We start from the raw sequence: 72,089 nt of genomic DNA on the forward strand, positions 1-72,089 counted from the left end.
GCAATGTATTTCAGTCAGTCTGACTGTTCTGCTCCCCATTCTGTCTCTGGTGAATCCTCTTACCCCTGACACCTCTGACCCACACTCCAATTCTTGTATGCATAAACGAATAAAAATAAATCTTTAAAAAAAATAAAAAGATGTGGGGCCTAGGAGAGGTGATTAGGTCATGAGTGCAGAGCCCTCATGAGTGGTATTAGTGTTTTTATAAAAGGGACCCCAGAGAGCCCTCTTATCCCTTCCACCATGTAGAACACAAGACAGAAGTCTATAAACCAGGAAGGAGACCATGACCAGACTCTAACTCTGCTAACACCGTGATCCTGGACATCCTAGCCTTCAGAACTGTGAGAAATGAATCTCTATTGTTTATAGGCCTCCCAGTCTATGGTATTCTGTTATAGCAGCTTGATCTAAGATAGCCATCATGGATCTTTCTGTAAATACCAGAAGATAATATTAAGATAAATCTTTCATATCACTTTCAAGGCACCTTTTAAATTCCACTTTGCTTAAAATGAGCTATACCTTAATTATGTTATCTAAATTCATAAAGCCTGTATTCACAGAATATAGACCACTGCCAAACATCCTTAGATATATAATAAGAAAAGTAAAGCTATACTGGATATAGTTTCATTTACAGAAATGGAGTATTATGTAAAATAAATCATTTATGTATAGAGAGCTAACTACTCCCTGGAAATATTTTTCATACCAAGATATGTCTCTCAGTAAAGTATTATATTTCCCCTAAAACACATAGACACTACATTTAAAGTAATAAAAATAACATATACATAAATACAATGTATTGCATGCTGCTTTCCAGACAGTATACTATGTATTTTACAGTACAATTTTATATTTTCATCACTACAGCCTTACAATGTAAGCATATTACATACACATGCACACACACATATGCATGCACATACCTACACACACCATCAGATGTTAAGTTATAAGCTCATGGTCAAACCACTAGTATATGACAAAATCCAGACTATAAATTAGAACCATCTATTGCCACATCTGTGTTTCATCCCATTATCTATGTTCTTTTAGCCACTAATTGATTCTTGGTATTAGTCATCTATGAATTTCTAAGTTTTAAAATAGCTGTGCATCATATGATTTAAAGTAACAAAATCCCATTAAGTTAAAATGGAGTAATTGAAATGATTTTTCTTTTGTATGCTCAGCACATACTTAGGAAATGTTGGTAGAACTGAATTGAATGAATCTGGCACTGGAAAAAATTTTAAAAATCAGAAATCTGGACTTCTTTTCCTTCCAACAAATATTCTCAACTTACCCAAGAAATACTACGGGGGAATCCAAAGTAAAGTAAATGTAAAAGAGACTGGAAATGCACTTTTAAAGGTTTTTTTTTTCTGAATTTCAAGTTACTGGTGATGCTATTTGCTAATTTTAGAATAATCAATATCAAATCTCTTGATTTCAGTTTGTTAGAAGAAAGAGAAATCATTTACTTCTATCTAAATTACTTCCTTATAATTAAAAATCCATCTACCCTTAATTCCATTGATTCTTCTCTTGACTAACATAGATGTAGAATAATATGTTATTATTTTATATAAAATTGTTAATCCAGGTAATTGCATACAGGATAACTTTATTACTGCGATAGCTTTATGCCTGATTGTTATATATCACTGACACGGATTCAAGACCCATAAAAGGCAAGAAGAATAGAAGGTTTTTCACTTTCTGTTTATAGAATATTTATCTAGACAGAAATATCAGACTTCACTGTGGTATAAGCATTAGTGACTTCAGGTTTCCCTTAAACTTTGAAGATGAAGACAACTAGATAGTGCTAGATATTTCCCAAGACAAGAAGTCTGATTTCTTTTAAATTCTGTTACAGGTTATGAAAACTGTTGGCAAAATTTAGTGAAGTCTCCAGGCTTTCTCTTGGCATATAAACCAGAACCATTCATATCCAAGATTTGGGCAAAACTCCTACTAAAAACTTGAGCCAAGCCACCCTAGCTCTCAGTTTCCCTTTTTACCAAAGTTTTCACCTGTTTCTTTACCAATGTATCTTAGAATACTAGCCTTCTGCATTCCTTGCTTGTTGTTCCTTTCAGGCTAATCTACTGAAAAATCAAGGAGCTTGACTCAAACATTTTACAACTTAATAAATTTAATAAATTAATCATACAATTTAATAAATTAATTCATTTTCATAATTATTTTAGTTCTTAATATATCAAAAACTGTCAGTATAATTATGGACATATCATTGTAGAGCAAGGAAACTTCCTCTGGAGTCTTCCCATGAAGTTATTCTGGTTAAATCTGTGATCCTTAATGGTAAAGTTTATATTTCCTCTTCTATCTTAATGCTGTGATCACAATAAGAACTCAAAGGAATATTGATGATGGAATTTTATTATGAAGGACAAATTACATTAGAAAATTTTATATATAATTACATATGCACAGTATATGTGGGCACTTATCTATACATATATTCTTAATATTTTAAAGAATGGATGCTTCTGGGACCTCCCTGGTAGCACAGGGGTTAACGTCTCAGTGCTACCAAGCTATCACCAGCCACTGCACTCCCCTGCCAGGGAGCTAAGCCACGGGCACAGCAGACCTCACCTGTCTTGCGCACTGCTCCCCTCAGCAGTGTATTTCAGTAGATCCACCTGTTCTGCACCCTACTCAGTCTCTGGTGAATCCTCTCACCACCTCCCTGCTCTTCTGGTCTACACCCCAGGACTTGTATGCATCAATAAATAAAAATAGGGCCTCCGTGGTGGCACAGGGGCTAAGTCACAACCTATGAAGCTATCCGCAGCCACTGCAGCACAAGTTCAATCCCCTGTCAGCCAGGGAGCAACGCACATGACGCAGCAGACCTCTCCTGTCTTGCCCGCTGCTCCCCTCAGCAGTGTATTTCAATAGATCCACCTATTCTGCTCCCCACTCTCTGGTGAATCCTCTCACACACCACAACCCTGGCCTGTACCCCAGTTCTTGTATGTATAAATAAATAAATCTTTAAATAAATAAATAAAATTTAAAAACACAAAAACAAAAAAAAATTGATGGATACTTGTATACTTTTAGATAAGAAAATTATCTTTAAACAAGCATGGTTTGACTTCATATGACCTTGACGAAAGGATTCTTCAGTTTTTTTGTCTATCAACATTACTCTATTTGAATTTTGATATACCTATTCAATAGGAAAGTGTTCCTCTGGACCTCCACTTAATTCTTCTCAGGTAATGCATTGTCACAGCAACAAAACAAAGCAAAGTCTTGTCTGATCCCACTCATGAGACTAAATTAGAACACAAAGAAAGCCCCAGAAGGCAATACACAGGAAAGGTATTCACAGGGAAAGATAAATTGGGAAAGGGGCTGCTTAAAATCTCTCAAAAAATTCACCAAGAAAAGGAAAATGTCTTTTAAAATGGAAGTAGAAAAATAGGGCTCGTTCATTCATTTATTTGGTTAAAATTTATTACCTACTATGATCAGGTATAATTTTTAGGAGCTGAGTATAAAATGAGGACATAAAAGTATAAAATGAGTATAAAAGACTGACATGTTCCCTTCCCTTAAGTTATTTATAGACCCAGTAAATGAAACAGTTACAGGTAAAAAAAAACAAACAAACAAACAAACAAAAAAACCAACAATATTGAAGCACAACTTGTAGGAAATATAATTGAATCACAAACTTGGTGCAACGATAGAAAATTTAGGAGGTAACTTGTATCAAGAAGGTGATCAGTCAGGAAAGCGATTCTAGGATAGAGATATTTAACTTGACAGCTACACATTAGAAGCTTTAGAAAAAATCTGCAAAGAGCTGATGAGACTCAACAACAACAAAGAAAATAATCCAGTCAAAAAATGGGCAGAAGAGCTAAAAAGAAACTTCTCTGAAGAGGAAATGCAAATGGCCAACAGGCATATGAAAAAATGTTCAACATCACTTGTCATCAGGGAAATGCAAATTAAAACTACCATGAGATACCATCTTACACCAGTGAGAATGGCACATATTAAAAAAACTAGCAACAACAAATGTTGGCGAGGGTGTGGAGAAAAAGGAACTCTTCTGCACTGTTGGTGGGAGTGCAAACTGGTCCAACCACTGTGGAAAGCTGTGTGGAGATTTCTGGACCTACTAAACATAGAGCTTCCATATGATCCAGCAATTCCACTCCTAGGTATTTACCCAAAGGACACAGAAACATCAATTCCAAAGAACACCTGCACCCCTATGTTTATAGCAGCACTGTTTACAATAGCTAAGCTTTGGAAACAACCCAAATGCCCAAAAATAGATGACTGGATCAAGAAGATGTGGTACATATATACCATGGAATATTACTCAGCACTCAAAAAAGATAAACACATGCAATTTGCAGCAACTTGGATGGCGCTGGAAGGGATCATGCTCAGCGAAATAAGCCAAAAAGAAAAAGAAAAATACCGGATGGTCTCACTCATAGCAGGAATCTAGAAAACTTAAATAAGGGACCAGGAAAATGAATATAAGAAAGTGAAAATCAAAATCAACAAAAAACTATGAACCAGAGACACTTTTAGGGGGGCGGGGGCGGGAGGGGAGGGATTGGGGTCAGAATGGGGGGGCTGCAATTGTATGGGGAATATAACAATAAAATTTATAAAAAAAAAATAAAGTTCCTTTCCATTAAAAAAAAAAAAAAAAGAAGCAGGGTGGTGGGTGAATACTTTAGCTCAGAGGTCAGCATACATTCAAGGGAACAAAGACAAATAGTTCCTATTTTGCAAGCCATTTGTTCTCAGTTGCAACTCTGCCTTTGGAGCATAAAATCACCATTGACCATACCTAAACAAATGAGCATAGCTATATCAATAAAACTTTATTGACAAAAACAGAAAGTGGGTCAAATTTGGCCTACAAACTATAGTGTGCCGACTCCTGGCCTAGTCAGATGTATACCCGGACAAAGACCAGGTCAGGGATTTCTCTGTTTAAGGAACAAGTGGGACACCAACTTAAGTAAGTGGACGAGGGGGGCACACACGGGCTTGAAGAGGTAAGCAGGGGCCAGACCAAGTAAGACTTTGAAGGTTGTGGTAAGCACTTCAATTTTAATTGGATATTATTTAAATCACATAATTGGATAGCCATTAAGTGTTTTGAAGATAAATTGTGGGCTGAATGCACATAATAGCAAGGAAAGCCCAGAGCGGTAGATGCAATTGAGACATATTTAAAAGTGAAGATCCTGGGCCTCCCCGGTGGCGCAGGTGGTTGAGCGCTGTGCTGTGAAGCTGTCTGCAGCCTCTGCAGTGCCAGTTCGATCCCAGCCTGCCGAAGATAGTCCCACATGGCGCGGCAGACCTCTGCTGCGGTGCCTGCTGCTCCCCTCAGCAGTGTATTCTGTCATCTGCCTGTTCTGCTCCCTGCTCTATCTTTGGTGAATCTTCTCACCCTCCCGCTCATCTGGCCTGTACCCTGGTTCTTGTATGAATAAATAAATAAATCTTAAAAAAAAAAAAAACTTAAAAAAAAAAAATAAAAGTGAAGATCCTGAATGATGGGATTGGATTTGGGTGGGGATTGCATGATGATGAAAGAAAGGTGCAGATATTTTTTTTTATGCTCAGATTTCTGGCCAGAGCAATCAAATAAGCAATCTGAGCTAAATTATAAAAATCAAAGAGGAAAAATGGCCCATAAACTGGGGTTGAATCTATATTAGGGAATATTTTCAGTAGAGTTGAGGTTGTATCTATTTTAGTGAGAAGATTAAATTACTAAGAGTTTTGAAGAACAGAATTATGTAATCAGAGTTGTGCTATAAACTGTAATGTGTTTGGTAAATTACAATCGGGTGTATCAGGAGCCAGGGAAAATTGTTAAGAGACTATTGAAACCTTACCGAAAGAACACAGAGTTATAGTATTGGAAATGGTAAAAATGTAAATAATAAGTTAATTAGAGATCTGAGGAGTTTCATAATAAGTAAATAATACAAACAATATAAAATAATTTTAAACATTAAAATTGTTAAAGCACACTAAGCATAAAGCCAAATTTTATAAATAAAATTTATAAATTTTATTTGAGAAATTAGACCAGACCAGACTAGGAAGTTAACACAGCCTAGCCCCCAAAGAAATGCTTATTTCTCTGTCATCCAAGACAAATAAAATAAAAGGAAAGATTGAAAATATTGGCTTAAATGGATTCCATCTGATATAAGGAGCCATATCAGTTTTCCAGGGGAGATACTCTGAATTATAAAACAAATAAATCTCATAGTCTTTTATAGAAGAAACATTTAAGTTCACAATGAACTATGCCATAAGAACTATGTGATAAAAAGATATATGCTGCTCAAAAGCAACTCCTTAATCAAAAACTCTTATATCTAAACACCCAATTAAAGTTAAAGCTATTATGCCATAAACCTATGATGTTATTTAACAGAATGGAGAAGCAATGAAATTCAGACAATGGGTTTTACAGTATTTAATTCGATACAGAAATGAAGCCTAGAAATGGAAATAAATGGTTTGTGGGTAACTTAAATATCCCCACCCATACCCTCAACACATTAATGACATCAACTCTACAGCAGCATAGTCAACATAGTGGGCCAGAGCTAGTGGCATGGATTCTGGAACAAGATAGCCTGAGTACAGAACTCATTTGGTAGAAATATTAATGGATACAATGTCAGCAGAGAAGCTGTGGAAGTAAAAGGCAAGGTATCTGAGAGGCTAGAGTAATGAGGAAAAAAATTTCCATTGTAAACTGTATTTTCAGCTGACTGAGAATTCAAAGATATTTGTCTAATATATTAACCACTATAAGACTGTTTAGAGAAAGGAATGAATAAATAAGGTATGGTTCTAGAACTGGATTTCTTGATTTTACTTTGAAAAATAAATACCGTTCTGCTGTAAAGTATCCAGTGAATCTAAATGTGAACATTCTCATTATAAATCTAGTCCAAAATGACTTACCTTCTGACTTAACTAGTGTTTCTATGATGTGTCATAAACTTCCCATTTGGTTAAAACAATTGGGTTGGCTGTAACTAATTTTAATTGAATTTTTGACCTTTAGGATCCGGTTTAGCCAAACTGATATCTGATTAGGAGTATTTTCAGTAGACTTATTAGTCTTGCTTATTATTTTAAAATTGCAGAGTCATGTTGAATAAGGAGATTATCTTCAGTCTTTTGGCAAGTATATACAATGTGAGTTAATTGCACCCAGAAGCAATGGGAGGAAAACACAATGATTAGATATTTTAAATACTGTTATCCTTGCATATATGTAAGTAGTTAAAAACAAACAAACAAACAACCACCAAATGTCTAATCTTTTGATTCCAGAACCGTCAGTGCTAAGGAGTTTGTATGGTGAAAAACAACAGCTGTGAGCTTTACTTTCTTTCTGAGCAAGTGATATTTGCTTCCTAATAGAATCTACTGATATTTGGGCTGAACAAACAGCTGAAGTCAGTTAACTTCATGGTGTTTTACCCCTCTCAGTCCCTGACCCCCTGCAACATTTGCCACCTTGGTTCTGGCTTGTTTTTGGCCAGCTAGTGTATATCCTTACCTCTCTGTCTTTGCCAAAGTTGTTCTCTCCGTGGAAAACTTTCTACCCCAACCCTTCTAAGGACATTCCATTCCATGCTTCCATAATACAAAATTCACTCCATAGAGGACCTATTACAGGCCCTGCCTGCTTACTTTCTTGATCCCTGCTGGGACAAAAACTGTAACTCATTCATCTCTGTATCCCCAGCAGCCTATCTGCTTTGCAGGTAGTCAATATCCAATACATGTTTGTTGAATTAATTCTTTTTATGGCACATGCAGCAAGTTGGAATATTTTTCCACTAGCATCCCATTTCTCACTTTACTATACCAGAAACTAAGGTTTGTTTCCCATAAGTTGTGCCCTTCTGTACAAAGACATGGTAACACAAAGACTGAACTCAGAAAGAAGCAACATCATGAAACACAGAAGGCAGTACTTAGATTCAGATATAGGAGATTAGTATTCCCTGAAAAGAAACAGAATTATGTTTCGAGTTTTGCAAAGGATTGCTTAAAATCCCCTCTAGTCTACCTCAGATGGTGCAGAAACTTATAACACTATCTTTGACTCTACTGTGCTGTCATTTCTCACATAGTAGGAAATGCTTAATAACCCAAGGCCTGGTGATAAAGTGGACTGGAAGGATTTTAGAGAATAATTGATGTAAGTATATTCAACTAAAAACATGTGACTGAAACTAACAATTCTCACGGAACATCAAGAAAAAGAAAGTAATCACAACAACAAAATTTCACAGGTAAATAATATGTAAAAGATAAGCAAATGTGTCCAGGAGGAGAGAAGGGCCTTTGCCTTACACACAACATATTCTTCAATACAGTATTTGCAGCAACATCTATGTTCCAGAGAATTATCTAAAGTTCTGAAGTCCGGGGGCAACAAAAGAGTAAGGAGCTGAGATTATCCACTTGGTATAGATGATCTCAAGCAATGCTATAAACATTTACTACTCTGATAATGTGAACAAGGTAGTATTCTAGGCCTCCTTCAATACTTACAAAATAAAGTCTATTAATTGCAGGGGAAAAAATAGAACCCACAGTAAGTGACCAAAAAAATCAATAATCACAACCCAATTAATGCAATGATTTTCAAGAACATGTAGTCAATGAAAGAAACAAAATTCTGGAGCAAAGCAGAAAGGCCCATCCACAAAGCCCCTGTTTCTCTAACCTCAATATCACCCTCCAATGTCTTAATGGTGAATTGAAAGAATTCTGAGAATTCCCAGAGGAAGAAAAGAAAACTAAGTGGGAAAATGATTATTTTCTTTCAAAATGAAATGAGTACAATTGACTGGGGAAAACTGGTGACACCAGGGGAGAGAACAGAGCTGACTCTTTAAGGCGAATGGAGGGAAACCAGCAGGCCACACAGATCCAAATCCAAGGGGGAGCCTCACCAGAAAAGCACAGACCCTCTGACCAAGGAATTGACATGGAACAAGACACTGTCCAATATCTCTGGAGAAAGAGCAAAGTTTAGCTATCCAGATTACACTTTATCTAAATCCTCCATCCCAATGTCAATCTGACAGGGGCTAGGCAGGAAGGGAAGGACACCATAGCTCGTACAGGAATCTGCACGTGCACACGGCATAGGCTGCACATACACACTATATGACTAGTGATCTGTTTCCTTTAAACTAAAACTCTTATTTTTTTTAATATTAACTTTTTTATTTTTTTACATCATTGTTTATTTTTAAACAATATTTGCTTCCTCCCACCCTCTCAGATGTGATCCCCATAGAGTTTCCTTCACCAGCGCACCTGTGCACCATCACCTCAGTCCCCTGTGCTCCTCCCTTCCTCCCTCTAATCTAAAACTCTTATTTTGAACAGAGATTCCTGCCCCATGGTGCCTGAATGAGTGTTGGACATTGACACCATTAGATGTACCAGGGTCAAGATAACCCAGAGGCAGATAACAAGTTCTGGGGGCTGAACATGACAAATACCACAAACATCAACTGTGATGGACTGCTTTGATGGGCTGTTTGCTTATGACTGTCTTTATGTAACCCATTTTAAAAAGGCCAGTTTGAGATGAAATGGCAGAACCGTCTCTCCATTCTCTCAGATCGATGACCAGTAATCTGAAAAATAAAAGCGGTTATAGATTCAATTCCTGTCTCTGCTTATTGACTTTTTGGTAGTGACAGGCAGCAGAACCCATGCCTATTCCCAGTAACAATTCCTTCAGCCTAAGAAAAGTAATGGGAATATGAATTTTTCAGCCTTCAGAGGGAAGTCTGAGTCAAGTAATCACTCACACTGTATCTGCCCAGAGTTTCCAAGTATATCAAGAAGGAGTAGCCTAGAAAATATACTAATATATTATACACTGTATTCAGATTCGCCAGAAAAACAGAAACAGAAACATTTCTAAGCAATCAATGAAGGGGTTTAAGCAATTAGCTCACATTATTCTAGGTGTTGGTAAATCAAAAAATCCACAGGGCAGTCAACAAGTTAATATCTTGAACACAAAGTTGGTCTGAAGACAGAATTCCTTCCTTCTTGGGGGACCTCAATCTTTTTATATTAAAACCTTGTACTAATTGGATGAAACCCAATGTAAAGAAATTATAAGTTTAACCAAAATCCCCTTTAAATAATTAAATATTAATTGCATCTATAATAAAAATAATCTTTACAGCAACATCTAAACTGTCATTCAACCAAATAACCAGACATCACAACCTAGCCACGGTGACACAAAATATTAATCATTACACACTCACAAACACACACACACACACAAAGAGAGCCATTATTGTCATTATGTTAATAGTAAGTTAACATTCATTTCATGCATTGGGCTCTGTTTTTTACATTTCACAGGCATTTACTCATTTAATCCCCATAGCAACCTTATGAAGTAAATACAAGTTATTATGCTAGTTAACAGATTAGGAAATTGAGGCAGAGTACCTAAGGAACTTTTTCATAGCTACATGACTCAATGTAAGTGATTAAGTCAGTATTAAAATTGGTAGTGTTTGTTCAAAACTCATGCATTTGACCACTGAACTAGAAGAAAACTTAACTCAGGAAACAGAAAATTTCCTCAATTACTTCACACTTAGAACATGAATTCAATAAAATAAGAGCATAGTAATAAGAAATAAATCAATTAAATGCAATAGAAAGGGGGCCTCCCCTGGTGGCGCAGCAGTTGAGCATTGGGCTGTGAAGCTGCCCGCAGCCTCTGCAGCGCCAGCTCAATCCCCGGCCACCAGCGAGGGCCCCACATGGCACGCAGACTTCTCCTGCCGTGCCCGCTGCTCCTCTCAGCAGTGTATTTCGTCAGTGTGCCTGTTTTGTTCCCGGCTTTGGCTCTGGTGGATTCTCTCACCCTCCCACGCTTCTGACTATACCCAGTGCTTTATAAATAAATAAATAAATCTTTAAAAAAAAAAATGAGATAGAAAGGGAAATTCCTAGTCAATGGAAAACAAATTGGAACTGTGCAATATAATATGTAAAGAACAAGTAAATTAGAAACAGCAAGTTACAGAATAGACAAAAGTGAATTACTGACATAAAGAAGACGGACTTAGATCATCTAAGCAAATACAGCTGAAAAGGGCAAAGAATAAAGCAATTTGGAAGAATATTATAGATATGGGATATAATATATAGTATATAATTACATATATAGTACATAATCATACATAATATGTTGTAAAATATGTTATGATCCAAGGAAAAAGACCATAATATCCTTTAAGTGGAAGCTCTACTTCAAGATATATTCAAAGATATAATACAAGTTTCCTAATTCATTAAACTGTAGAAAAATAGTCTGCACAATAAAAACAATTCATGATACTCCAAGAAAATTAGATTAAGATGATCAGCAACACAGATAGTTCTGTTAGTTATCTCCCAACAGAACTAATGAAAATCAAGGATTAAGACAGAATTCAGTTATTTGAGCAAAAAAACCAAATCATGTACCAGCAAAGAAAAAATAAACCTCCCAGCTCAGAATTCTCCATAACACTCAATTCCACAACACAACGACGCAATGTCCATAAAGCAATCAAGTAGATAAATCATTTTTTATGTCTGTAAATTAAAAACCTGCAAAAAGTACAAAAAAATCATTATTGATTTTCTCATAGCCAAGAATGAACCTTAATGAAAGTTAATATAAAAAGATTATAATTTATCAGGATGTCACTTCAGTATAGAAACCACTGACAGATATTCACTAGTACAAAAGAACCCAGGGGATACAGTATGCATGCTTTCTTCTTGAGAAAGAAAAATTTCCTTGACAATGATATCCAGTCAAATAAGAGATGATTTAAAAAAAAAAAAACTCGAGGGGCCTCCCTGGCAGCACAAGGGGTTAAGCACCACACTATGAAGCAATCTGCAGCCTCTACAGCACAAGTTCGATCCCCAGCCAGCCAGGGAGCTACCCACATGGGCAGCAGACCTCTCCTGTCTCACCCGCTGCTCCCCTCAGCAGGGTACTTCAGTCAGTCTGCCTGTTCAGTTCCCTGCTCCGTCTCTGGTGAATCCTCTCACCTTCCTGCATCTCTGGCCTGTACCCCAGCTCTTCTATGCATAAATGAATAAATCTTTTTAAAAAATACAAAAATAAATAAAAACTTGAGAATGACAAAGTTAGGTAAAAGAACTGATGGTGAACAATGAATCTGTTTAAATATAGTATGAATAGTAGACAACTAATGAAAGTATGGCAAACTGAAAGTGAATGTTATAAACCAAACAATGTTGAAATAATCATATAACTACAAAAACAGGGAGGGATATTAGGGGCAATTTAAACATTAAGACTAATGGTTTCAAAATAGGAATTATAGATACTGTCTTTTTAAAAAAAAAAATTACCTTCTAGCCTTTTAATTTATTTCCCTAAAACTTGTTTTTTTAACATTAATGAATTTTTTGTAGGAAAATTATCTTGTGGTAAAGGAATATTTTTCACATTTATTTTTTTTCTCATATCAAATAAAATACAAATAACTATCTTTCATTACAAGTACTTCCTGGGTCTTATCCTTTTTTCATAACTTTTTATATCTATTATTCCATTCTTTCAAAAACATAACATACCTAGAAATATATTCACAATGTTCTCTTAATATTTTGTATGACAATTTCTGAGTTTGGTTATTTTTTAAAACATTATTGTCTTTTTTTTCACTGCTTGATTTTTAATAATGTATCTTATTTTACAAAAACAATCAAGTGACTTTTTTTCCTTTAAAAATTGTAAGCACTTTATCAAAGTGTTAATGATGGTTCATTCTTGGTAGAACGGTTCATACCATTCAATAATGGTTATTTTTCTTTGTACTTTTTTGCAGGTTTTTAATTTACATAAAAATGATTTATTAACTACTTATTCCTTACCACTCTACCTACTCCTCATACATATGTATTTTATGAATATGTATATTTTCATAAATTTGATGTTCTAGAAAATAAAAGAAAGAGTATAAATTTTTCAAAGAAAGCAAAGATTAGGGGCCTCCCTGGTGGTGCAAGGGGTTAAGATGCAGCATTATGAAGGTCTCCGCACCCACAGCAACATGAGTTCAATCCCCAGCCAGGGAGCTAACCCACATGGTGCAGCAGACCTCTCCTGTCTCACCCACTGCTCCCCTCAGTATTAAAATTGGTAGAGCTGTGAAGCTGTCCACAGCCTCTGCAGCGCAGGTTTGATTCCCGGCCGGCCAGGGAGAAATCCACATGGCCAGGCAGACCTCTCCTGTCTTACCTGCTGCTCCCCTCAGCAGTGTATTTCAGTACATCTGCCTGTCTGCTCTCCACTCTGTCTCTGGTGAATCCTCTCACCCCCCCACACCTCTGGTCTGCACCCCAGCTCTTGTATGCATAAATAAACAAATCTTTAAGGAAAAAAAGAAAGCAAAGATTATAATGATTATAATCCAAGGAGCAACTATGTTAGAAAGTGCTTGATCTTACAAAAACCATAGGTTAGTAATTAATGAATGACATGGGAAAAGTGGGAAATGTATTACTCAATCTTTTATCTCATTATTATTGTTCAATTTATGAGACACCTTTTATATTATCTACTATGGCCCATTTACAACACAAAGCATCTGAACAAAGTTATACAACTGGATTCACTTCCCTGGTCAACAGGGAAGAAATTGTGAAATGGTCATCTTTACTGTTACCTCAGAAACCACAGTAACTGAGAAAAAAGTAATCTAAAATGCCCCACTGTAGACTACATCAAACTAAAAGCTTTCTGCACAGTGGAAAAAACTATCATAAAAATAAAAAGACACCCTAATGAGTGGGAGAGAATATTTGTACATCCTATGTCCAACAAGGGGCTAATATCCAAGATCTACAAAAAACTCATATAACTCAACAACATATAAAAGCAAATAAGAAATTAAAAAATTGACAGAAAGCTAAACAGACATTTCTCCAAAGACATACAAATGGCCAGCAGGCACAAGAAAAAAATGCTCATCACCACTTGCATCATGGAAATGCAAATCAAAACCACAATGAGATACAGACTCACTCCTGTAAGAATAGCCCATATCAAAAAAAGACTAGAAACAAGTGTTGGGGAGATATGAAGAAAAGGATGTCCTTGTACAATGTTGGGACATGTAGACAGGTCCAGCCCCTATGAAAAAATTGTACAAAGGCTTTTAAAACTTAAAAATAGATCTACCATTAGATCTATTTTACTATCCAACAAGCTCACTCCCAGGTATCTACCCAAAAGGTTTAAAAACACTAATTTGAAAAAATATAGGTACTCCTGTGTTCATTGAAGCACTATTAACAATAGCCCAGTTATGGAAACAACCTAAGTACCCAAGGACCCAAGGTGTAAGAAGATGTGGTATGTCTACAAAATGGAAAACAACTCAGCTTTGAAAAAAAAAAGATGAAATCTGCATCTGCAACAACGTGGACAGAACTGGAGGAAGTTATGCGAAGAGCAATAAATCAGAAGGAGAGAGAAAAATACCAGGTGATTTTGCTCACATGTGGACTACAGAGAAATACTACAAAGGAGCAGAAAAACTAAACCAAACATACCATAGAAATCTGAGTGTTGAACTGAAGCTAGCAGATGGGGTGAGTGGGGAAAGCAGAGCAAAGTGGGGAGAGCACCCAAAGGACTATGGTGGAAGATTAGGTATAGGTAGTTTGGTAATGGGCTTGATATTGTAATATACATCAGAAGAGGTGTGAAGCTATACCTTAAATTATACACAGTGTTTCAAACCATTCTTATCTCAATTAAAAAATACAATATTTTTTAATTAAGAAAATGCTCCACTCTAAGTCTGGCATTTTACAAGATGGAGCTATGAATACATATTTATATTGAAACAACAGTAAAAGGATAAACTAAAAACAATGGTGCCTGGAGAGGAAAGGGTAGAGAGACAAGAGTAGAAGTTAAACCTAGTTGAAAGCATTGTTTTGAATATTTGAGCTTAGAACCATGAGTTTCCATCATTTTCAAGGTAAATTTTAAAAGCTGTCCCTAATTCAAGATCAAAATGAGCAAATGACCTATATGTATAAGAATCTATATCAAATGTTGGCGAGGATGTGGAGAAAAAGGAACTCTCCTGCATTGCTGGTGGGAATGCAAACTGGTCCAACCACTACGGAATGCTGTGTGGAGATTCCTCAGTCTACTAAAGATAGAGCTTCCATATGATCCAGCAATTCCACTCTTAGGTATTTACCCAAAGGACACAGAAACATTAATTCCAAAGAGCACCTGCACCCCTATGTTTATAGCAGCACTATTTACAATAGCTAAGCTTTGGAAACAACCCAAATGCCCCAAAATAGATGACTGGATCAAGAAGATGTGGTACATATACACCATGGAATATTACTCAGCATTCAAAAAAGATAAACACATGCAATTTGCAGCAACATGGCTGGAGCTAGAAGGGATCATGCTCAGCGAAATAAGCCAGAAAGAAAAAGAAAAGTAATGGATGGTCTCACTCATAGCAGGAATATAGAAAACCTAAATAAGGGACCAGGAAAAAGAATAACTATAAGAAAGAAAAAATCAACGAACAACTATGAATCAGAGACACACTATGGGGTGCGGGTGGGAAAAGGAGGGTTTGGGGTCAAAATAATGGGGTTGCAATTGTATGGAGAATATAAAAATAAAAGAATCTATATCAAACCACACAGAGAAGAATTTTTAAAGTGACTTTAAAATACAGTAATTTAACTGAACACTCCAGGTGTGATGTATTCTAACTGTAAAAAATAAAAATGCAAATAAAAACTTGTAATCCATTTCCAATAATTATGCTGTTGATCATGTTGGTATTATCTATTGGGATAAAGCAAATGAGTAGTTATGTTGATGTCACTGGCACTGCATGTTTTGGCATGGGAAAAAATAGAGGCAAAATAAAAGAGGTGAAAGAAAGACCTCTAGAATATCCAACTTGAATATCCAATTTGAATAAAATATCAGCATATTGTCATTATTTTACACACACACACACACACACAAACACAAACACACACACACACACACACATTTTCAGCTCTAATCATTGAAAAGGTATTGGAACCATGAACTTAGTAGCAATGTGCACCCTTAATGCCCAGATTATGATCTCTAATTACCATTTCTAATTAAACACAAACAATGACTCCTTAAATGCAAAAAATCTTGTCAAACCAAAACCCAAGAAAGTCATTAAAGTCTATTTAAAGCATTATCAATTCTCTGGAAACAATTTGTAAAGTCACTTGCTGGCCAAGAAATGGAAAAATCTGACCATTTATTTACAAGGGGGCACTGCTTCTATCATTCTTTGAAGGATAGATTGAAATACCTCAAATGTGTTAAATTCATAAGGTCTTAATAACCCTAAATGAAGGGGGAAGGGAACAGGGGACATTTGAATGTGTTATTTTACCAGCTCATTGTTTTAAAGATTTATTTTATTTATTTAAGCATACAAGAGCTGAGGTGTAGGCCAGAGGTATGAGGGGTGGGGGGTGAGGTGAGAGAATTCACCAGAGACAGTGGAGAACAGAACAGGTAGATCTACTGAAATACACTGCTAAAGGGAGCAGCAGGCAAGTCAGGAGATGTCTGCTGTGCCATGTGGGTTAGCTTCCTGGTGGGGGATCGAACTTGTGCTGCAGTAGCTTCCCATTGCTTCATAGTGCTGAGACTTAACCCCTTGAACCACTATGGAGACTCCCAACTTATTTTTTTAATTGGTAGAGGGAAGTAATCAAACATTTGTCATATTTTCCCCCTTATTAACCATGTTTTGTAGTGATTAGATAGTTGAGGGGAAACTTTATCTTAATATGGAAGATGTAGTCTAGCTAATAGAATGAATGATAAAACCAGAACAACATGATTTTGAAAGTATTAATGAATAAACGGATCTAGAAAATGGTCACCAATAGTTGCTAACATCTGAAAAGGAGAAACAACTAGATACCATGAGCTTCTGAACAATGAATATAAAGTAGCCTATAACAAACTTCTAGATTACAACAGGAAATAGAGAAAAAAAGTTAAAAGAAACCATTAGGAAGCAATCAGCAAACTCCAGAAGGTAGGACACTTTATCCACCAGGTGAGGGGAGAAGAATTATAAATTAAAAGAGGCTTAAGAGATATATTAACCTGGGCCTCCCCAGTGGCACAGCAGGTTGAGTGCAGCACCATGCTGTGAAGCTGTCCACAGCCTCTGCAGTGCAGGATCAATTCCAGGCCGGCCACGGAGAAACCTAAGTGGCGAGGCAGACCTCTCCTGTCTCGCCCACTGCTGCCCTCAGCAATGTATTTCTGTCTGTCTGCCTGTTCTGCTTCCCGCTCTGTCTCTGAAGAATTCTCACCCTCCCGCACCTCTGACCTGCACCCCAGTCCTTGAATAAATAAATCTTTAAAAGAGAGAGAGAGATTAACCAATTGCCATGTATGGCCTTCATTGAATTGTGAGTTGAACTAGTAAACTGTGTGTGGGCTGATGATACAGTATAAAGAAATTAGAACACTGATTGGGATTTTAGTGCTGTAAGTAATTTATGCTATTTTTAGGTGGAATAATGGCATGATTCTATTTTTATTTAAAAACATTTTTATAGAAGTGCTGAAAATATTTACAGTTGATAAAGATGTCTGGAATTTGCTTCTAAATAATCTGAGTGGAGAGGAAATAGGAAAGGTTTGTAGGTAAAACTTGTGAATTGTTTCAATCAACTGGATAATCCAAATTCATTCAAATCTAGTAGATTATTTTATCTACTTTTGTGTTTATAATTTTCCATGTCAAAAAAAAATTTTAATAGAATATCTCATGTTGTGAGGCTGGGCCTACAAAAATGAGACAGATGTATGGTGATATTAAAAGCCAGGGTAATTTCAGGAAGAACAACAAATATCAGAGGAAAAAATACTGATTTAAATTAGTTGCAAATTTTTATTTCCTTTGTGCTCAAAACATCAGAATTCATTGAAAAATGTAATGCTTATTAAGGAAAAGGAGAAAACAACTCCCTCCAAGATAGGTCACTTAATCCATTTAGAAATGAAAGATACGTTCTTGCAAGGCAAACCATGAGCCATGCAAAGCCGTGATTTCTGTACAGATGTTATTTGTCTACTAGTTTCATGTTGTTGATGACTTCCCTATTAGCATCTCCATTACACTACTTTTCCATACAGGAGAAATCTATGAATGCTCTGTAGAGCCTTTTAATGAATAAGGTTCCTGTAGACCGTAGGACCTGTTTCCTAGCCTTCAGCAAGAACGAGAAACGAAAAATGTCCTCTTCCAACTCCTACTCCTGAATGTTAGAAGAAGGAGAACACAGCTTGGAATAAAAAAAAATCCTAGAATTGCATTAGTATAAAAGTTCTACGTTGAATGCCACATTTCCCCTTTCTGCAAAATGTGAAATAAATATTTCCATTGTCTGAAATACTATGGGACTGAAAAGCCATTCATTATTCCGGAGAAACGCCAGTATGCTAGCTGATTTGGAGTAAGGATGTTCTGCTCATGGAAGAATATCGGAAACACTTAAGGCATTCTGCAGATGGAAACATAATAGAAGTGAAAAGACGCGGCCACACACACACACACACACACACACCCCTTTTGAAGTGCTCCTTTCCCCCAGATTTCCGACATTTAATACCAGAAGTCAACCTTAAAAGTTCAACTTAGCCTGACGTCTCAAGGGACAGAAAAGTTGCCGAAGTCCGAGGGATGAGTCACTTTGCTCTATTTTGATGAGTAATGTCAGGTGTCATGGAACCCGGTGCTGAAGAAGAGGGGAGGGGGCGTCAGACGTGCAGACGGAAGAAGAGTGGTCACTCGGGATTGGATGGCGAGATCTCGATTTTCCTAAAATTGCGTCATTTCGAACCCAATTGGGTCCGGATGTCATGGGCACCGACGGCCTACCGTCTCGGAAATTCTCAATCAGACGCAAGCAAGGAGAGGAGGCGGCTAATTAAATATTGAGCAGAAAGTCGCGTGGGGGAGAGTGTCACGTGGGTCTCGACGCTCGTCGAGCCTCGGATAAAAACTGCGCTGCACCAGGCGAGCACCACAGCGCTCAGCGACCTGCTTCTCCCCCGCCGCGGCCACCCGGAGTGCGCAGCGCCCCGAGTGAGTCCAGACCAGCCCGAGCAGCGCGCGGACCTGTCCTCCGCGGTAAGTGCCCGCGCGGTGCGAACCCGGCCGCGGCCGCCGCGCGCTCTCCCAGGTGGCGGCTGTGGACGGCGAGGGGACCTCTGCGGGGCAGGAGGGGTCGGCATGACCGCGGGGGAATCACCTGGGAGACGGTTTCCCAAACGCTCCCGTCCCTCTGTTTAGCACCTGCAAAGCCTCCTGGCTGCGCGGGTGGGTGGGTTGGAGAACTGGGCAAGTTGGGATCCAAGAAGGGGATCTGAGGAGCTTTCGGGCGCGATTCTCTTCCCTATAAAGGTACAGGCGAGACTTCTTAACCCTGAAGCTGTTTATTTTGGGTCAAGCGTTCCCGGGCTCTGTTGTGGATGCTAAAATTCTGCTCCCCCAACTCTCGGGGTAGGCACCCCCAACATTTTTCTCTCCTCGATCTCTTGCCCCCACTTTTTCCAGAAATCCAACATGAAAATTCTCGTGGCCTTGGCAGTCTTTTTTCTCGTCTCTACTCAACTGCTTGCAGAAGAAATTGGAGCCAACGATGATCTAAATTATTGGTCCGACTGGTCTGATAGCGACCAGGTTAAGGTGAGACCCGGTCCGAAGTCGAGTCGCGCTGTTGCTCCTGCCTCGGGAGCTGTCACTTTCCCAGTCCAGCCCCCGGGTCAGGCCGGCGGGCCCCGAGGAGGGGCACTGCAACCTGGGGAGCTGGAGACGCGGGGGGTGGGGGGAAAGGACCGCCATTCCATGGGCCCCGCACGGGTTACTGATGCCAAGACCCAAGTTTCCTCCCGGAGGCTGCACCGTCGGATTTCAGGAACTCCCTTAGAGGAATGCGACCTTCCTCATTGAGCCCGAGGTTCTCACTAAAACAGGGCATAATGAGTCACCTCTATGGTGCCAGGGGTTTGGTCCCTTAGAAATGGGAATTTCGAGGACTCAGGTCCAGCTGCAGGAACCAGGTATTTGCAAAAAGCTGGGCGGGGGCAGAGTAGCCCTCCCTGGTCGCAGGGAGAAGCAGGGGCAGGGGGCTCGTTACCCGGGGCTTAGCGGGCAGAGGTGGGAGGAAAACTAACTCCCTGTCTTGACATTTATTTGTACGGACGTGAGGACGTAGCCGCCAAGTTTTCCTTTAGGTGGCTCTCAAGGGATCCTTGGTTCAAGGGATCGTGCCTCCGGGGAACAGTGCGAGTCGCGCCATTCGGGTCCTTTGTCAAGCGTCGTCACCCTTCCCCAGCCCCCACACACCTGTGCGCGTTTAGCACGCTGAGGTGTCTCTTAAGTCGGTGCCCGCGACCAGAGGTCTCCCGCCCCGAAAGGAAAGCGGAAAGCGTGCAGGGCTTGCTGGGTTTAGGCGGCGGCGCTGGAGCCGAGTTCCACCCGCATCGGTTCAGGGAGGGAGCCCCTTGCTTTGACCTCCACTCAGTCCCGGCGCGGGGAAGCCCGGCCTCTCTTTGCCTCTCCAAGGAGCAGGCTTCCCCGGCCAGACCCGCTGGTCCCCACCGCATGCCGAGCTCCGGGGCTGGAGCGCACCCAAGGAATGGCTGCGGGTTCTGGGCGTCCAGCGTTGGGCTCCCACACACCTCTTTGCCCCTGCGCCTTTCCTGCAGGAGGAGCTGCCTGAACCCTTCGAGCATCTTCTGCAGAGAATCGCCCGGAGACCCAAGTCTCAGCAGTTCTTCGGATTGATGGGCAAACGGGATGCTGGTGAGATGGGCGGCCATCCCGCTCTGGCACTATGGGGAACCGCCCTGTCTCCTTGCCACTTCTCGGAGCACCTGTCTCTTGTTTTCTGAGTAGATAGCTACTTGTACCCTAAAAAGGGATGTGACTGCGGACACCCCACTGACCCCCACCTCACTCAAACACATAGTTGCCCATGGAGGGAGGGAGAGATCCTTTTTGCATGCTTCACAATATTAGAGTGACCCAAACCACCACGAACAGGATCCAGCCTTGGCTAAAAGCTCCCTTGAATGAAGATCCCAACTTAGGTGGAAGGCGCCTGGGTCCCCAGGGGGTTGTACTCGGAATGGTCTAAGTGCATGTGGAAACAGATTTTAAACCATTGGGGTACACTTAAGTGTTCAGTGTCTCCTGATAGTAATATTCAGTTTCCTTGAATTCATCACACCACGGGGTGGAACCTGTAAATAGTTAACCTCAATTCATCTCTTGTCAGATTCCTCAATTGAAAAACAAGTCGCCCTGTTAAAGGCTCTCTATGGTAAACATTTCTATAAATCTTTATTACAGTATTGTGAATGTACACCTAGGAAAGCCGAGACTGTCTTTTATGGGCAGAAATACAGATTCTTGATTATGTCTATTTAATGAGATGGATTTGCATCTCTCTCCTGAGCATCCAACGGATGAGCCACCTTGAAGATGTGTTTTTTACAAGAAAACAGAAAGATGCCTATCAATTATTAATAGGTCTCAGGAGTGTGGCAATCCTGGATTTGAGTCCTGGATTGAGTGGCCCAGAGAAAGCACTTTAAATATTCCTTTGGGTTTGTTAATATAGCTTGTTTTTATTATTAATAATTTGGTTAGCATTTATGGTTCTGCTATATTCCTCAGGCTAGTATGTGAATGGGAAATAGTGTACGTTTTTAAAATCAATTTATATTAAATTCTCTTTAAAAGATATGATAGCAGCTTTAAAACAAATTATTGCAGTAGACTATGATGGAGAATTACTGGGGCTTTGGTGGTAGGCATGGTGTGATGACATACATTTACAGAATTGTGAGTGTATGTTCCTACAACATACATAGTGCTGTAAATCAATGTTACCTCAATAAACATAATTTAACAAAAAACAAATTTATTGTGTTCGCTAATTTTCTTTTTCTATTTTCTAGGACATGGCCAGATCTCTCATAAAAGTAAGTTCAAGATTATTTTGACACTTATCAAAAACAAATGTAAGTTACATTGAATTCCACTTTATATAACATCTGGTCTTATTTTCTGTCATAGCTTAAGACTTAATATTTTTAATTAAGATTATGTAAGAATGGAGGAGACTCAATTACATCCAGAACATAATTGTTTAAAGCCCTATCATTTTGAATATCATACTTACCAAAAAAAGATGCATTAATGTTAAAAATCCTTTATTTCTCAGCTAAAGTATTGCTGAGTTCCTGACACACAGAAATTGTGAATTATTGTTTGTTGTTATTTTAAGATGCTTAAAAAAAAAAAGGAAACACTTTAAGTTCTATAAATTATTAGTTTTAGATATAGGAATTTCAATGCCAGTGGTTAAAAAAAAGTTCACCCACACACTCCTCTTTCCCATTGCTGCTTCCTTTGCAAAAATATAGAAAAGCATAGCCTCTTGCAATTCATTGTAGTATACTGGATCATATAACATCATTTATTACTAGGGTAATCCAGCAGCCAATTAAGAGGATAGAGTGAGTGTCAAGAGTAGTGAACCCATACTTACTAAAATATAAAGATCGAAAGAAATGCAGTTTTGAACACATAATTGAAGGGAAAACCTCAATCAATCAAAGTAGAGTATAATATTTCTCAGGGCAGTGAAAATGGCAGAATGTGACACTTGATGGTCATTAGATCCCAGATTCCCAGTTAATGGAACCAGTGTTGACAGGATATCCCAGGGGTCCATCTTAATCATACTGGGATATCCCAGGGGTCCATCTTAATCACTTACTCTGGCCTGGATTTTGGTTCATTGGATGGCAGTGAGGCCACATTAGGAAAACAACCCTTTTCTCAACAGATAGAGTTTTAAGCCAAGAGACATTCTCTTTCTATAGTCAAAATAACCATTTCCAAGACTTCTTTGAAAGTGAATAAATGTTACTCATGTTTACTTTCTAACAATTTGACTTTCCAGGGAATTATACAGAGCAAAATTCCATATAATGAAAATAATTTTATTAGTGTTGAAACTAAAATACTTCTCCAAATGGAGGATTTTTTTTAAACTGAATAAAACTGAAATAATGACGTCTTAGAAGTTTATAGTCAGCAACTATAAGGATCTCACTAACTTAGGTTCATTTCCTGAGAAATACAACATAACTGAGTAATAAGAAGAGATAAACCTGGATATTTCTCTATCACACAAATGTGAAATTGACTCCCTAAAAACCAAAACTAGCTCAAATAGAGACAATGTTTAAAACATTTTAAACAGATAAAATTTAATATGACTATAGGGTTCTTGCTAATATCTAGTTATTGAATTGAAAAAAGTACTTTCACTGTATTGTTTGAATCATTGATAACTTACCAAGAGTCTTTATTTCTTTGAGCTCACCAAAATTTGAAATAACATATATTTATATATAGGCATATGTTCAGAAACTTGCTTATTGTTGGTACTAGCTATAACAGTTTATTTCCTCAAAGACATACATATTAAATTACCCCTAAATGTATTTTTCCAGGGCATAAAACAGATTCCTTTGTTGGACTAATGGGCAAAAGAGCTTTAAATTCTGGTATGTATAAAACCATGACTTTAAATAGTAACTTAAATCTATTTCTATTATTTTCTTTCTAAGGAACAGTTTTCAAAACATTAAAAAGGAATAATAAATTTAAAATGAGTATTATGGTGAAAAAAAATCTAATTGTAATAAATAAATCCAAGAATGGGTTTACAATATATCTTCCTCAAACCTCTCGCATCTCCAGTGTCTGCCCCATTTAGTCATTACCTAACCTGAATCTTTGGGCTAGTCTAATAATCTTTCCCTCATATCTGCTAAATAGACCACATGTAACCTTACTGAATTAAGGTATAAGGGTGGGGAGAGGCATGGTGTGTGGGAAATAAGAGTGATTTTTCACTTGTTACCAAGGTAATTTGAAAGTCTTACAGACATTGCATCTGGTAGCCTTCGACACACAAAAATAAATAAACAAAACTATTCCATTAACACAAATCATTCCTTTGTGGAGTTCTAGACTCTCAAACTCTAAACATCCATTCCAGTGCCTTCAAAAAGGGAGATAATCAAATCATGCTAGATGGTTATAATCGGTTTGGCTCTAAAGCCACTACATTAGCAAGCAGGAATGCCACAACATTCCATATATCCTATTTTCATTCTAAACAACTCTTCCACTTGATATAATGACTATATATTTCCTTTCTCCTATTTAGTTTCTATCTTCTATGTAAATGTGTCACATACATATATCTGAAAATTCTCATTTTTTAACTCATCCATCACATAATTTTCAAGGAGAAATAACCCCTCTATCATTTTCATAAACATGGAACTTTTGTTAAGTACATTTAAGCCTTATAGCCTCTAGTTAAGGCTCTTCAGGAAAGCAATTCAAATTCTGTTTATTTTACCCTCCATGAAAATAGACTTACAATACTAATCATGCAATTAATTAGAAAGTAAATTAGAAGCTATCTTGTCCATTTAGAATATTACAAATCTATATGTGTTGGTTTGATTCTTAATTATCTGGAAAAGTCACACAAAAGTGATATGTTCTAGTATTTACATTGGTTTTCTACCTTTCACCTTTAGAAACAACATTTGTATTTCTTAAGAAATTTTCAGGCTGCTCAAATTTAAATTTTAAAGATGTAACCTCTGTGCCTAATGAAAATTTTAAAATTGTTTTACTAGTATGTATTATTTTCCAGCTTTTATTTGGAATGTAAATTTAAACTACATTGACTTCATTTGTTCCAAAAGTATGTACTAACCCTTTACTAAGAAAACTGCTGTTTTCTTAATAATTTTTTTGACCATCAACTCTCCACTCCAGAACTAATACAGGTTTCATCCTTAACTTTACAAATAACAGAGATACTGTTCAATTTAGAATTGATTAAATATTATTAAATGTATTAAAATAATACAATTATAGAAAATAATAAATAGAATAACTGTGATGAGTCAGAACTGACTTAGGACTAAATCTGCTCCTTCATTTTAGTTAAGAAAATACGAAAGGAAAAAATGGGCAAAATGTAATCCAGAGACTTTTCCATATATTCAGTTGAGGCAAAGTTATCCTAGTCTTCTTTACAGTCATCTGGTTCTTAACCATGTGTAGTCACAGACCCCTTTGACAATCTGACATATCCAGAAGCCCTCTTCCTGAAGAAACCCTAAACAGCTCATACACATAAAAGTTTACATACAGTTTCATAGGGTTTAGAGGCCAGGGAGGAAATTGCTTCCACTTAAGAAGACATGTTCCTGCTAAATCGCTCATCTGTGTTTGGTTAGCTAATATTAGCATTCAGCTCCTCAATTTTCTGAGGAACAGAATCTTTTAACCTTGTCAGGAATTGAATTTATACTAGTCATCCTCCTAATGCAAACAAACCAAGATAAGAAATGATGTGTTTTCCTTCCTTCAGAATTGCCCAGTTTGGGGCTCAGACTGTTCTATTCCAGAAGGACATATGTAATTGATAAAACATTCATCTTGTAACTAATCTAAATGATAGTTGGTTGCTAAAGAGCATCCTCTCAGTGATAAAAGAAAGAACCGACAATACGTGAACCTTTACCTTCTCTCTCAACAAATTCTCTCACTGAGAAAAGTGTTTAGAATGGCACCTGTGATGCCTTTCACAGTTCTTTTGGCTTGCTGTTTCTATTTAAATTAGTGTTTTCTACAGGACATACTGAATTTTTTTAAAGTTCAGTAGTTTCACTATCATGCGAGTATTAAAGGATTATCTAAAATGATTAAAAAAATAGATTTAAATATTTTGATACAATAGTATAATATTTACCATTTTATGGGCACAGAACACTTTAAAATTTTGCTTAGAATAGGTAAAATATATCGTGTGAATATAATATAATTTTATCTTTTGTGGGTGGCTACACAGTCATAGCAAATTACTAGCCACCTGTTAAGTAGAGTTGGATTAAACTCTTTCAGGCCATTAGCATGCCAGGAGGTTAAGTTAAACTGTGTTGTACTTAGATGACTCAAATGGACCTACCTACAGAGAATGAGGCTGATTTTAGTCTCAAAAGCAATCCCTCATTGGGAGGCATCCACGTGACAGGAAGAGGGCCTCTCTCCACTAGGTACTGGGATAATAGGAATCAGCAAACTTTTTCTGAAAAAAGCCAGACAGGAAATATTTTAGGATTTGTGAAGCCTGCAGCTTCCAACTATCCAGAGCTTCCACTGTAATGCTAAAGTAGTCGTAGACAATACACAAAGGAATGGGTGTGGCATGTTTCAGTACTGTGTTATTTACAAAACAAAAAACCTATGGCGGAACTGGATTTGGCCTGTGGCCTATAGATGATTGATTCTGTCCTCCAATCAAAGTCCCACATTTTGCTGTAATCCTACTACCACTGCTGGTTTTAGACATCTTTATAATGTACCATGGTCCTGTACAGCTTGAAAACACTGCTGAGGAGCAACATGGCCATATATTGTGGAAATATGCTTTTGGGGCACTGGGTATGTGATGGATAACCAAAACAACCACAAACTCTGCAGGTAGGCCACTTCCTATCAGGATTCAGACTGAGGCAGAATTTGAAGATGTGTAAATAAAATTCAGAAATTCTTCCATGAGGAAAAAAAAAAAAAGTCACCGTGAGTTTCAAATAAATCACTGTGTATGCCTTGAATTTAAACTCAATGAATCCTCTTAAAAAGTCTTTTACCTTCTCTTTGTTCTCAGTGGCTTATGAAAGGAACGCAATGCAGAATTATGAAAGAAGACGTAAATAAACTACCTAGTGTATTATTTATCGAGCTTCCTTTGTGTTAATGGCCAATGAAAGGTAAAATGAGACTTGCACTACGAGGAATAATTATTTATTTAATAATAATTGTTTTGAGTTTAAAACTCAAAAAGTGTTTATTTTTCATATTGTGCCCATATGTGTTGTAAAAGTGTGCTATAATTCTAATATAATGACTCCCTCAGAATAGAAATCTGTGGTAACTTCCCAACAAAGCACAGTATCCAAGTGAAATAGTAAAAACCTGTTCCTGATAAAGTCTCCAAAGAAAGAAATCCCTTTTGGTTCTTGGAAGCAGTCAGATCAGCTGCTGAAAAGGAAGAAACTCACAGTGTGGCGATACTTCTCTATTTGTTTTCACAGTGGAAATGTACTTAGATTTGGTATCAAACTGTGTTTGTATCCCTGCAGCATGTTTCATGTGTTGTGAGTATATAGAGATGTTTTAAAAGTTTTAATGTGATTCTAAGGTCTTCATTTCATTGTATAATGTGTTGTGATAGTTAACATTTTAAATAAAAGAAAAAATATCTCGAGAACTGGGTCTTATTCTTTTATTAACATTTTTATCAAATCAGCAGTTGTTGGTTATTTTTAGTAGATGAAATATGTTCAAAATTGTTTTGACGGCTAAATAATGAAACATAAAGCTACTAATTTGTTTCCTTAAGGAAAGTGACTAAAGTGTAATCTCAATTTCTTTCTCACACATATATACTTTTTTTTTTTTTTTGCTAAGTCCTTTGTCATGAGATCATTCATGGAGAAAACAATTACATAATTACATCTGGGAATCTAAAGAGTAAAGACTAAGTTCTGTTTATACATGCCTATATTTCCTTCTACAAACAGGATAACAATCTGTTTTAAAGATGCACTTTACTGGTTATTTCCTTATTGAATAAAATATCAGTGCAATACTGTTCCAGCTCTACTTCAAATATAGGGAATAAATACAGAACAGGGATAAATACAGAGGGAGGCTCTTATGTATCTATTTAAGGGAAATGATTGATATGTGTCCTGGAAACTGTTTTCTGATCACACTGAGGGTGTAAAAGATTGACAAGTGGTAAAAATGAGTCAGGACAAGCATTGTCAGTAATAAAACTCCTTGAGTTTAGCCTGGACTATGACTGTTGTTGATCGATGTTAAAACCATTTGTGGGACAGAAGAACTAAAGCATATTTTAGACTTTATATCATTTGTTTTTAAAGAACACCAACAAACTCTTTCTATGTTATACAAAACACTTAAAATGTTACAAATTATAAGCAACATGGAGACAGAATCATTTAGAACCCCACTCCCCATCAGTAATGTTTAATATTCTATTAAATAATACTTATTATAATATATAATAATCATCATAATACTAGCTAAAACATATAATGTATAATTATTAACATTCTTATTATCATCATCACTTTATAAATAAGGATACAAAGTTCAAGGAAATGTTGAAGTTAGAGATTATAATATGAGAAGAGTCAAAATTAGAAAGGAATTATTAGGAGGATATAAACAATGAAATTAAGCAAGTGGCAATACTGATACAATGGAATATGCCATCATTTAAAAGGAAGATATGGTATATTTAGTGACTTGGAGCAACCTATCCTGTATGTTGTTAGGCACAAAGCAGTACATCTGAATTATTTCTGTTTCTGTAGAGATGTAACAACAAGAAAGAATAATAGGACTGGATCAAGAAGATATAGTATCTATACAGAATGGAATATTACTCAGCAATCCAAAAAGATGAACTCATGCCATTTGCAACAATGTGGATGCAACTAGAAGGAATTGTGCTGAATGAAATAAGTCAGAAGGAAAAAGAAAAAGATCGAATATGGTTTCACTTATAGGAGGAATATAGGGGAACAAAATTGTTGTTGTAAAAACAACAACTATACAAAACACAACAAAACAAAAATAGACAATTATAAACCAGAGACATCCTGCAGGGGAGGAGGAAGCAGAGGGACCAGAGGGAGGGAGGGAGGAGCACAGGGGACTGAGGTGATGGTGCACGGGTGCATTGGTGAAGGAAATTCTATGGGAGCTATACCTGGTGGGAGGGGGAGCAAATATTGTTTAAAAATCAACAATGATGTAAAAAATAAATTAATTTAAAAATATTTTTTTAAAGTTCAAAAAAAAAAAGAATAATAGGTAAGAATAGATAGATAAGGACAAGAATGTGGGTTTCAGCATCAAACTTCACATTTCGAATCCCTGCTTATGAGCAATGGTCATTGTGATGATGGGTGAGTCTCTTCATTTCTTTCTGCCTAATTTTCCTCCCTTATTTTACTCATCAGTTTAGATGAGGAAAATTAGACTATGAGCTTAGGTGAGGGTTATGGTATACGATGCACATAAAGCTTCCAGCACAATCTCTGACACACAGTGAGTATCCAGTTAATGTTGCCTGCTGTTCTAGTGAGCCGCTCCCCAATGCCAGTGAGAAAATTAGCACTATATTTTAACCACTAAAATGTTTTTTATAAACACACTGAGGAAGCAGAAGTGTGTGTTGTTGGTTTCTAAATTTACTTTGCTATATGAAATAAATTGAGGGTTGTATCACAAATTGTGTAGCACTTTATGTGGTTCATCAGTGCACTAGAGAGTTCCTAGACCCCTTCCCTCCCTGAAAGGCTATAAGTCCCTGAAGCATGAGCTGCTTTTCCTCCTGGTCCAGAAACCCAGCAACAGCATGATTAGCGAAAGGGAGAAAAACTTCACCTTTAACTTTGTATTCATTAAATATTTACTCCAAGGTGGCTCAGGTGGTTGAGCGCCGCACTGTGGAGCTGTCCATAGCCTCTGCAGCACGGGTTTGATCCTGGCCGGCCAGCGAAAATCCTACATGGCGAAGCAGACCTCTCCTGTCTTCGCCCACTGCTCCCCGCAGCAGTGTATTTCTTCAGTCTGCCTGTTCTGTTCCTGCTGTCTCCGGTGAATCTTCTCACCCTCACACACATCAGGCCTGTACCCCAGTTCTTGTATAAAAATAAATAAATCTTTAAAAAAAAAAGAGACGCTGTGAACCAAAACATTTAAAAAATACACATATTTACTATTAGTACCTAATTGTGGCATAGTTTCTTGAATGAAATACATTTTATTCACCTCTCTTCTTTCCTAAATATTTTGTTCTGTTATGAAATGGCAAAAAAGACCAATCCATGTAATTAAGTGATTGAGTACTTTTTTGTTTCAAAATTTTGTTGCTTGATAGAAAGAAATGAAAATGAGATAATGTATTATTTGACACATACAAGTAATTAGCAAAACTATAATAAAAACAAGAAATGATTGAAACATAGACAGGGTAGTGATTCCTTTGTTCGGAGAAGAAGTAGAGTTTACACCCAGAATTTTTAAAGTACTGGGTATCTTCTGTTGCTTAACATGGGTGGGAGATACCCTGGTTTTTGTTTTATTGTCATTCTTCAAAGTATATACTTATGTGTGTCTATCTGTGTTTATACATAAATATGCATCCATAAACATTTGTTTTGAAGGATCTGTACATAGACATACACACACACACACAAATTTAAAAAGTTAAATTTAAAAATTTTAAAGGTTACTGGATTCAACGTAAAAATCTCTCTTAGTTCCATCATATGAAACTTTTCCTCAGGACACAAGTCTTGTAAATTAACAGCTTAATGATGCTGACCAATATATTCCTTTCCTTTATAATAAACAGCTTGCTTTTTGAAAGGAATAGTAAAGAAAATCAAGTATGTGAGGAGCTGTTGGTCTATTTTACTCTTATTGTCTGACCCCAGATTCCTGGACAATCCCATAAAATGGAAAAAGGCTCTTCCCTTTCCCCTTGCCCTTGAAATTGAAAAATGTTTTACAAAAGTAAGAGGTAAATGAAGCCTTTTATGTGAATGAGTTCATGAAACAAAATAATTTTTATCAAAATAACTCAGGTTTGTACAAAAGAAAAGAAGACAGCTTCTAGATCAAAAAGTAGAGGAAGAAACTAAAAGACAGTGAGAAAAATAAACTCAATTCAAATCAATAGCTCATCTTACCATGACCTTGGTAGAGGATATTTCCAGGAGACAGTCCCTCCTCTCCCTAAACTTTGAGTGTATTAATTTCAATTCTTTAAAATATTTACCTGTGTGACAGCTTTCCTCAAAGCTACTTTAGATACATGTAAGGAAACTACTTTCTAAAATAAACCAAGTATCTGGGATAATTCATCTTTGCTTTCTTGAGTCATTATTTGGCATAAGAAATATTTGGGGACATTTAAAAACAACCTCTAGTGCTATTCATAAAATGTTATTCTTTCCTATACACATTAAGGCTCCCTTCTAAATAGTACTGTCTATTAGGTCACATATCATTCTGCATTTGCAGCCTTTTGTTTTTTTTCCCCAATCCTGATTCAATTACATTTAGCTATAAAAATATATTCTATTAATCCACAGATATACTACCAGATTTAAAAAAAAATGTCATTGTAATGGTATCCTTGGTATAAACCATTTTATGTGACTCCAACCCATAATGATGGAGGCTGGATTGGTTTTATACCATTTCATAAGGGTAAAAATTATGTAGTAGTAGTACTCAGATATAACAGGTCAAAAAGACTAATTCATTCATTTACCTGTTTATTCATTTATCCACTCATGCATTCATCTTGTGAATTGTCTGTTAGTTGTAAGACTTTACGTGATAAATGAATTAGACAAAAATACTAGCATGAAACTACTCGCTATCTTACAGAAGGATGAGATACACTCTTAATTACCATAAGAGAAATGCAGCTAAAGCATGATCAGCCATGTGATGGCAGAGACCATTTCCCTCTTCCCCTTTGGTAATCCCCTGCTTCTGGAATAGTGCTGGCTCACAGCAGGTGCTTATGCTGGCAGAAGGAGGAGGGAAAGTAATGAATGAATAAAAGAGGAAGTAACACGTTACTTGGGCTTGGATGATGGAAAGATATGACCTGGGAAAGATAAAGAAGGCAGATTTCCAGAGGCGGGGACTAAGATGTGGAGTAGGAAGTACTGTGTCTACCTCTCCGCATGGCAACAACAACTCTACACTAAAAAGGAAATAATCTACACAGAAGCAAACCTGAAATCCAGAGAAAAACTCCTACAACAAAGGATAAAAAGGCAGCACCCAGACAGACAGGAGAGACAGAGAGATGCTCATACCAAGGAAGAAAACCCATGGCGGGGGCAAGAAGGCCCAAATGGAAGAATCCCTAAGGTTCAGGACTCTTCCCTGGAGAGCTGAAGGAGGCTTGTGCCTGACATGGCTTCCCAACCCTCTAATCCAGCATAGCAGAGATAAGCTCCATTATCATTTATCATTAGGGAAATGCATATCTAAACCACAAGAATGGCCCATGTCAAAAAGACCAGAAATAACAAGTGTCGGCAAGGGTGTGGAGAAAAATCGAAGCTTTGTACACTGAGGGAATGTAGATTGGTCTAGCTGTTGTGGAAAAGAGTATGGATGTTTTACAACAAAATATTAAAAATAGATCTACCACGGCCTCCATGGTGGTGCAAGGGGTTAAGACGCAAAGTATGAAGCTGTCCGCAGCCACTGCAGCACGAGTTCAATCCCCAGCCAGGGAGCTACCCACATGGTACAGCAGACCTCTCCTGACTTGCCCACTGCTACCCTCAGCAGTGTATTTCAGTCAGTCTGCCTGTTCTGTTCCCCACTCTGTCTCTGGTGAATCCTCTCACCTCCCTACCCCCACACACCTCTGGCCTATACCTCAGTTCTTGTATGCATAAATAAATAAATCTTAAAAAAAAAATGGAGGGGCCTCCCCAGTGGCACAGCGGGTTGAGCGCAGTGCTGTGAAGCTGTCCACAGCCTCTGCAGAGTGGGTTCGATTCCCGGCCGGCCAGGGAGAAACACACATGACGAGGCACACCTCTCCTGTCTCGCCCACTGCTCCCCTCAGCAGTGCTTTTGGTTCGTCTGCCTGTTCTTCTCCCTTCTCTGTCTCTGGTGAATCCTCTCACCCTCCAGTGCCTCTGGCCTGTACCCCCGCTCTTGTATAAATAAATAAATCTTAAAAAAAAAAAATGGATCTACCATAAGACCCAGCAATCTACTCCCAAGTATCTACCCAAAGAATACCAAAATACTCCTATGTTCATTGCAGCACTATTTTTAAAAGCCAAGCTATAGAAACAATCTAAACAGATTAGGAAGGTGTGGTACATACACACACTGGAACACCATTCAGCTATAAAAGAAGATAAACTCTTGACTTCTATTTTAACATGAATGGCACAGGAGAGGATCATGCTAAGTGAGATACGTCAAAAGGAAAAAGACAAATATGTATGATGTCACTTACAAATGGCATATAGAAAAATAAAAGAAAGGATCCAAAATAACCAGCCAATAATAAATCCTAGAAATCTGACTGTAGAATTGAGGGTACCAGAGGAGTAGGATGAAGGGATTGAGCAAAGTGGGGGGGGGGCCCAATGGACTATGGTCGAGGACTTTTGGTGCTTTGGTGGTGGGTGTGGTGTGGTAACATACTCTGAAAGGGTGTCACCCTGGACCTCTAAGTCATACACAATGTGTTAACTAATGTTACCTGAAAAAAAACAAAAAAAACAAAAAAAAACCCACCCAAAACCACTTCTACCAACAGGTATTACAAAAAGAGAAAAAAAAAAAAAATAAGTGCTTCTTTTAATAAATGGGTACTAAAAGTTTGCCTGTCAAAGAAAAACAAATCTAAGATGGAGAGACTTAGAAGGAATGAAGAAAGTGTGAGAAACACCAGGGAAATGAGTGAGGCGTTAAGTTTAATAAGTGAAACTCCCTGCTCTCAGGGCAAGTGTCCTCCAGCCCGTGCAGGATTAGAACTATGGAGTCAATGTATTTTTTGCTTGCCTGCATTAGTATCACTACAATGAACCTGACTTCATTCTGTAATCAAAAAAAATTTCCTCTTAGTCTTCAAAATTAAGAAGGGGAATAAATGAAATAAATACCAAGACTATTCTCAAGATTGTGTTAATAGGAGCCCCAAATCACAGTGAGGAGTTTAGAGATATTACTATTTAGGATTTCATTCAGGTTTTATAGGCAAACTGGGGTCACTGAATATGATGAATCATTAATATCCATGAAGTTGCAGCACAACACCAGCTTATTGACAGAATGTTTGGTTACACAAGTGCCACGGCTGTTTTTTTTCCTATAGGTGAGTTGGTATGAAGAACATTTCCCATATTTTTATGCCTTTTCAGTGACAAATATGCTGAAAATAAGTGGCATATTTGGTTTGCCATGAAGCAGAAATAACATATCCTGCATGGATAAATTAATCTGTTTTTGTTTCCTTGTTTTGGGCAACTTTTCTTGCAGGTTTTGTTTGAAATAAAGCAATGTAAAGATGATTCTGCTTGAGATGGCAGACCAATAATGTGACACAATTAACTTGAAAAAGTTTATATCAATAAACCCCTCAACAAGAGCCAAGTCATCTGGGAGGGTTTTATTGTTTATTCAGAGTGCCTAACCTGCAGACTTCCATGTCTGTCTCAGGAGTGTATAGCTCAGGAGAGTAAGCCTGGAAGTAGGAAGAGAAAATCAGACCATTTCTTTGGCAAGCACTACAGCATTATTTCCAGCAATTACATTTCCCCTTCCCCTCCCCCCCAATATGCAGGCAGGGAATGAAATTACTCTTTTAGCAATAACTTTCATCCTGTCACTTAGAGATGGACATAGCCAGAAGAGAATTATAGCATGTTCAAGTTAGAGAAATCAGATAAGATCTGACCTCACTTGGTCATATTTGACTAAGGAAGCTGACATCCAGAGGATTGACTTTACTTCTCAGTGAGCTGACATCCAGAGGAGTGACTTTACGTCTCAGTGACAGATACACAACCAGGAGGGGTCTTCTTAGTCTTCAAGATAATTATTTGGTTATAGTTGTGGGGAAATGATTTATTAGTCTTTCTTATTTTTTTAAATATTTATTTATTTATGCACACAACAACTGGGGTACAGGCCAGAGGTTTCGGGGTGGGCAGGTGAGAGGATGCACCAGAGACAGAGTGGGTCGCAGAACAGGAGGATTGACTGAAATACACTGCTCAGGGGAGCAGTGGGCAAGTCAGGAGAGGTCTGCTGAACCATGTGGGTAGCTCCCTGGCCAGGGATCAAACCCATGCTGCAGTGGCTACTGATAGCTTCATAGTGCTGAGACTTAACCCCTTGCAGGGAGGCCCTTATTAGTTTTTCTTACACTAAGTAAATTTCAAGTTTAGAATCTATTTTCAATTCTATTGCTATATAACAAATAACCACAAACTGAGTGGTTTAAAATATCTCCTATTTATTAAGCCAAAAAGAAAAAGAAAAATACCGGATGGTCTCACTCATAGCAGGAATCTAGAAAACTTAAATAAGGGACCAGGAAAATGAATATAAGAAAGTCAAAATCAAAATCAACAAAAAACTATGAACCAGAGACACTTTTTTGGGGGGCGGGGGGCGGGAGGGGAAGGATTGGGGTCAGAATGGGGCATTTGCAATTGTATGGGGGAATATAAAAATAAAATTTATTATTTAAAAAAATAAATAAATAAAATAAAATATTGTAGAAGAATATTGACTTGTTCACAAAGTATCAGTGAGTAAAATTTTGACTATAAATTAAAAAAAAAATATCTCCTATTTATGAGCTCACAGTCTATATACTCACAGCAGAGAGAGGGTCTTAGTTCAAATTCTCATGAGGCTGGAATCAAGATCTCATCGAGCTACACTCTTTCCTGGAGCTCAGCATTTCTTCCAAACTCACATGATTGTAGCAAAATTCAACTCCTTGAGGTTGTAACACTGGAGTCACCTGAGGGATGACTAACAGAGATTAGTCTAGCTAACAGAGGTTGCCTACTCCTTGCCAAGTGGTCTCCTAGTGTTCAAAGCCAAAAATGGAAAGTCTGAGATTCAAACCCACCCATGCTTCAAATCTCCCAGAGTTTGAGTCTTTATCTCTCCTGGAAGAGTCAAGTCCCTTTTAAGAGTCAAGTCACCTGATTAGGTGAGGTCACCCACAAGAATCTCCATTTTTTAAAAGCCATGTTACGTAACCAAAACACGAGCATGACAGTCCTCCATCCAGATTGACATCTCACACACAAGGTTGGAGATCATCTCAGATTTCTGCCTACTCCAGGATCCACATAATTCAGCAGCCGGCATGGCCCTGGTCCAGCTGTGAGCTCCATTTCACTGAACAGAAGGTGCATCGGGATTCAGCACATTTCTGAAAGCAATGCTACTGAGATTGTCGGCAGGGAGATTAATGAGCACAAGAGTTCTTGCTCACTCACCAAATTTTAAACAACGATTTTAGAGGTTTACAGTCTTATGGAAGGGAGAGGGACCCAATCTAAATAGCAAAAGATTATTGAGGAAAACAGGAACGTTTTAAACTTCTGGTCTGAGATTATATATATTAAGTACTCAAAATGATGCTCTTCCTGTAGAAGAGCTGTGTCTGATTCTCCCCTCATCATGAAAATAAAAGTAATGACAAATGATGGCTTTGAGTACTGTAAAAACAATGCTCCATCTACGATGATCTTAAGCCTCTCTTTGGAGCTAACTGAGTAAAAGATGCACTCATTATACAGACCAAAATATAGTGCAGGCTGCTGGCAGCTGTCCCATCTGCCCATTCCTATGGCTTCAGCTCTATTTCAGATTTTCTCTCTTTCTCCTGGACCCTGTATCAAGCCGCTCACCAGTGTCCCAAGGTCTGCTTGATGGGTCTTATTTTTTTTTCTTTTGACTATATGTGATATATAGGGTAAAAGGAACTGCTGGGAATAGGTCTTTAGTGATGATGGTGAGATGCTTGCTCCTCAGTCTCTGCTCAGGTAAGTCATGACTCCTGTTCACCTTTCTGTCTCCCTAGTCTTGAATATCTCTCTTCAGGAAAAGCCCAGACCTTTTTACAGTCTCACCTGGTTAGGTCAGGTCACCTGTGTCCTCCCCTTTCTTACGGCCCCAGGAAGAGCCGTTGATTTTTTCAGCCTATTCAACTTGTTACTTCTTACGATGGACTAACAGCTTCCTAACTCCTTCCATGTGAACCTGATAGGATATTTTAACTATGTAGTTTTCCAAATGCGAATACTCAGGATGTCATTAATGTCCAACTTTCCCCTCTGCAGAAAACACTATTTATTTTATTCCTGCAACCAGACCATTGCTTACAAGATAATGAGAAATTTCTCTCAAAATCTATAGTAAATAAGCAAGAAAAATATCTGTTCACAACATTCAGTTAAACTGCACTTGAGCCATCAAATGAATTTTGTCTGGGACATATATCTTAGGACAAGTTTTCCATAATATTGACCAAAGTAGGTTGTTTTCCTCTTCTGCAGAGAAACTTCAAGTTTTATCTTCACACATCTCAATATTTAACCAGTATTAAGGAATATTTTTATACCAATTCTGCCCAAATAGCTGATGCCAAACCATATATCATATACATGCATTAATGCTATCACATAATAATTGTTTGATAAAAAACTTATTAAAATGATGAAACTTAGATTATACCAATTGCTACATTTATTCACAATAATAATAAAATTATAGCCAGCATTAAGCTACTCTCCAACTTTGAAGAGAGAAAGAGTAATTGTGTGTTGATGTCACCTCTGTCCACAGCACAGGCATGCAAAACAGGAGGCTTGTGTTCTGTTTCTTTCAAAGGGTATCTACTAAATACTTCCATCGTATCTAGCTCGATTCTCAGGATTGAAGCGTAATAAGGAATTCACCAGCAAAAGGGAAGTAGGAACAAAGCCAATGCCAGGAGTCAGGCTGCCTTCCCTTAATACTGTAGGCACAATCTATATCAGCATACACATTAAGCATTTTACATGTGACATTCAAATTTTAGAAGGGAAGTTTGAATTTTGAAGTCAGAAGTTTGAATTTTATTAACATACACAGATATATTTTCAGTTTATATTTCCCATGGTTACTATGATCCTTCCTATACTCTCCTTCCCAACCCATGTACTAACATCTCCTCTAATTAAGGTTCTGGTGTCAATAATGAAGGACTTAGCTTGAATGTATACCATTGTTATATTTTCCCAGGGCAACTAACTATACTAATACTAATTTAATCCTTAAATTCAAAAATAGAATGAGGAGCCTCCCTGTGGTGCAAGGGGTTAAGCACCGCACTGTGAAGCAATCCAAAGCCTCTGCAGCATGAGTTCATTCCCCTGCCGGCCAGGGAGCTACCCACATGGCACGGTAGACCGCTCCTGACTTGCCCACTGCTCCCCTCAGCAGTGTATTTTGGTCAGTCTGGCTGTTCTGTTCCCCCCTCTGTCTCTGGTGAGTCTTCTTTCCCCACCCCCCACCCCTGCATCTCTGGCTTGTACCCCAGCTCTTGTATGCATAAATAGGTAAATCTTTAAAAAAAAATAGAATAAGGGGCCACAGCCATATAATGGGAAAAGGGGAGCCTCTTTCACAAATGGTTCTGGGAAAACTGGACAGCCACATGGAAGAGAATGAAGTTGGATCACTCTTGAACCCCATGCACAAAAGTAAATTCCAAATGGATAAAGATGTTTTGGAGATTTGACCTCTAATGGCAAAGGAAACAAAAGCCAAAACAAAACAATTGGGATTACCTCAAATTAAAAAGCTTTTAAAAGGAAAAGAAAATTTCAGTAGATTAAAAAGGAAAAAAATATTTACACACTCAACAGTCAATGAGGGGTTAATATCCAAGATATATCAAAAGTTTATATAATCTAGCAAAAGCAATAAACAACCTAATTAATAAATGGGCAACAGATCTGAACTAACAATTCATCAAAGAGGCTATCCAGAAGGCCAGTAGATACAAAGAAAATGTTCGTCATGGCCTTTGGTAAGGGAGACTGGGGTCAAAACTATAATGAGAAACACCCTCACACATGGGGCCTCCCTGGTGGTGTAGGGGAGAAGTCTCAGCCTCATAGCTGCAGCCTGCAGAGTTCAATCCCTGGCCAGGAAACTAACCCACATTGGCGCAGCAGACCTCTCCTGTCTAGTCCACTGCTCCCCTTAGCAGTGTACTTCATAAATCCCCCTGTTGTACTCCTCATTCTGTCTCTGGTGAATCCTCTTGCACACTCCTCTCTGCACCTCTGGCCTACACCCCAGTTCTTGTTTGTATAAATAAATAAAAATAAATCTTAAAAGAAACTAACCTCACACCCAAGAGAATGGCGCATATTAAAAACAAAACAAAACAAAAAAACAAGTGTTTGAGAGGATTTATAGAAAGACGTATAGAGGATGTATAGGTGAACCCCATTACACTGCTGGTGGGAGTGTAAAGTGGTGCAAATATTTTGGAGAATGACTTGGATTTAACTTAAAAAAACTGAAAATAAAATATTGTATGATCCTGCTCAGCGAAATAAGCCAAAAAGAAAAAGAAAAATACCGGATGGTCTCACTCATAGCAGGAATCTAGAAAACTTAAATAAGGGACCAGGAAAATGAATAACTATAAGAAAGTGAAAATCAAAATCAACAAAAAACTATGAACCAGAGACACTTTTTGGGGGGTGGGGGCCGGGAGGCGAGGGATTGGGGTCAGAATGGGGCATGTGCAGTTGTATGGGGGAATATAAAAATAAAATTTATTATTTAATTAAAAATAAATAAATAAATACCTATTGACCTGAAAAAAAAAAAATATTGTATGATCCAACAATCCCACTCATGGACATCATCCCATGGAACAAGAAACCATCAACTCAAAACATTATATGCACTACAATGTTTAGAATAGCTAGGACATGGACACAACCAGGGTGCCTGCTATAGAGGACTGGATCAAGCATAATTGCCACAGCCACACTGTGGAACACCATCCAGCCATAAAAAAGATGACATGTTGACAATTATAGCAAAATGGAAGGAGTTCAAGGGAACCATGTGTAGCAAAGCAAGTTAGCATGACAAAGATAAATATTGGACATTTAGATAGGAGACTATTTGACAACATGAAATAAAAAAGCTAGTGGACAACAATAAATGAAGGGAGGATTCTGAGAGGAGAGAGAGAAAAGGCCCAAGAAGTTTAAAGAATGATAGTGGGGGAAAAAAAATAAAATGTGGATGATAAAAAAAAATTTGGCGTATATGGGAAGCAAAGGGGAGAAAAATAAAAACTGCTCCCAAGATAAAAAGTAAATAGAATGAATGCACTGTCCATTGATGTAGATGTTTAGTATCAATCAATAGATGGGGGAAAGGTTATGGAATACATGATCTATCTGAAACCATAAAATGTAAGCAACACTTGAGACCACCTGGTCATAAATTTGGACTTTTGAATTCAAATTTGCTCTTAAAACACAGAGAAACTTGTTTCTCTTTGATGAAAATCTCTCAAGTTTTGAGAGAATGTTGTTTCATTGATAGGTTGTCACTTCCTCGTTGACTCCAAAATGCATAATTTTGCTAACATTTTAATCTTTCATCAAAAATCAGAAACATTGCCTAATATATTTAAACTATACATACCCAAATGCTTTTTTTCTATGTCTGGTTCTTATTATCACCTGTTTACATATTTTTGTCCTTGGGTACTTGTTATTGAAGCAGAAGAGGGATGTTATTATATATTCTGTAGTACACAAACACCTAACAACTTCTAGCAACACAATAAAGAATATATACTTAAGATGACAGCCTGCATTTGAAATGTGCTATAAAGCATTTCTCTTAAATTATACGATGGAGGTGGAATGCTATAAAAAGAATGTTTTTCTTTTTGTACAATGTACAATGTATAATGTTACATTATTTTAAATGTTTTAAAAGGATTTTCAAAGGAAGACACAATTCAAATACTGTTTGTCATTTTTCCCACATGCAATTAAGTTTATCATTAGTTTACAAGTTAGAATCTCAGAGCCTGAGGCTGTTTCAGCTCTAAGAAATCTGTCATCAACCCCCCTATCTTGGGAAAATAAATCAACGAGGTGAATTTGGTTCACTGTGTTGTTACATCTAAATAGTACTAAATATGTAGTTCAATCTTGGTGCTAAACCCAGGTTAGACAAATCAGTCACTAAATACTATTTAGCCATATAATATGCAAGATTACATGTGGTATAAATGTGAGTTTTTTCCCTTGTGGAGCTAAAACTTGAGTTGTACAGAAAAGCAGAAGAAGACTAAACGGGGTAGCTTGCTGTTCATGCCAAATAAATAGAAATAGAAGAGCACCACGGAAGCTCTCAAGAGAAAGATCTCATAGCAAGGTTGGTAAGTCGAACAAACTTTCTCTTGGGGGGACTTAAAAGTACCTGTTTTATTTTTAACATGCATGTGTATGTTGACACATTCAGACAGTGTTTATAGAAGCAACTTTTGTCTTCTCCACCTTTTTCTCATGGGCTTGGACTTGAGATGTAGGGATAGCAAGTCTATTACACAAATACACCTCATCCCCTGTGCAGACATAGAAATCCTTCCCCCTGCCAGCAGCAACCACTATCAAAATGATTTGCAAGTCAAGGGAAACATATCTGCTGACTGTAATAGACTATGGATTCCCTGCCAGGGTGGGGCTGCCTATATTCCCCACACTTAGCAGACCGTTTGGCATACAATAGGTCTTGAATAAAAATGAGCTTAGGTAATTAATTTTTAAGCTGCATAATTCTGTTTTTGCCTAGGTATGAACCATTTCTTTTCTCACAGGGTACTGCATTTTACTGCTGCTGAGAACCAAGGAGGGATACTATGGAGAGAGGTTGATGGCATGCAAGCAAGTACTCAGGAGTCAAGGAGACAGTGGAATATAGAAGATTGAAAAGGAACAATGCAGGAAACTGCTACGAGGAAAGGGAAGTCTGAAATAAAAGAGCAGAATTAGTGGCATCAAGATCAAGTTAAAGTGACCTGAAATCTGAAGGAAGTTATTGCCTCATCTCTCAATGCCCTGTGTTAAAACTATAAAATATAACCTAGATGTAAGTGTATAGAGAGAGCATTTGTACAGGTTAAAGAGCAATATAGTAAAATAGTCATATGCCTTATCCTCCCCAGAAGCCATGCTGTGCTTCCCCTGATTGAACCCCCACTACTGGGGTGGGGAGGAGGAGAGTTCACTCAGGAATGAATGCCAGTAACCATATCCTGAAGTTAGGAGCATTCTCTAGTTTTTCTTTCTATCTTTATTACCTATGTGTCCCTATTTTTGAAATTTATAAAGGAGCATTATGTCTCTTCTCTAACTTGCTTTCTTTTGTTCTAGTTTATGCCTTTGAGATCATCCATGCTGATGTGTGCTTTAGAGTTGATTCATTTTTAATGTAGTTTTCACAATATAACTACTGTCACTTTTGTTTAATGTTTCTGTCACATATACAACTGTGATCTCAATGCTACACCACACAGCCTAGGTGTGCGGTATGCTAGACATTTAGGTGTGTGGAGTTACACTCTATAATGTTCCCACAACAGCAAACTTGACTAATGACTCGTTTCTCAGAATACATCGCCACATTGAGGTGCCTGAGTCTTCATACTTATTTATCCATCTTAACTGTTGATGAACATTTGACTTTTTCTAGTTATTTTCCTGTTATGAACAATGCTGCAGCAAACACTCAGGTGCTATCTCCTAGCACACCTGTGCCAAAGTGCCCCCAAAGCATATACTGGCAGCAGATGTCTGGGTCTGTGTCATGGTCATGCAGTCATGTTCAACTTTACTAGGTAATGCAAACTATTTCTTCAAAGTAGTTTTACTAAATTGCATTCTTGCCAGCAGCTAATGGGGGTTCTCACTGCTTTCCATTTTGGCAGCACTTGGTGTTATCAAGCGGTATTAACTTTCCAGCTCCTGTTGATTTGATGGAATTTTCTGCAATAATAAACATTTTTTTCTTTTGCGCATTTCTGCTATTGAGTTGGCTGCCTTTTTCTTATTCATTCAATTCTTTCCATGTTCTGGATACTAACCCCTTATTAGTTAAGCAGGGTTCTGAAAATATGTTTTTTCTAGTGAATAGATTGTTTTGTCCCTCTTTTGATGTCTCTAAGTGAGAGAGAACCCTGGCTGGTGCTGAGTGGATATCTGGGTGTAGGTGGGAGGCAGGGTTCCTTGGGAACACTAAAAGACAAAAATTGTAAGAGGCTAGAATTAGAACTCTGTAGGGAATAAAGAAAATTTCTGACACAGGTTAACCAATCTGAAAAGGCTACTGTATGATTCTAATTCTACCACATTGCCATAGAAATAGAACATCTCTTAATGCTTTTAGTATATCTGTGATAGTTCATAATCAATTAAAGGTGAAGTATCTTTTTTTTTAAAAGATTTATTAATTTATTTTTATTTATACAAGAATCGGGGTACAGGCCAGATGCGCAGAAGGGTGAGAGGATTCACCAGAGACAGAGCGGGGAACAGAACAGGCAGACTGACTGAAATACACTGCTGAGGGGAGCAGTGGGCGAGACAGGAGAGGTCTGCCATGCCATCAGGGTATCTCTCCGGCCTGCTGGGATCGAACCCGTGCTGCAGGGGCTGCAGACAGCTTCACAGCACTGCGCCCAACCGCCTCCACCACCAGGGAGACCCTTTATTTTTTCTTTTAAGAGTACTTAATAGAGAGTGCTGTGAGCAAAGCAGGTCTGATGAAAAGACTCTTCTTTACAGATCTCACCCACCCACAGCACTTACTTCACACCCATATGGAACCCTTTAGACATGACCATGCTCCTGCCTTCCATTGCTGCGCTGGCCCCTTGACCTTGAGCCCTGCCCGCAGACACCACTACTCTTTGTGTGCTTTGCCCCCCACTTCTCATACCCCTCCCCTGTACTCAGCCCATCACACATCATCTTCAAATTCAGTTTGACCTCTGCCAAAAGTGGTCCCAGACAACCAACTCTAGCTATTTCCACTTTTCTTCATTCACCCCTATTTCATGGAATGCTCCAGGAGTCATCTTTTTAAGCCATTTCCAAAATGAACAGTGCATTAATAAAACACTGCATTAATAAAACATTCCTCCCAGTGTGGACATTTACTGAATGTTCTCATTACGGAACCTCAGATGGTATCTGCAGAGTGACACGTTTTCTTGAATAGTCCTTGTTTATATACACAGCTGGCTTTCCCATTTGATATTCTGCTTAATATCTACAACTCAATGTTTAATAGTTAAGTGTGAAAAGACTCCAAGTTTTATTGCCATCATTAGGAATATTTTCCCATGTTGACAGTATACAATACTCAAAGGGGAACTAGCATTTGGTGAAATGACACCACTACAAATCATTTATTAATTTTGTTGTTGTTGCAAAACACTCCTCATGACAGCCAAAAAACACGTTAGCTTTTGAAAAAATATGATCTCCCTGAAAATTGGCAAGCACATATTTGGTCTTAGTTACTCAAATCAAGGGATTATATGTCATACCCATTATGAACAGAGAAAGGAAGAGAGAGTAACCCAAAACTACAAAGAAGAATTTAAAAACTAAATAATAATAATAATGTTGGTGTTGAAAAAATACTTCAAAATTAAGCTCAACTGAAAAGAACCCAATCAAAATATTGGGAGCCTTAAATGTTGGGGTAACTAAGACATCAGGTTTTGGTATGTTACCGACCCTTCCACTCTGACCATGCAGCCCCCTCTCTTTTTTGTTCCTCTTCTCATGCCCAGTGTCTCCCCATCTTGATGTGTGCCCCTGTGTCCTTATTCTATTTCTTGCTGAAATAAATCGTCAAAGCTCTGTCCCCATGTCAGCTCTTACTGTTTCTTAATGCCCATAGTTTCCCTTTCTTTATTCACCACGGTCAAACCCATGTGTTGTGTCTTACCTACAAGGATTCCTTGTAGGTAACTTTTTCATAATGGACCCTTGTCTTATCTTAAGTTACCAATGAAAGATGATGGTTTCCAATTACAACTAATATGGACGTTGATATGAGCGCTAATCCAAAAAAAAAAGAACCTTCAGTGGTGAAGTTTTCCATAACATAAAATATAGCCAGGAGAGATGTTTGAGGAACCAATGATGCTTGCTCAGTTTCCCTAAATCACAACCCCTAAGAAACTGCCCCACCTGACCCTGAAACTCTATAGTGGGTTGCAGGAATTTGCAGAGTGCTGCTTTTTCTTTTTTGTGGTTGTCACCCAAGAAAACCTGGCTATGTCATGCCACAGGACAAGATGGGATGAGCAGATGGAGCTGGTCTCAACACTGTGCTTAGACTCAGCCAGATTGAACCTCCCAGGACAGCTCCTAGGACAGCCAGCTCCCAGGAGACAGCTGCAGTCCCTCAGGAGTTACAGACTGAGCCATCAATCTGAAGGCAACTTGCCTTTCACTCCTAGCCTGAAATCTAACATCTCTGCACTTTTTGGTTGGCTTTTTGTTTGAAACTGGTATTTTGGGTTTGGTATTCTGGTCTCAATTTCAAACCTAGTCCAGGCTCACACACGTATACCATTTTTTGCTGCTCTAGGTATCTCTCCTACCTGATTGAAGTCTGACCCTGGGATGATCCCAGCAACAGCCTGCCGATGTGGGCCTCCCACTGGCCTTGTCAAGCTCTGACCCCAAGTCCTGAAAGTAGATGTCAGCTCCAACATCAGTTCTCCGTCTGTTTCTGTGGTCAGGATGAGCTAGGCCAGACTCACAAGTGGGTGCAGGAATGGTTACCTATACACTGATTATGTGTGTGGAGTAATTTGAGAGACCATTTTACAGAAAGGTGGTTAGGAGCCCAAACCCAAGAGTCAGAGCACTTGGGTTCAATTCCCACATCCATTACCTACTGGCTGTTTAACATTGGGGAAACTTCCTTTACCTCTCTAACCCTTGCCTTCTTGGAATCACTACAGTACCCGCTTCATGCCAGGTAAAATTATATGAGACATACAAGTACCATATCTAGCATAGTAACTGGCCAGTGAATTAGTTAACTCTGCCCTATTACCACAACTCTCTGTGCTTCCACTATAAGATTTAGCTCTTAGTCCACCTCCACAGAGGTGGAGCACTATTTCACAGTGGACTTATTTTTTTTGCATAGAAGAGCTGGGGTACAGGCCAGAGTTACGGGGGGTGAGAGGATTCACCAGAGACAGAATGGGGGACAGAACATGCAGATATACACTAAAATCCACTGCTGAGGGGAGCAGTGGGTGAGACAGAAGAGGTCTGCCGTGCCATGTGGGTAGCACCCTGGCCAGGGATCAACTCAGGCCTTTGCATCACCATGATGATAGTGCTGAGACTTAACACCTAGGCCACTAGGGAGGACCCCATAGGGGACTTTCTTGGTGACAGCCAAAGAACATTATTCTTAACAGGAGGGCAGTGAGTACAAGGAGACCTGCCTAATTTGGACCTGGGCTGATACCACTGACTCCTCCAGACAAATGTTTGTTGCTGGAGATTAAAAGGGAGGGATAACTATTATGGCACTTTTGTATCAGGCAATTCAAGGAGTGTCACGCACAGGGAAGATGTGCTAGGGGTTGCATTCAATCAATCACAGTGAGAAGGGTGCCCTGAGTTTTGTGAGCGGGTGGCCCTGATCTGACAATGTCCGCCACACTCCTCATCTTCCATTCTACTAGCACCCCCCCCACCCGCCATGCAAAACCCTGATCCCAGGAGATTGATGTAACCCAGTTGTTCTCAACTGGAATCATTTTTTTTTTAAAGATTTATTGATTTATTTATACAAGCACTGGGTACAGTCAGAAATGCAGGAGGGTGAGAGAATTCACCAGAGTGAGAGCAGGGAGCAGAACAGGCAGACTCACTAAATACATTGCTGAGGGGAGCAGCGGGAGCAGCAGGAGAGGTCTTTCGCACCATGTGGGACCCTTGCTGGTGGCCGGGGATCCAACTGGCGCTGCAGAGGCTGCTGGCAGCTTCGCAACCCAGCACTCAACTGCTGCACCGCTGGGGAGGCCCTGGAATCAATTTTGACACCAAGGGGAATGTGTGGTTATCACACTGGGTAGGGTGGGACTTAATACTATTGTCTTCTGGGTAGAAGCCAGGGATGTTGCTGAAAACCTGACAATGCACAGCACCACCACCACGGCAAAGAATCATTTATTCTCTAATATCTACTGGTTGAGAAACCCTAGTCTAAATCAGTGATGGCAATCATTTCTCTCCGCCAGTGGAAATCAGGGACACAGAGCTTATTTGAAGAATGTTTGTTGTGCAGGCATAGAAGGCAAAGAAGAAAGGGCAGAATTTCATGTAGGTTAACATGGTGAGAATCCATGCCTCCTAGCCCCCCACTCCTCCCTTTGCTAATTAGCAGAAAATTTAAGTTCTATGTCCATTTCACCTATGTCTCAAGGGGGTATGGAAGCTGACATCTAAGTTGCATTTCTGTATTTTTAAAAGTATGTTTTAGGGCCTCCCCGGTGGCACAGTGGTTGAGCACTGGGTTGCGAAGCTGCCCGCAGCCTCTGCAGCGTCGGTTCGATCCCCAGCTGCCGGGTGAGGGTCCCACATGGCGCGACAGACCTCTCCTGCCGTGCCTGCTGCTCCCCTCAGCAATGTATTTCGTCAGTCTGCCTGTTCTGCTCCCTGCTCTGGCTCTGGTGAATTCTCTTACCCTCCCACGCTTCTCACTGTACCTAATGCTTGCATAAATAAACAAATAAATCTTTTTTTTTTTTTTTAAAAAAGTATGTTTTACTTCTAGAAAACATATCCTATCAATTAAATCCCCTCCCCCAAATAGCATACCTTTATTTAAAGCCAAAGTAGATGTAAACTGGGGTAGGGTTGGTTTCATTCTCTGTTGCCTGATTTTCCTGGAAATTGTCCTCTAGGCAAGACCTCATCCCTCCTCTTTTGTTAGCACTGGGCCAGGTCACAAACTCCTTGAGGGGAGATTCTCCATCTTTCCCATCTTGTTATTCCCTGTACCTAAAAGCAGAACATGGTATATAATAATCAATAAATATTTGAATGATTGAATAGAGTATGGGATTTTGTTCCCAAGTTATTTGCTGCTTTTCTCTTAAGATTAGGAGGCATCTTCTTCATTTGTACGCATCCATTGGTAGCTGATAGGCCACATGACTTCAAAGTATCAATTTCATATTTGTTCCCAAGGACATCTATTTCCTCATATTTCTATTCAATGTACACGTCAATGTATTTTCTATTCAATGTACCAGTTTCTTATTGATCACAGTCTTCCCAAGTCTCTTGAAATTCACAGAAGCCCTTGCCAGCTTTTCATTACCTTCGTGCTGAAACCTATTCTCTAGCCCCACTGTTGCGGCTGCTGCATTTTTCCAGGAAAAAGAGCCTCCCCAAAACCCAGCTCCAGTCCCAGGCAGAGTCTGCCCCCAATGGCATGTCTCCTGCTCACTGACTTCCACCCACAGCCCTCCCCTGGCAAGACTGATCTCCCCACAAGTCACAAGAATCCTCTGGCTTTTGTCTTGGATGAATATCTCCACCTTCTCTAAAGGAGGGGAGAAAGGTGTTCTGTGCATATGTGATTTCCCCCTATTTTGGAGTCTCATAAACCTACAGAAGATAATAATACCCTCTGGACCCCCTCTGCTTTCTTCCTGTTAACACCACCTTCCAGGTCCCTCAATATTCTATGAACACTATTGTTTGGAACTAGATTTATTGCTTAATCTAAAACTGAAAGCTCATTTTAAAATTGTTATTCAGATTGAGTTAGTATATATTTTATTTTAACTTTACTTGACACACTAAGTGCTAAGGAATTTAAGCAATCAAAAACATGTAAGCAAATGTTATATTTAGTCAAAGTATAATGCAATACACGATGTTACAAATAGCTACAGAATATTCCCTGTATATTAGGTGTGAATGGAATTTCTCAGTGTTGTTACCTTGGTAAAAATAGAATTGTTTCTATTTCCCCCTTATCTAAGAAGAGGGAAATTGCTCTGATGGAAGTAGAGGACACATGGAGAGTGACTAATTTTGGATTTGTTTGATTACATTCTCTTGCCCCTCATCTGGGGGTTGATAAGAAATGCTGGACGCTGTCTCCTTTGGTTTTGCTGGGAAATTAAAGTATGTTTAGAAGGGCCTCCCTGGTGGCACAAGGGTTAAGATGCAATCTATGAAGCTGTCCACAGCCACTGCAGCACGAATCCGATCCCCTGTCAGTCAGGGAGCTACCCACATGGCACAGCAGACTTCTGTCTCACCCGCTGCTCCCCTCAGCAGTGTATTTCAGTCAGTCTGCCTGTTCTTCCCCTCACTCTGTCTCTGGTGAATCCTCTCAGCCCCACACCTCTGGTCTGTATCCCAGCTCTTATATGCATAAATAAATAAATCTTAAAAAAATAAATAAATAAAATTAAGTATGTTAGGAGGCCCACCCTCCTAATATCATAAAACCCCAACAGTCTCCTTTCTTTCTCCCTCCTTTCTTACTCTTTTATAGTAAGCCTTTCATACCAAGTGTGTGTGGGCCTGGAGGCAGCAAGGGGGGGTTATCATTAATCTCGACATTGAAACTAAATTTTATAAGGTAGTGCATTCTGTTTCTGCAGAGTAATAACCACACATAGTACACTGGAGTGAAACAGACATATTCTGAAGATGTTGGCACTTCAGCAGCAGCAGGGCAAAGGGAAGTCACCATGGGTAGCAGCAATTCTCAACCTGTCCTAGTAACACTAGAGAAGTTACTCATCATGATTTATCTGCCCTCTCTGTCATGCACTATTGCTATGAAATTAGTAAGTTTTTGCTCTGGATGTTGATGTCCATCCCCCCAGATTGGCCAGCTTACTTGGGGGAAGTAGAGAAACAAAGTGTATCTCTACTTCTCATTGCTGCTACACAAAGCAGGGGAAATTCAACCAGAAATGATAGTGGGACATATATGTTGCAGGCAGGGATCATTCTTCAAAGCAGAAACTTTTCATGTTGACTCTAGCCTGAGGTTATGCTTCCCCAAAAATTCACACAATATTATTTATCTCTAGATAGAGGATAGAGATTGCTTGCTTGCTTTGTTTCCACCCCACTAGCAGTTTTAAGAAGGTGGACACTGAAGACCCTGAAATCAAGTTTATCAGATCAAGATCCAATTTGTCAACTGACAGAGAAGTGTTCACCAATTTGGTAAATATGTAGAATAGAAAAATCAGTTAGTCATCCCAAAATATATAAGCCATGCATTTGATAAATAGAAAACAAATGTTGACAAAACATCCTTCTCTAATTTAAAGAAAAATATCTTTTAAAAAATATATTTTATTTTACTCTGAAATGCTTTTGGACATGGGGGAAATATTTTCTTTATCGTGTTTTATTACTCTTATTTCCTCTGCATCTTCAAAGCTGAGAATGAAACAGCTCTGAAAGAAGTAACTTCAGGGAATTATTTCTGTCTGTGCTTTGTAATTTCACAAGCCATTCTGTATCTGTTATTCATTTCCTGCCAGTGACTAAATGGATGTCTTTAATGTCTTTCACCAGATGAAAGCCCAGGAGATAGGGAGGCAAAACTTTATCACTGATCACCATCAACCAGTGCTTATTGGGCATCACCGATGGTCAGGACAGGAGACCGATGACAGCAAACAAAGCTAGGTTAATTCAGAAAATGTTACAGTCTCTGCAAAGCTGGAAGCTGCCTGCTGGGACAGAAATGTTTGTGAGAGCAGATAGGAATACTTGTGTAATGTTTTTAAATATACATGTAGGGCCTCCCTTGGTGGCACAGGGGTTAAAGACAGCACTGTCAAGCTATCAGCAGCCACTGCAGCACGAGTTCAGCCAGGGAGCTAACCCACACAGCACAGCAGACCTCTCCTGCCTCGCCCACTGCTCCCCTCAGCAGTGTGTTTCAGTAGATCTGCCTGTTCTGCTCGCTACTCTGTCTCTGGTGAATCCTCTCACCCCCACACCTCTGGCTTACACCCCAGTTCTTGAATGCATAAATAAATCTTTAAAAAAAATGAATGAATGAATATACATGTAGCCAGAAGCTACTGTTTCTTATTTACCCCAGTATATAATATACTACTTAGTATATAGTGGGCACATAATAAATGTAAAAGAAAATGAAAGAGTGAAGTTACCTTTAGGTGCTTTTGTTGGCCATCAAAGTTCATTTTATATTAACATACACTGATGAGTTAAATATTGAGATAGCTCATCATTCTAATTTAAAAGCTAATATGACCTGCTTAGTCTAAATTTTGTTAACAGGACAATGCTCATTGAAATAGACTGTGAAGAACATTTGCATACATCTCCCCAGATACCTAGGTAACATTTCTCTAGGAAACATTCTTGGCATTGGAGGTGCTTGGTCAGGAGATATGATTATCTTGAACTTTACTAGATAATGCCAATTTGCTTTCCAAATGACTTTTCCAATGGAACCTTCCACATGTCAGGTAAAAAGGGTTTTCATCATCCAAAAATAGCTTGACTTTTTTCTTTTTAATACTTTCTCTGGTTCCTATTGTTTTCATAATGTCCCCCCCCACCCACCCTCCCAAAACAGACTTTTTTAAACATTCAGAGTGACTCAGAGAAGCAAAATGTAACTGCGGAAGACAGACATACTTAAAATGATTCTGGAAAGCTGAAAATAGACAAGCAAAGATATACTAGAAGTGCAAACAAAAACTTAAGATATAGATATCTCTAAATTCTATATCTGACAGTGTAGAATTTAGATCAAAAAGCATTAAGCAAGGCAACATAGGATAAGTTTTAAAGCTAAAGGCCACAATTTACAAAACATCCAAAATATATCTGTTTACCCAATTAGCATGAATGACAGTAACATTCATCACTCAGAAACTGCAGAAGAAACACGAGGAACACAAAAACTTAGATTACTTTGTTTTCCAATTAGACATGAAACACTCATAAAAATTGATCAATATAAACATATGCATAAATGCAATTATATTTTCATAAAGAAACAATAGTAAAGTCTGAGAAGCTGCAAAAAAAAAAAAAAACCACAAAGGATGGTGGGAAATGGAAAAAAATAAAAGTAGCAAAATGTTGATGAATACCACTTTCCTTTTCTTTCTTTCTTTTTTTCATTTGCATTTTTTAGCTATCATTAACTAACCTGCCCAGACATCTTGGTGTTATTTTGTCCAAGATCCCTGAAGAATAAATATAATTGACTCAACCAAGTATAAATCACAGGCTGGGATCTGTGGCTGAGCTATCCTCAGATTTCTTTTTTTTTTTAATTGATTTATTTATTTATGCATACAAGAACTGCAGTACAGGCCAGAGGTGTGGGAGGTGAGAGGGTTCACCAGAGACAGAGCGGAGAACAGAACAGGCAGACTGACTGAAATACACTGCTGAGGGAAGCAGAGGGTGAGACAAGAGATGTCTGCTGTGCCATATGGGTAGCTTCCTGGTGGAAATCAAACTCATGCTGCAGAGGCTTTGGATAGCTTTATAGTGTTGTGCTTAACCCCTTAAGCCACTGAGGAGGCCCCTATCCTTAGGTTTCTTTTCTCGACCTGAGTCCAAAGGACTGGGAACAGTTGGTTATACGCTAAAAAGCCTGACCACCTGGAACTGTTCCTTAGAGGGGGAGTTGAAGAGCAGGGAACATCCATGAAGTAGAAACAGCTGGGGTGGAGACACTAATAACTTGCATCTTTAGTGATGTCTTCCTGAAGTTGGGAACAGCTGACTATTAAACAGGATCAGTTTTGCATTCTCCAGGTCCATTTCAAAAATAACAATAACATCATTTTGACTCGTAACTTCATACACTAGTCATGAGCCCCTCATCTATGTGGCTACCATCTCCTTTGACTGCATGTTGTTATGAGGCGTGGAGGGGGATCATCCCTTCTTAGCTGAAGGCGATTTACCCCACCACTGGACAGTTGGTTGTAAGGAAAATAAATGAGCTGTATTTTTGTAAATCAACTAGGCTGTGTCTTCAGGGAATTTTGCTATATTGAAAACACTTTTTAAGATGATTAACAATTATCTTTAAGCCCCACTTCTCTTCCCCTTTTCAAAAATGTCTCTACAGAGTTTCCTACGGAACACCAACATTGCCAGCACAGGAAAATGTTGCAATAGCAGGATGCAGACTGGAGGGTAAGAGAATAGCCTGCTTGGGTCTCCCCTGGCCTCCCCAGTGGTTGAGTGCTGGGCTGCGAAGCTGCCTGTAGCCTCTGCAGCGCTGGTTCGATCCCCAGCTGCCGATGAGGGTCCCACATGGCACGCAGACCTCTCCTGCCGCCCGCTGCTCCCCTCAGCAGTGTATTTCGTCGGTCTACATGTTCTGCTCCCTGCTCTGGCTCTGGTGAATTCTCTCACCCTCCCGCGCTTCTAACTGTGCCCCGTGCTTGTATAAATAAATAAATAAATCTTTTAAAAAAAGAGAGAGAGAGAGAGAGAATGGAGTTTAGAATTCAGGACTTTGCTGAAAGCGGTGACCAAGAAGGTAAAGTGCATGAGAAAGCAAGGTAAATTAAAAAAGAGAAAGAGTGATGAAAGCTGGGACAGCTGCCAGGAATTTCAGAAATAAAGGTCTAATCCATGAAAAGTAGCAATGGAAATACAGAGGATACAAAATGTCTGAAAGATATTCCAAAGTGAGATTTTTTTTTTTTTTTGGAATAAAGGGATAGAGAAGAAACTTAAGTTTCTGATTTAGAGGACTAAAATGTAATGATACCCCAAACATATATGGAGTAAAAATGGGAACCACGCGACACCTAAGAGAAAAAATCAAACATGGTCCAAAAATGAACAATGATATAAAAATGTATTAATTAATTTTAAAAAATGGGAGCCACAGTGGTAGGAACACATTCCCTCAGTCTCTTATTAGAAAGAGTTGAAAGCAAGTTGGAAGCAAGAAATATATTTTAAAGGCAAAACACTGTATATATATTGTATGTGTACAAAGTTCTAATATTTTTATAAACATTTATTGAAATACAGAAAAAGTAGAATTAAGGGAATTTAGGCAATTTCCTCTCTTTTGAGGAGATAACGCTGGACCCCTGAAATTGATATTGAAATAAGTTAATACCATGGCGAGTTATACACTGGGTTAGCTGGAAGTTCAAGTTACCTGTAAAGCTATTTAATCATTCTTACATTTCTGTCATATCACTAATTCTAAACACTTTTCCAGTTGTCTAATAATCTTAGCCATGGAAAATTTAATAAAATTTCTTTTACTTTAAACGATACTTATTGTGAAATATTGTGAAATATTTTAATTACCTTGATACAATTCAACTAGCAATAAGAGTCATTTCTAGGTTTGAAATGTACAAATTTGACAATCAAGTGATTACCATGGTTGATGCTATTGCTTGCAGAGAAAACAGCAATCTAATTTCATCTGGAAGTCAATACATTACATCCCAGCATCAGGATCTTCAAACAGTGATAATCCAAGCGAATTGTACACTATTTCCCAAGAGAAATTGCTCTAAAGGTACGCCAGCTCTGTAATTCTGTAAACACATATATCTTGTCTCAATACGACCATCATCTAAAAGTTAACTCCTTGAAATTGAGAACAGAACTCTCTACCCCAGCAGCTTTCAGTCTTGGCTGCACATAGGAAAACTTTAACGTGAAAAACTTTAAACAAACATACTGAGAACTATCTCCCTTCCCCATTCTAATTGAATCAGTCTGGAGTGTGATCTTAGGAGCAGGAGGGTAGGTGCTCTCCAGGTGATTCTAATGTGCAAAAGCAGTTAAGATTATCTGCTGTTTTTCTAAGATTCTTTCAAAGTTTGGATTTTTTTTCATTTTTTAAAACCATTCCCTAAAGTTATGAAAACCTTATTCAAATGTACTCTAGTATAAATAGGAAACAAAGCCAGAAGAAATTAAAAAACAAAAATACAAGGATAAAAAAATAGTTTTCTAGGAAGTAATAAAGGACTTTTTGGGAAAATGTTATTATTTCTTAAACACTTACTTAAAAGTTTTTTAGATGGACAAAGCTAGAACCCAAAACTACTTTGTGCTGGAAATGCTGAGTCTAAAAGGAGTTCTCTTAGGCAGTAAGTTATTTCCAGTTGGTTTTGTTGTTATTTGGCCAATAGATTTGGTTTTATTAAGATGAGCATTTTGTTGAGTCTTCTGGTTTATTGTTTTTTTTTTTTTTAAAGATTTTATTTATTTATTCAAGTACTGGGTACAGTCAGATGCATGGGAGGGTGAGAGAATTCACCAGAGCCAGAGCAGAGAGCAGAGTAGGCAGACAGATGGAAGTACACTGCTGGGGGGAGCAGCGGGCGGCAGGAGAGGTCTTTGCGCCATGTGGGACCCTCGCCCTGAGGCCGGGGATCGAACCTGCGCTGCAGAGGCTGTGGGCAGCTTTGCAACCCAGCGCTCAACCGCTGCACCACCAGGGAGGCCCTGTTTGTTTATTGTTTAAGGGAAGAATTTGTCCATAGAAAGAGAGAAGGAATTGGAAAATCACCTTAGAATGGCATGCAGATACATGCCAATAAATTAGATCTAAGATCTGGAGTGAAATTGTTATAGGACAGCCCCGATATTGAACGGGTTCCTGGCTGTGGGTCCTCACCCGCGCGCTTAAAAGGGACTTATGAATACTCCACTACAGGCACACACAAAAGGTTAATAAAAGGTTTATTTACAAGGGAAAAGGAAATAAGGAAAATGTACAACTCAGGGAGAAAATAGGGAAATAAAGTCTTTCATGCGTCCTACCCGATCCGCCGACCTGGAAACCCAAAGTCACTCTCAGAGCTGGCCGGATGCTGCTAGCTGGTGGAGAGCCAAAATGGGGGACCCCCCCCCAAAAGCCCACGTGTCTGCCTTTATACCATCTTGGCTGCTTAACCCCACCCTCAGGTCCCAGCCACCTTCCCTTTGGTGGTGATGGGATTTGGAGTTCCCAGTGTCTTTGGCTTTGGCCTGGGGTGGGGGTGGAGTCCACAAAGCCTGTATGGAATTAGCTTTAGGACATCATTTTCCCCCTAACAAAATGACCAGCGAAAGGTTTTCATGGTCGGGGTTGAATGCTGGAGTTTTGAAACAACAGACCTAAGTATCTTACCTTTTCATGTTGAGATTTCTACTTGACTCTCCACCAAGGATTTCAATAATGCTTTGCTAATAATCACTATTTTCCATTATCTGTTTTCCATTGTTGTGATCTTAAAGAATGAAGAAAGGGAGCTGTACTCCTGTTTATAGTCAGATGGGACTACCTGCAAGAGCAGAAATGAAATGTGAAAAGCCAGGGGAAAAGCTGTCCCATGATAGGTGACAAGCAAAATTCTCTATGAGCTTCACTACAATTTTTTTGCAGTTATGCTGAAAGATGTCCTGAGATGTTTTATTTAGGGATAAAACAAAAGTTAGTAGATTAACTTCAGAAAGAGGAATATATGCCTTCATCCAAGGCAGCCTGATTCCAGATAACTACAGATTTACTACAGATGGAAATGTTAGTACTGTTCAATAGTCATGTTTTTTCTCTTCTTCCTGAGATACCTCTAAACATTTCCTACACCCCTTACTATTAGGTTGGACATTGTGATTAGGTTCCTGCTAATGGAAAGTGAGAAGTAATTTAAGTGACTGCCAGGCTTGACTTGTAAAATGTCTCAGAAGTTCTTTCTTCCATGTTTTTTCTTGTTACTTACTAGGCAGCTGAATGAAAGGTTCTAGTGTAGAAATTTAAGAATATCTTAAAAAATGACAGCTCCACTAAATGAAAGAACTTAGGTACCTGAATCATCACAGGAAAATGTACCCAACAAACACTCTTTGAACACTGAGATAAATAAAGATATTTATTATGTTAAGACACTGAGATTAGGGGTTGTTTATTAAGGCAGCTAACAGCTAGTTTTCATAACTTGACTCTAAATCCAAGAAGTCTCATGCTGTACAGGCACTCACACACACGTGTGTGCACACTCATACACACACACTCGATAATTCTAAAAGGATTCAAATCATATAAAGTATGCTGTCTTGCCATACTAGAATTAAATTGGGAAATCAACAACAGAGTGAAATCTGGAACATTCCCAAATATTTGTAAATTAATAACACACATTTAAGATTTCCATGGGTCAAAAGAGAGATCAAGAGGGAAATGATAACACATTTTAAACAGAATGAAAATAAAAATACAGCATTTCAAAATCTGTGGAGTAATGTTAAAGTGATACTTAGGAAAACCTACTACATGCTATTTTTTTTAATAGCTATTTTTTTTTATATTGGCTATAACCTATCTCTTCAAATCTGTTTGTCTCTTCCTCATTTTCTTTCTGCCTATGTGAGGATGCAAACTGATTTGATCTTTGTCTTGTTACTAATTATCATAATTTACCCCCTAAATAAATAAATATGAGGAGACTACTGTAGGCCTATAATGCTGGCTGAGAGTTAGAGCATGATAAATAACTCCTGAATATATAATGAGGAAATTTTGGCTTGGAGAGAGGGAAACAAAGGAAATGAAGAGAGTTGGCAGCTCCATTGTTCAGAGAGCTATGCTAAATCAAAACATTTCATATTTAGGTTCATCCCACTCATAATCTTGATCCTCATTTTCTTCTCTTTTAAAAGAACAGCTCATAGAATCACAAATCTAATTTGGTCAGGTTTAATGCATGAATCTCTGGCATCTCCAACAAGATCTTATCCATCCTCCTCTGAATACCTAATACAATAAGACGATCAACATGTATCTGTGAATTTTCTAAATTCATGATAATACAATGCCTTTGATTTACCTTTCTATACTGGCTTGTAATCCAGATGAAAATAGGAATGTGAGCATTGGGACTTGTCTTTCCAGCTCAAATGGTCTGTCTCTATAATCAAAAGAAGTTTGTAAAAAGGCAAAGTTACTTCAGCCTCAGAAAAGCAGGAATCCCCTGAAACTTCCACTCCCTTTGTTAGGGGGAAAAGGATGTCCTAAAGCTAATTCCATACAGGCTTTGTGGACTCCACCCCCACCCCAGGCCAAAGCCAAAGACACTGGGAACTCCAAATCCCATCACCACCAAAGGGAAGGTGGCTGGGACCTGAGGGTGGGGTTAAGCAGCCAAGTTGGTATAAAGGCAGACACGTGGGCTTTGGAGGGGTCCCCCATTTTTGGCTCTCCGCCAGCTCGCATCATCCGGCCAGCTCTGAGAGTGACTTTGGGTTTCCAGGTCGGCGGATCGGGTAGGACGCATGAAAGACTTTATTTCCCTATTTTCTCCCTGAGTTGTACATTTTCCTTATTTCCTTTTCCCTTGTAAATAAACCTTTTATTAACCTTTTGTGTGTGCCTGTAGTGGAGTATTCATAAGTCCCTTTTAAGCGCGCGGGTGAGGACCCACAGCCAGGCAACCCGTTTTATTTTATATCGGGGTTGTCCTATAACACCTTCCCTTTGCAACTTATTAGAAAACAAAGTTGGTACATCACCTTGAACATGCTTCTTTCTGTCACTCTCTTATTACTCAGACTTCAGGAATGAACACAACTGAAGGCTGTCCTGATCTCTTTGCATCCTACATTAATCCCTTTCAAGGTAAAGCAATGCCCAGTGACCAAGAAAAAATAGTTCTGATCACATTCCCACTCCTCTTTTATTGTTTTGGTGGGGAACTACCCTTGAGTTGATCCTTACATGATTCCTACTTGCCCACTTCCCTTGATGATTTCAGTGGAATTTTTCCAGATTTCTGCACCTTCATTACATCGTTCTCATCGCTCTCATTGCATATATTATCCAAAAGCTTACATAAAAGAAAGATGGTGTTTACACTTTTATTTCTACTGCCTTTGTGATGATTCCTTCCTTTTGGACGACATCGGTGTTTGCATATCAGAGTATATCTTGCCAATGTCTTTGAGGAACAAGCATTACTGGTACATCTTGTTCTGGAGCTAAAACTTAGAGCACAAAGTTTTTCATAATTTAAGTATATTTTGGAATCTAATTTTCCAAGATACATTACTTGAGTTTGACCACAATAATCAAATCCTGCTCTTAAGCTCCTTTGTCACTATTTAATATTTTGCATAATCAGGTGAACTATGTTAATTTAATAAGCCTTTTGTGGTCCATGTCTGGTTACCTAATATTTTAAATGACATCATGTGAACCATATAAATTCAGCTCCCTCCTCCAAAAGCAGCATGTGCATATTATTAATTTTTATTAGAATACAATAAACACTGCCATTAATACAGCACTTTAGAACTCTTATATTTAGAATGACAAGTTAAGAATCACTGCCATCTGCAGGCAACAACAACAAAAAATCTGGTTTATACCAACTTCTTCGATCAAAGGCAACTTCAAATGAACAAAATAATTATATTTCCAGGGAACAATGCACTCACAGATAAAAACAGACGTGGTTATTTCCTGCCCTCCACATTTGCATTGGAGCAAACAGCACTCACAGCAAACAGAAAAATAATATTGAGCAAGAACAGTTGCATTGGCAACACTAAGGTCACGATCTTTACTAAAGAATATAGAATGGAACGCAAGATGAGAACGGGGGCTAGATCTGATCTCCAAAAGAATTCTTTCGGAGAATCACTGAGTCCGTAACTACTTTCAATCGAAAAGTCCAGTTATTTCAGCATTACAGAGAAACAATTCTTCATCATTCTGTATATAAGCGGATATTTAGCATTCCTGGGCTCCACCCACTGAGTGTTAGTAGACTCTCTCAGTCATATGACAATCAAATGCTCCCATGGGCAATGGTCCTGCCCTCTCCCAATTACAGGAACTTTCGATAAGTTTTTCCACTAAGAGTTGAAGCACTCAAATAATTTCCCTATTGTATGGTCACTGATTCTTTACTGAAATTCTAAAAAAACCAAAGATACAAATGAGAGCTTAATTTAGTGATAATTTCTACTGAATCATAAAAAATGCATCTCTGTATCTCTTTCTCCCATTTTTTGTTGAGGTAACATTATTTTACAGTACTAGATAGGATGGAGGAGGATACTTTCAACCTCTTGCTAAAAGGATGTCTAATAAAAAATCTAAAGTTATCAGTTTTAAAATGTTAAATTCCTTATAACAAAAATATATTAATGAATGACAAAGGACAAACTAGAAATACAGGGGTTAATAATTTTAATGCATAAAGAATTCCTATTTACCAAAAAGAACAAAAGTAATATCCCATAGAAAACTAAACAGAGGAAATCAGCAAGCAATTAAAAAATAAGAAAAATGGTTGCTAACACAGGAAAACATGTTCAAACTCAACAATCCATAAATCATATAAATTAAAACAACAAAGATTATTTTTATCTATATAATCAAAAACTTTATTTAAATGAAAATATTTAGTATTGGTGAGGATTCAAAGAATAAGTGAATAGATACAAAAGCTGATGTAATTCTTATGGGGAAATTTAGCCTTTAGTTATCAATGACAAAATTTTGCAAGTCATTTAATCTACTGACTCTACCTTTGGGAATATAATTGTGGTTGTGAGTAAAGATCTGGCTACAACAGCATTTTTCTTTGAATCACATTTCTTTTTTGTAGTAACAAAGTAGATACAACTTATATTTTCAAGAATAGGAAAAGTATATTAGTAAACTATGGTATATCCTGGTAATACTATGAACTAAAAACAATGCCTTGGAAATATAATTACGGACGTGGAAAATATTCTTTGCATATTATTAAGGATAAACAGCAGAATACAAAAAAATGTGTATAGTATCATTTTTCAAAACGTCATGTGTGTATAAAATGTTATGATGTGTGTGTATAAAATATTCATATTGAAATATGCATATAAAATATATATTATATATATATAAAATAAGAGCCAGAGAGAAGAAAGAGTTTGTTCATCTTGTTTTTCTCTGCAAATTTAAAATCTAGCACAGCACCTGGAACAGAGTGTATTAAAAGTATACCAAGTCAGGCCTCTCTGGTGGTGCAAGGGGTTAAGACACAACCTATGAAGCAGTCTGCAGCCACTGCAGCACTAGTTCAATCCCCAGCCTGGGAGCTACCCACATGATTCAGCAGACCTCTCCTGATTCACCCGCTGCTCCCCTCAGCAGTGTATTTCAGTCAATCTGCCTGTTCTGTTCCCTGCTTTGTCTCTGGTGAATCCTCTCACCCTGCCCCTACACACACACCTCTGGCCTGTACCCCAGTTCTTGTATGCATAAATAAATAAATCTTTAAAAAAAATAAAAGTATACCAAGTCAATCACATACATAAATAAATGCTTAATTCAGGTTACAAAAACATTCACTAAAACGTTTATTGGGGATGAGATTAATGATTTTTTTTCTTTGCTTATCTTTACTTACTGGGTTTTATACAAAGAATATATATTACTTCTGTACTTTAAAAAAAGTGTAAGATGTCATAATTTAGTTAGAAATTTTTAGAACTTAAAGGAAAAGGTTTTTACACATGCTGTAGCAAGTCTATCTCTTTCTCATGATCAGCTGTTTCTTAGTCATAATTTGAACTAATTTAAGTGCCTACTTACCTGGCAAGAGAAAAAAGTGCTATCTGCCCACCCCCCCCACCCCCCACCCCCGTTCCTCTCGCCACCCCCATAGACTTCAGAAAACAATAAGTTTCTAATTTATCCCATTTTGTGTAAGAAACAGGGACAGGGTAACTAGAGAAAAGAGTCCCTTTGGACACTTAAGAGAACAAGATTCTAGAACAGCTGTATTGTAATTTTGAGAAGATGAAAGCATTATAGACCATGATGTTAGTTTCTTTGACTTTTACCTTTGGTTTTGTTCTTCCTTAAAGTAATCTTTTAAAGATTTAAAGATTAAAGTAATCTTTTTCTTTGAGATTTATTTATTTATGTGTAGAAGAACTGGGTATAGGCCAGAGGGGTGGGAAGTGTGAGAGGATTCATCAGCCATAGAGCAGGGAGCAGAACAGGCAGACTGATGAAATACACTGCTGAGGGGAGCAGTGGGTGAGTCAGGAGAGGTCTGCTGTGCCATGTGGGACCCTCACCAGCCGGCCGGGATCAAACCGGCACTACAGAGGCTGCGGACAGCTTACAGCCCGATGCTCAACCGCCTGCGCCACCAGGGGAGGCCCATTTTTATATCTATTTTATATGTATTTATCATAAAACAAATGGTCAACATGCAGTTTATGCATTTCATGATATATCTAATTTTTTCAATATTTTCTAGGTTACATAATTCATCTGCCAGTTTTTCAAATCACAAAACTCAAATAATATTTCCAATTATTTATTGAAAAAAATTCATGTGTAAGTGAACTCATAGAGTTCAAACTAATGTCCAAGGATCAATTGCATCTGTGTCTTTTTCAGTTTCCTTCATTAATGTCTTGAAAATATAGATTTTTCACCTGATTGGTCAAATTTATTCCTAAGCATTTATTTTTTTAAAAATTTATTTATGCATATAAGAACTGGGGTGCAGGCCAGAAGAGCCAGGAGACAGAGCTGAGAGGATTCACCGGAGACAGAGTGGATCCACTGAAATACACTGCTGAGGGGAGCAGTGGAGAGACAAGGAGAGGTCTGCTGCACCATGTGGGTTAGCTCCTTGGCCAGGGATGAAATTCATGCTGCAGTAGCTGGCCATAACTTGATAGCGCTGAGACTTTAATCCTTGTGCCACCAGGGAGACCCGGTATTTTACTGTTTTTGATGTTGTTATACGTCTTTTTAATTTCTTTGATAACTTGCTTTTAGTGGATAAAAATGCAATTGATTTTTATATATTATGTATCCACAACATTACTAAACACATCGATTAGTAACAGTTCTTTGATGAAGTCTTTAGAGGTTTTTATATACATCATAAAAAACTCAAATAGTTTTACTCCTTCCTTTCCAGTTTGGATTCCTTTTATTTCTTCTTGTTTTCTAATTGCTCTGGATAGAACTTCCAATAGTATGTTGAATAACAGTGGTAAGCGTAGGCAACCTGATTTTAGAGGAAAGACTTTTAGTTTTCATCACTAAACATGACGTTGGCTGTGGAACCATCATATATGCCTCCTGTTATGTTGATATAAATTCTTTGTATATCCATTTTGAGAGTTTTTATCAGAAATGGATGTTGAATTTTGTCAAATGCTTTTTCTGCATCTATTGATCATGTGATTTATATTCATTTTGCTAACATTATATTACATTGATTTACAAATGTTGAGTCATCCTTGTACCCCTCCAATAAATCCCACTTGATCATGGTTGTATGAACCTTTTCAACTTATAGATATTTGAGTATTTTTGCATCTATGTTCATCAGAGCCGTGTAATTTTCCTTTCTAGTGGTTTTCTTGCCTACTTTTGGCATCAGGGTAAAAATGAGTTTGGAAGCATTCCCTTCTTTTCAAATTTTTATAGAGTTAGAGAAGAATTGGTATACTTTAAATGTTTAGTAGAATTCAACAGTGATGTCATCTGGTCTTCAAGTGGTGCTAGGTGGTTTTTGATTACTGAGTTAGTCTCTTTATTAGTAATTGGTCTACTAAGATTTTCTATTTCCTCATGATTCAGTCTTGGTAAATGGCATGTTTCTAGGAATTTATTCATCCTTTCTAGGAGGTATAATTTTTTGGCAAGTGATTGTTCATCATAATCTTTTATGAACGTTTGTGTGATAATGATGGAGGACAAGAATAGAAAAACTGGAAAGGAGACCTCACAAGACTAAAACCTGACTCACACAAGGAGGTGGGGGTTGAGGGGAATAACATGACCAGTTGTAGAGGTCGTGACCCTTAGGCACCAGTGCCTTATCACAAGGCATGAGACCCAAGAAAGATCAGATGTTATAGGGAGTGGAGCACACCTTAGGCCTGAGGGTAAAGATATGGAGATTGTGCCCACCCTGGAATCTCTGGTCCCTAGTTTTGCCTGTTACCCAACATCGGCAACAGTAGGCCACTCCATGGAGGAGTGACCCCTCCCAAAGAGAAAAGGGCTATATCAGTGCAGTCTCTGCATAGGCTCGGGCAGCACTCCCACTGCCCACCTATGGGTGACTATGCAGGTGCCTCTTCTCACCAACTGTCTCCCTCTGCAGGGCAGCAGCTTCCTGCCTGCCCGTGACCTGTCAAGGCCGCCTGCCTGCAACCATGCAGGTCTCTCTTAGGAAAACCTGTCCCTTTTTTCTTTCCCTAATAAAACTGCTCTTTAAATATAACTAATGTCTCTGTCTCGTTGAGAAACTCGCCTGGGAACTCACCGCGTGCCGCTGAAACGGGAGCTCTGGTGAAACCTTTCCCAGAGTGAACCCAAGTACCCCACACTCCGCAAAACCACATCAGTATCAGTTGTAATATCTCTTCCTTTATTTATAATCAGTAAGTCTTCTTAAAAGTGTGTCTTTTTTAAATCTTTAAAAAAAGATTTTACTTTTGTTGTCATTTTTGGAGTCTGTGGATTTAGGTCCTTGGGTTCTCTCTGGGAAAGGTTTCACGAGAGCTTCATTTCAGCCACACATGGCGTTTCCCCAGCGAGTTTCTCCACGAGATAGAGATGGTAGTTATATTTAAGGGCAGGTTTATTAGGGAAGTGATAAAACAGTCAAAGACACTTGCATAGACACAAGCAGGCAGGAAGAGCTGCCCCAGAAGGGACAGGTTAGCTAACAGAGGCCGGCATGGTTGCAGGCGGGCGGCCTTGGCATGTCACAGGCAGGCAGGGAAGCTGCTGCCCTGCAGAGGGAGAGAGTTGGTGAAAAGAGGCACCTGCAAAGGCACAGGTGGGCTTTGGGATTGCTGCCCCAAGCCTGTGCAGAGACTGCACTGATACAGTCTTCTTCCATTTGGGAGGGGCCCCTCCTTGTGATCCTGGATAACTGTAGAATTTGAAAGGGACCAGAGATTCTACAATGGGTTCAACCTCCATATCTTTACCTTTGGATGCGCCCTCGGATACCTGCTTGGGCGTTATGCTTTGTAATCTAGGTGTCCAGGCCTAAGGATACTAGTCTGCGCCTAAGGATACTAGTTTCCATAGCTGTGTCAAAGGCTATGTTAATCTCTTCTATGGGCACCACCTTGTGAGGCAGGTTTCTGGTCTTGTGGTGCACCTCCTTCTCAGTTTTTTTTTTCTATTCTTGTCCTCTATCACGCTCATAGTCTTTTTTATTGTCTTTGTAGTCGCTCATTTATTTCTGCTGACCTTTGTTATTTCCTTCCTTCTACTACCTTGACCAGTTTCTTTTTCTAGTTCCTTGGAAATAGGAAGTTAGTTTATTTGAAACGTTTTTTGTTAATGCAGTTATCACTTTTATAACTGCTTTTGCTATATCACATAAATTTTGGTATGCTGATAACCTGGATTATCTGTTTCAGATAATCACTGACTGGTTGGAAATGAGACCTTTAGGCTGTAATTTTTAAAATATGTAAGTAAATCTCTTTAACAGCGAGACTGGGAAAGGGCATTTCTTTCCTCTGCCTGTGTCCCTAGGGAGATAACGGACTAAAAATGATTTCTTTGTTTGCTATTGTCCCAGTGAAATTGCAAATACAAGGCCCACTGGCCACCAGAACTAGGTGATGAAGGATCACATCTGCTGGGTGGCAGCTGCAAATGTCAAGGTGAGAGTCACCCTCTTTTCAGGAAGAGACTGGCAACCTGCATTAAGACAAAGGGATAGTGCAATAATAACTCTCATATCGACCTCCCCAGTCCCTAGAGAGAACCACAATTAGTCCCTAGATGTGAGTTAAATTAGAAGCCTGAGTCTCAGGCTGTGGCTTTTAAGATATGCAAATTGGCCTCTTAAGGGAAAAGACTGCGAGGTGGGTGTTTCTGTCTGCTGCCTCACCTTTGAGCCTTGATGAGGGAGGCAAGAGTGTAATCAGATAAGAACTCTTTATTTGCTTTATACCCAAGTCCTTCTGGCCACCAGAGTCAGAAATCAAGGGGCATGTTCCCTGAACAGCAGCCCCAGAGGCCAGGGCATCAGACTTGTGCACAAGCTCCTTTCAGGCAGACATGAGCCACCTGGGTGGGACAGAATATGGAAATGGCCTCCCCACCAAATTCCCACTAGATGTGACCTAAATTAAGATCCTGTCCCTCAAGTTGCAGCTTTTTAGAGGCATGTAAATAGTGCACTTTCACAAAAGCTGGAAGATGGTATTATTTTACTTGTTTCCACTGCTCTGAGCCGTGGGGTGATAGCCTTGCTGAGTTCTTGCAAGCCTCTTATTGCTTCTTTGTTTGCTATTGTCTTGTGAGATGTAAGCCCTATTATCTATCTGAGTTAGGTGTTCTGGTGGCCTATGCCTCAGGTTAAAATCTTAAAAGTTGGCCGCTCTAGATGCTGAGTCCGATCCTTTCACTCTTCAGGAAGAAGTGAGAAGTTACAGGTTTCCTCCCAAAAGTATATACCTGTGTTGGGGTGGAGTTTATGGTGAGATGTGTAGATGTCACTCAGCCAGTTTCTGGGTCTCTTTCAGAGGGAATTGTTCCCCACATAACTATAGATTTGATATGTCTGTGGAAGTGACTTCAGGAGACTATGTTACCATCTTGAACCAAAAATATTTAATTTAGATTCTCTTACAAAAGAGATCACCAATGTTGCCCATGGCATTGAAGGGCTAGATTTGAAGAGAAGCTGTGCCCTATACACAGGACTGCCTGGTCTTTCTTTGCCAGTAACCACAGCAACCCACTCCCTGCCCAGGCTACTTTTACCATTTATACTTGCCTGGCCCCTATCAGCTATTAAATGTGTAATTTCTGGCTTAGTGATGGAGTATGACACATCACATGGCATAATATGACAAAAAAATTTACAAAAATTACAAAAATTTACATTGAAAGTGAACTGCTAAGCAAATAAAATCTTTCCTTTTTCCTGCTAAAGAGTCACAGGCCAGGTACAGTAAATAATGCAAAGTAAGTGTAAATAACAAGTTTGCTTCCTTACTAAGCATATCTAAAGGAGGTGACATTCTAACACAGTCGGACCACCTTGGCCAGGCTGATTGATCTCCCAGGCCATCCTGGGATATCTGCATTTCCCCCCACAAAAGCACAACTTTTGTGCTCACTGACCGATGTTATCAATGTAAGATCGTTATATATAAAAGAGACCCTTTGTCTCTGGAATGGTGCTCAGATCTTATGGGGCTACCCAGGTCTGAGACCTCATGCATGAGTGATAAAGTTTTTCCTGACCTCACCATTCCTTTTGTTCTTCCTTTGCCTGGGTAAAAGGCTATAATTTATTTCTGCAACAACATGGGGGAAATAGTTTTAAATATATAACCACAAAAAGTGCTGGATTACAAATGTATATACACGCATGTGCACGCACACGAGCATGTGAGAACACACGCGCACACACACACACACACACACTTCAAATGTTATAGGTAATAGAAGAAAACTTCCCTCAGAAAGATTGCCGAACATTTTCAGTTGAGTATCTTACTCCACCTTGTGGTCATTTGATAACACACTACCCGGACTACCTCTATACCAAATGCAACTAAATGTGGCTTGATCAGGGGATAACATAATATGATTGACATACTGTTATGTTGAATGTGTTTTAGTAATGATCCCAAATTGATCTGATCAATTACTGCTTAGCTCCAGAAACCCTGACACTTTACACAATAATGAATCATGCTTTTCAACTTTACTTTTTTATCCCCAACACAACTCTAGGATTCCTCCCGCCTCCTCTACTTTAAATTTCCTGCTCCAGAATTTCCAAAATTCCCACTAAAACCTCTACTGGTGAACTCAACTCTATGAAGTATAGAGTTAATGGACATAAGTTACCATTTTGTTGGTATAACTAATCAAATAACTTCTTGCTCAGGATGTTGGTTACAATAAAGGGGGTTCACCAAGTTTCTCAGACTCATCTAACCACAAATAAAAAATGCTGTGCTCACATAGAATTCTTTTCTGTGATAGTCATTTTAACTGACAATTCCATTGGCCATAAATGACCATCTTTCTTTCGGAGAGCCCATTCTGTTTCTTCATCCATAAAATGGCAATGACAATAGTGGGTAACTTTTAGGTTTGTTACAGAGACCTAGCATGGTTTTAGATCAATGTTATATTAAAAGTAAGTCATCAGTACATGTTAGTGTGTGTTATGTGTAAGTAAAGGACCTCCCTACAAAGTTTTGTCTTTTAACTGGATTAGAGCAAGCTGCAATAAGTCAGGGCTAGCTACAGTTAGTGATTATGAGTGATTATGAAAATGACAGCTTGTATATAGTTTTGATTGCATTCAGAAGGGAAATAAAAAATTTGGGGTTGTCCATGTTTTTTCTTACCTTTCAGAGTATATGCTATCTTTTAAAGACATACTTTATAGAGGTATATTTAGGATGGTGAATCAAGGAAGATGAAGATAAGTTTAAAAGAAATAAAACCTTTGTAAGCTCATACTAGCCCATTGTACAATCATATGTCCTTAATAAGTTAAAACTGCTTTCTAATTACCTATAGGAAACTATGGAATGTCTATTCTGTGATTTATTCTAGGAAATGAACACCTCTATCCAATTTGCCATAAAGTAGTTTGTCCACCCCACTACTGAGAAATGCATAAAATTGCCTGATGATAAAAACCATGTGTCATGGCTGCCACCTTGTGGTTTTACATGTTATATTAATCCTCCAATATCAAATAAGTATTTTATACTGCTATAGCCAGTGTCTACAAGACATCAAAATTTTGAGCATGACTTTTTCCCTAGAATTATTTAAAGTTCTCCAAGTTGCAAGAGGACTATAAATTAATTTCTTGGCCTCCACTTATTGGCTAGCCAGAGCTTCAAGTCAGTTAAAATTTCACATAAACTCTAAATCATATGAGATCTAAACTGCACAAGTGATGTGTGTGTTCATTACAAATTTCAATAATTGAAAAAAATCATTTCATGCTTAATTTAGTAGATGGGCTAAATAACTTATGGACTGCTCATAAAAATTGTATGTTCCCATTAATATATAGAATTAGAGAAAATTTGCAGAATTATGTTTTTTCCACTCACATAATTATATTCTAATCCTTTGAAAGTTACCACAGAGTAGGGGTTGAGTACAAAGTTTCCTAAACTCTGGAACTTGGGATCAAATATCCCACTCTGATTACTGAGTAGCTATGCAAACTAGCATGAAACATCATACCTGTGCACTACTTCCCTCATCAATAAAATGTGAATAAGCTTGATAGTACATACCTCACAGGGCTGTTGTGAAGATTACAGCTCTTAGAGCAAGCAGTCTTTGTTCTTCAGCAAGGGAAATCATAAATGTTAACTCATTCTGGGAAAAAAAATTACTGTAGCATCAGTCAAATTATCGTGATTACTAGAAGTCAGCTTTGCCCCTTTAAAGCAGTACCTATTGGGCCTCCCTGGTGGCGCAGTGGTTGAGCGCTGGGTTGCGAAGCTGCCCGCGGCCTCTGTGGTGCCGGTTCGATCCCCAGCTGCTCCCCGGCCACCAGAGGAGGGTCCCACATGGCGCGCAGACCTCTCCTGCCGCCCGCTGCTCCCCTCAGCAGTGTACTTCGGTCCTTCTGCCTGCTCTGCTCCCCGCTCTGGCTCTGGTGGATTCTCTCACCCTCCCGTGCTTCTGACTGTACCCAGTGCATGTATAAACAAAACAAAGAAACAAACAAACAAACAAATAAATAAAACATGCCTCTATAAAAAAAAAATAAATAAAAAAAATAAAGCAGTACCTATTGCTTATCTATACTCAGATACCAAATCTCTCCGCCTTCTTCTACCAATACACTGATGTTTCGGCAGCGGGAAATCCAGGGTGAAGACTCTCAAAAAATGACTGCTCAGCAAGGTGTCAGTTGGGACCAGCTCAGGTTTGTCTATGTCTTCTGTGCTTTCCAAATAGAAGTACATATTTTGTCGTTGTTGCAGTTATTTCATTCCTGCCTTACTATTATATATTGGACAGTGGGAAGCAGATAACTTTTCTACTCAAGTCATGAAAAGGTGCCACTGTAACAGGGTGGTCCCCAGGAAAGGGGGAGGTTCCAGGTTCCCTGCCCCACCCAAGGGAGGGTGGAGCTGAGCAGGAAGAAGAGAAGAAGCTGCAGAAGAGACTGAGGAAGGAAGCAGGATGGAGCCAGGAGACCTGGAGGAGGCACGTGGAGCCTAGAGACACATGAAGAAACTGCGCTTGCCTTTTGGTCGTGGACTGGGTGACACAGATGTGGATGAGACCCGTGGGGAGGTGACAATGGCAGCTTTTATTTTGATGTTGATTTTGCTCTTTTCCTTCCGGGCTTGTCTGGTTGTTTCTGGCCCTTTTCTGTGGGTCCCCACTGGAAGATGCTTTAGACTTGTGGCAGGCTTTGGGGCCTTGTTCTAGGCCGATCCCATATGGATGGACTTTTACCCACGAGGGGACGGGTAACTTTGGGTGCTTCATTTAGAAACTAGACTTTGCCTTTCCTGTATTGTTTCCTGGTTTTATTAAAGTTCCTTCCCATTAAAGTCTCATATGTTTTGTATTGATGCGGCGGATGGCAGAACCCTACATAGAATAGGCAGGTTTGCGGGGTTTGGGCTGCCCCTCTCCCTGTCCTATAACACCACTTCCAGTCCCAAAACACAGTTTTCCACATCAGTACATCACCAGAAATCTTATGCGGGGCTTATGGTCACGACAGAATGGAATTGCTTGGTTGACACTCTTGAAAATGTGAGTTTATGTATAGGAAAGACTATGAATTGGATATTTTATTACTGAAGGCTGGATTTTGATTCATTAGTGCTGCTCTCCAAATATTTCATTTTCCTTTCTTCATATACCCTCTTGAAATTAGATGTGGCCCATAAAAAGTGAACAAAAGTGGTTTGCCATTTCAGAATAGAAGCTCTCTGTTTTTGTATATGATGCACCACTTTCTCCATCTTTTGCCTTGCTGGTCATGGAAATATGTGTCAGGATTGTGCCTCCAACACCTTGAATACTAGAATGACTACAATCCTGCAACAATGAACAGAATCCCCCACCCAGCAGATGAAGATGGACACACAATTTGAGTAAAAATTAACTTTTGTTTTGGTAATGCACTGAAAATTTGCACTGGGAAATAACCTTGTTCTCCCTGTTCCTGCTGTTGCCTCAAGCCTAGAGGATCCTTCCCTTAATAATGATCTAGGTTGATATTCCATGGTACAATGCAAGAATAGTCCAGAATGAATACTACAAAGGCTCTGGAGCCAATCTGGCTAAATTGAGATTCCATTAATTAATAACTGACTGAGTCAGGGCAAGTAACTTCACATATAAAATTGGAGTAATAGAGTTTTCCTTATCTAATTACTATGTCTTTATAAGGAACCATATCAAGACTTAATGGTGTTAAACAACCATTTATTATGCCCATGAATTTTTGAGTCAGGCATTTGGACAGAGCAGAGCTGGCTTATCTCTGTTCCTCATGATGGGGGCTTCCAATGGAAGATAGACTGGGAGCTGGAATCACTGGAGATTCACTCACTTGCACAATTAGTAGTTGATGTTGACTGTTGACTGAGACTTTAGCTGGGTTTATCAGTCCTCACACTTACCCAAGGCCCCCTCCATAGGTCTTCTCTACAATGTGCATCAACAGAGAGAAAGTAGAAGCCAAATCACCTTGTGGGATCTAGCCTCAGAATTTATTGGCACTTCTACTGGGTTCTTCAAGTCAAAGCAATCATAAAATCCTGCCCAGGCTCAAAGAGAGGGGGAATAGACTTCCTCTTTAGAGAAGCAGCAAGCCTCCAAAAATTTTTAGGTTGAAAAAGGATGCTGTGGAAGAATCTGCCATAATTCCTCAAGCTGAGGGGAAACTTTTCACTGAATGAGTTTACTTAGATCAGTACTTATAGTACTGATGGTTGATAACAGTTGGTAGATAACACTTGG

The 72,089-nt window shown here is 38.7% G+C and overlaps 1 protein-coding gene across 2 annotated transcripts; it reads left to right on the forward strand.

The window, feature by feature from the left end:
• Positions 1 to 19,787: 19,787 nt before the first annotated feature.
• On the forward strand, positions 19,788 to 27,053 carry TAC1 (tachykinin precursor 1; the record flags this gene model as incomplete). Of its 2 annotated transcripts, XM_084229478.1 has the most annotated exons (6): positions 19,788 to 19,910; positions 20,933 to 21,029; positions 21,505 to 21,549; positions 22,190 to 22,213; positions 23,756 to 23,809; positions 27,004 to 27,053. In XM_084229478.1, the coding sequence occupies 6 exons, from the start codon at positions 19,788 to 19,790 to the stop codon at positions 27,051 to 27,053; spliced, it is 393 nt and encodes a 130-aa protein (XP_084085604.1). The 2 variants fall into 2 exon arrangements, with proteins under 2 accessions (XP_084085604.1, XP_084085605.1); XM_084229479.1 differs by lacking the exon at positions 21,505 to 21,549.
• Between the last annotated feature and the right edge of the window lie 45,036 nt (positions 27,054 to 72,089).

Source organism: Talpa europaea (assembly GCF_964194135.1).
Source record: "Talpa europaea genome assembly, chromosome: 3".
Classification (NCBI taxonomy): Eukaryota; Metazoa; Chordata; class Mammalia; order Eulipotyphla; family Talpidae; genus Talpa; species Talpa europaea.